Raw genomic sequence first — 72,089 nt, forward strand, 5'->3', positions numbered from 1 at the left:
TATTGGTTTATGACCTGCATCCGCTAGATACTTTGCAGTTGACAAACCAGCCAAACCTGCAAAAATTCAAAAGTGGCCAGTCTACTCTATTAGCAAAAACAAACTTGAGTGATGGATCATGCATTATATCTAGAATCCTGTAATGACCCAATATAGCATTCACAAGACTATTTCCCAAAAAAGAAATACATGGAAAAAGTACGTAGAAAACACTTAAGGAAGAAAATTATAGGCATTACATCAATACCAACCCACAGCGAAACGGCAATGTTTACATTCTAATAGTAGCTTTTAAGCATGCAGAGTCTCGCTTAACTCTCAAGCAAAAGCATATTCCTGCTTGAAAATCAGTAAAAAGGAAAACATATACATTGACAACTCCGGACTCTTATGAAGAAGAACGCTGAATTATATTACCCAAGTCTACTCGCAAGAAACCATCCAATGTTTACAAAGCTCAAGGCCCTAAACTGGCATAGCCTTCTAATAAAACTAGATACAAACAGAAAAAGGAATGTAAAACAGGCACATTTTGAACACAAAATCACAATCCAGTGACAGACAATGAGATTCTCAACTGGAAAATATTCATAATTTTAGCAAAAACCAAGGCGGAATTAAGTCAAGCCAAAATTCAGTTCATCGGTAGGAAAAATAAGTAACTTCTTAGAAAATTAGCAGCAGCAAAGGCACTATGAAGCTGCAAAAAAAGGTTCAAAGGCGTAGAAAATGGATTTCCCGAAAGATGAAGAAAACGAATATAAGAACTAAGACAAAATTGATACCTGCACCAGCAATTATGACTTTCAATGGTTTAGCTGGACGGGAAGCAGAACGAAAAGAAGCAGATAGAGAAGCAGCCTCCAAAAAATTAACAGTATTCTCTAGCTCTGGCCTTGGATAATCTATGCAAACTACCTGGCTCATAATAAAGGGAAAATTATTGATTCAACTATTACAAGAGGACAAAGTTACCCCAAAATTCATCAACAACGAACCAACCTGCAAAGGACAAGCAGCACCCTTACTTGACCTCTTTTTAAAGGGAATTCTCAAGGTATTTCCCATGGATTCACCACTTCTAAAAGCTAAGACACTTCCCATGCTTATCTTGCTGCTTTGTAAGTTTAAGTACAGGGCAGAAACACTCCCACAGAGACTCATTTTCTTCAAGACCAAAATCCCAAAGCTCGGATGACCGAATTCAACTGCAGATGTTGCAAATAAGCAAAAACAAGAAATGGGTAATTGTCGTTTATCAACATAAACAAGAAAAAGTAAATGAACAGAACACCAACAAAGAGAACGAATAGATTGAGTTACAGCAAAGGTGAGTAAAGCACTTGAGTTGAAAAGAAAGTGGGATATGGAAAGTGGGTTGGGCAGATACAAAGGAAGTGGCGGAGGTGATAAGTTAATCGTGTACTTGTATTTTTTTTTATGGCATGGAATGGCTGTTCGTTCGGCCGAACCCAAATAGAGGGAAATATGACATTAAATCGTGGAAAAGAGTTTTGGCTGATTCCTAAGCTTTGGGGTTGCTGGCTATTACAGGAATATTCCGTAAGTTAAATTATTATTTATTATACTAAATTTTTATTAAATATAATAATTGATAATTTTATCTAAAATAATAATTGACAATTATTTTTTAAAATTTAATGTGTTATACAATAAGAGACATAGAATAAAGAAAGTAAAAGAACAAGGAATTGAGACAACAAAAGAGAATGTATGAATTTTATTGATTAATGGAATGTTTACAATATTTCTACAATGTTTATATTTATAGTATTATATAAAATTCTACTTCTAATAAATATTAAAGTCTTAATGTATATCAAATTTATTTTGATATTGTTAAGCATTTAGATAATGATAAAATATTCATAACACCCCTTAAATATCTATTGGCAACTACTATGCCTCGTTAAAACATTATTAAGATAAAAGAAAATTCATGTTGGAAAAATATATAATACACATAGTATACGATCTCATTAAAAATCTTACCAAAAAAGCTCGGTGGAAAAAAACATTGGTTAAGGGGAAAAAAAGTACAACACTCATTTACTCCCCGCATGACAACATCACATGATATCTCAAATTCTATATATTCAATCTTGAATGCTAACTTTTCAAATGATCACTTGAACGTATTTGCTAAGCATTTGTATACCATTCTTTTAAAATTCATGATTGAGAAAATTTTTTGGAGAAATATATTTTGTTCCCTTTAGAAGTTCCAACAACAATCGTAGTAAACTTTGATCATGACCATTTTATACTAATACATATGTTCAAATCAAATAAATAAATATTTACACAAATATATTGAACAATTTCCTTAGAATTTATATATGCTTCCAAAGATTCTAAATCCTTCAAGAATTATAATATAAACTTCATTATATAGTAACCTATATAAAAGTTATAATAATAATCATTAGACGCATTGTAAATCTTTCATAAATTGTCAGGCTAATGAGATATCTAAAAGTTTCTTGCATCCACCACAAAAATATTATATCTTCTCATAATTATTGTTAGGACTTTAGCGAAAAACTTCATTTTTCTTATTTTTTTTTCACAAAACTACTTCATTTGTACCTTCACTGACTTTATACATTTTAGATATTTGGATTACGGGTCTAAAAATTTCACGAATTTAATTCTACTTCAGTTGGGTCTTTCTATATTGGCCAACCTATTTTATGCATATATTTCTTAACAAATTTATTTAACATTCTCATTTTCTTTCATTATCTCAACAATACTATTCCATACAAAATCATTGTCGATAATTTTCTATTTTCCACAGTTCCATATTTTCTCATATTGACATAACTTACCGAAAACTCTTTATTTTCATTATTTCATCTTCAAGTACGTGAATCTATTTTGAAGTTTCAATAATTAGTTATGTCTTGGGTCTTGTAACGACCCAGTTTCCAGTAATGTTGAAGAATCTAGTATCGAAACTTCAATTACGTTAACTAAGTTTGTAAATATAAAATAGGAATATTTACAGAGTTATTATAAAGATATAATAAAATTCAACCAAGTAACATAGCCGAAAAAGTGGTCAATTAAAGCTCAAAGACTAAATTGTAAAAGTCTAATCGCTATAGAGTTTTAATTAAAAAAAGACTTAAGGACTGACCTGCCACAATTTGTAGTGGAAAATTAGGTACTTTTTGGCACTTAATGAGCTTGTTTTTAAGTCGTTCTAAGTTATTTTATTACATTTTTAGTTTTAGTATCTTAGATTTAATTTCTTCCACAATAAACGTTTTTACGCATAATTTTGAGTTAGTTGACCTCTTGGGTCAATACAGGCCTTAAGGTAGTTTTAACAAGTTAATTGAGTGTGCAGGAAACCTATTTTCAAGCCTAAAAGCATCAGGAATGACAATCGGGTCGCAATACAGTTGAACAAGATCCAAAAATCAAGTTCGAAGTTATGTGTTGCGACACGCATAAGCCTGTGTCGGGACATAGGTTTGATGGAGGACAAAAATTAATTAAGGGTGTTTTCATCCGCACAATCCATATTTAGTCTAATTAAGGCTTGTAATTGACCTAAATGAACATCTAACTTTGCCTATAAATAACAAAGCTTATGCTAATCTAAGGAGGCAAACTTTTAGGGTTTAATTATAGACTTAATTTTAATTAGATTTTTATGTTCTTTTCAAAATAGTTTTTATTTCTTGTTCTAACTTGGATTCAGTCTAAGTCCTAGACTTCGTTATTAAGTATTTTTTATATTTTTCTTTCGCTTTCTTGCCTGTCAACATTGATATCTTAATAGTTGTTAAAGGGTTTTGCGAAACCGAGTGCATCCAATTTATCAAACGAATCATTTCCTATTTTTCTTTCGTTTTAGTTTAATTTGTGTCTTTGCATGATTAAATTAATTCTTAGGAAAATGGTCCCGAGATTCATGACTAGCTAAATTATTTAAGAAGGTTAACGAGCAGATATCGGCGTAATTAACGAAAAAATAAAGGTTCCCATAGAATTAATTGGCTTAAATTATGTATGCTTAAACCCTAGGATTGACGACCCTAGGAAGTTATCTAGGTAAACGAGGTCGAAAGGTAAGTTTGCTGACTAAATCATAATTTATCTTGTTTAGAAAGCGAGGTCGAAAGATAAGTGAGTATTTATCGATTAATTAATTAGTTAGAGGCCGAAAGGTAATAATTGGTTAATTATTAGCTAATTCACTAAAACTCAATTTCTAAAGTTAATTACAACCACTGAAGCGAGTTAATATTCTGTCTGTTAATTGAGATTTCTTTGTTGATTGATTTCTTTCTAGTAATTTTATTTTCTTTCATAATATTAATCCTCTTTATTATTATTATTTATTGAATATGATTTTTGGTGAGTATTGTTTAGACTTATTGTTGTAGAAATAATTCTATATTTAATTCATCTTCCCTTGAATATGATTCTCGGAGTACTTCTTGTACTCCGTTGTATAAAACTATATTACAATTTGATATGTATAATTGCGGACATCGCTACTTGATTATATATATTGTTGTTGCAGTATTTCCAGCCCAAACGTTCGCACGTTTGGCGACTGTTAGGGACCTCGATTGCAATTATCTAAAGGACTAAAATGGTTATTAAACTATCATTGTCTTATGGTTAGTGGATGATGATGTTAATCCCACTTTAATTAACAAATGGATGATTAATTGTAATAATTTAATTAAAGAAATTAATTAAGGCTAATTAAGTTTAAACTAAGTATATCTATGTTAATTTAATGGAAGGTTGTCATCTTCCTTCCTTGGTTCCACCATAGCCTAGAATAAAAAGAGAAGAAAACACCATTGTTCAGCTTAGACATTCGGCAAGCAAAATTTCCCAAGTATCCAAGCCTTTTTTCTTGTACTTTTTATATATTTGTGATCATGGGAGCTTGATTTAGCTAGCTCATATATCAATTTGGTCAATCGTTGAATTTTTAACAAGTTTTCATTGTTGAGAAATTGATGAATTAGGCTCGAAATTGATAGATATTAAGCTTGGATTATGAAAAAGACTAAATTGTAAAGTTTAACAAGCTTGGTTGTTAACTTTGTTACATTGGGGACCAATTGAATAAATTGAAAACATGTTATGAAATTATGCTAGGAATAGAAAGTATAAGGTCCCTAATGAAAAAATATGAAATCAAATTTTAATCCAATGCTAAATATCAGAAGATATGCATATCCCGAGTATAGGGACTAAATTGAATAAAATACAAAATATGCTTGGTTTTATATTTGAATGTGAATTGGATGAATTTTGATATTGTTCCTTTTATTAATTATTGGTGACATCGGGCCATTGGGACAAGAAAAGTGAAAGTCATCGACAAGTGACGTGAGATTTCGGTTTGTGCTTTTATGATTCGAGATTAATTTATTAATTTTCATATTCATGTCATATTGCATGATTGAGCATCGAGGCATAATAATGGCCATTTGAATTTATTTGCTAGGAATGATATTGAATATCACGATAGTGGATTGAATTGAATAAAATGGAAAGCATTATGATTTAGTAGGACATGATATGTAATATAAGAATGGATTGAAAATGTTATATAATATGAGATATTGTGTGTTGATAATGAATTTATATGTGATTTGAAATTGAAGATGAAATTATATATATAAATTGGATTAAATTTAAATGAAATGGGATTGGTGATTGTTATGTGATAGTATAGTGTATAGGGTATAATATGTATGTATGAATGATTACAAGGTATGAATATATTGATATGTATGATTGATGCCCATATGAATTTAGTAAAATGTTAGGATACAATTGGCATGCCAATAGGGTCATATGCACGCTTGTATAAGATATTTGATGATATAGAGATTATGGCCGGTTATATCGAGATCCAGCATCTGTTGTGAAGCATCGAGTATTATTTATCTCTACGAAGACTTTTGTGTGGTGGAGGGATGTAATTGAAAATGTTTAAACATATGATGCCTACGAGCTTTGCACTACCCTGGTTTGGTGTAGTTTAAGCTCATACAAGCTATCTTGGTGTGGTATAGTTCACCAATGTATCCAAGTCCATTTTACTAGGGTTCCATTAGGTGAAACATTGGAATCAACTGTTGAAATCTAAAAATAAAATAAATGAAATTTTGGTAAGCTATTATAGTGCGGAACTATATGTGTGTATATTTGTAATTCATGATAGATAAAGTAAATAAAGATTAAGTTAATTGGTTAAAATCAAGCCCTAGGGGCCAAATTGAATACGAATGAGTCAATAGACTCTAGAAAGAGAATTGAATGGTGAGTTGATTGGTTAAATAACATTTATTGAATATGGAAATTGGATAACCTATTTTTAAAGGTACATATGTTTCAAACTTAAATAGTATGGCATGTTTTAAATGGCACATAGATTGGTTCTTGATGAATGGTATGCTTTGGGGAATTCAATTGTAAATGTTAGATGAAATGATATACAACTTGCCATAAGTATGTATATATATGATAATGGGATTACTTGGCATATGATAGGATGTAAATTGGTTAGACATTGAGGATGAATTCCTTATGTCCATTTGCTAATGCTAATGTTATATTATCTTAACCATAAAGTACCATTGAGTTTTATTACTCAGCGTACAGTTTGTTTATTTCGTGCACATGTGCAAGTAAATCTAGAGGTTATGAGAAGTGATTCCAACATCTAAAAAGCGATCCTCGACTCAACAATGTTCATTTAGTTCTCTTTTTGTTTAATATATGGCATGTACCTAGGTTTGAGTCGGTTATATATCAAAGGGATATTTTGAGTCCTGAATTAGTAAGGTCATGTGAATTTTAGAGTTGCTATATGGTTGAGTCATTAATATAACTTGATTAAGGTTTACATATGAAAAATGGCATAATAGTGAATGATGAATTGAATGATTGAACTTGTGATAATTGTTAATTGTGATGTTAGTGAAATGAAATTGTGGTATGTAAATGCCTATAATATGTCCAAGGTTAGAAATGAACCTAGTAGAATGATATTGTTGCTAAAATGTTGGCAATTGGATGATTATATGATCATTCTTGAAATATGGGATAAAAAAATCTTGCATGTTATTTTAAAATATTGAGTGGGAGAAGGTCATTGAACAAGACCTATAGCCCCCATTAATGGTCCCTAAGTGGTAGCATGATAAATTTTCGAGTCGGTTCCTACCTTGGTTTCACCCTAAGGTAAACTTTATAATGTGGGTTCACTAGATGAGATTTCCTTTTAAAGACAACTAGTCATGCATGACTCTCAGTAAGATTGCCCCAAGATGACTCCTAAATGAAAGTGTGTTCATGATGGGTGTTAAGTCAATTGTTACACACTAAGGATCTTCTGCTATTAAATAGTTTGCCAAGAAATGATATTTAAGCTAGAGGTGATGGCCAAACGTTAAACGGTCATTGGTTTATGTGGAGTCTTGAGAATTAAGATTCATGAACTGATTGGATGTAATCTATGTTCTTGCTAGTTAATCATGGAACCCTAAGGGGACATGATTGATGGGTGTGAGAATGACCGTAGTAACGAAAAAATGTTTTTTAAAAGTTTTAATACAAGATGCATGCATCATACTGCATTCTTGATATGTTGCTAAAATGAAAATAGTTTTTTAATACAAAGATAGTAATTAGTGAATCCTTTTTTTTTCAGTTTAAATATGTCTATTACTCTTCTTATTAGCATTCTTACTGAGAATAAATTGAATGGGGATAACTTTCAAGAATGGAAATAGAACTTGCTAATTGTTCTCAACTGTGAGAAACACAAATTCATTCTTGACGAAACATGCCCTCCTGAAGCTCAGCCCAAAGCGAGAAATCTCGCGAGATATTCTGACTCAATTGCTCGATATTATATGTTAGCGAGCAATAGTAGTGTGTTGCAAAAGAAACACGAGAATTTTCGTACTATTAAAAAGATCATGACAAATTTGGAAGATTTGCTTAGAGGCCAAGTCGCATTAGCTCGACAATCCGTTATTACAAATTTGATGAACTCTCTGCAGAAACCCAACACTTTGGTCAAAGAACATATGCTTAAGCTTATGGGATTCTTTGAGGAGGCGGAGGACAATAGGGCTGAACTAGAAGTGAATACTCATATTGAAATAGTGTTCAAATCCTTAACCAAGGAGTTTGCTAGTTTTAGGGCTGCTTACAACTTGGGGAACAAAGCATTTACCTTGACTCATCTCATGAAGGAATTAAAATTGTATGAGTTGATGCTGAATGGTGGTAAGCTAGTTCAGGAGAAATCTGAGGCAAACTTAGTTGTGGGCCTCTCGTCCTTTAAGGGGAAGAAAAAACAAGGGTAAGAAGAAACCGACTAAGTCTTTGGTTCCACCTCATGTGGATAGGAAGAAGGCTAAAAAGTCAAAAGATCCTAAAAAGATCAAATGTTTCTTCTCAAATAGGAAAGGGCATTTCAGATCAAACTGCAAAGAGTATTTGGATTACCTAACCAAAAAGGACAAAGGTATGAAACTTTTTATGGTCGAAGCTTGCTTAATGGAAGAATCAATTGACAGTTGGGTTATTAATTCTGGAGCCACTAACAATGTGTATGTTCCTTTACAAGGTTTCAGTGAAAAGAGAAGTCTGCGTGACAAGAGCCTCTCTCAGCAGACCAGAGATGGGAGTTATGTTTCAACCGAAATAGTGGGAGAAACTATTTTACATTTTGATAATTTTAGGAAGATTATTTCAAAGAATGTATTTTATGTACTTCATTTTAAGAGGAATTTAATTTCTGTAGCATGTTTATTTTATTACGGTTATACCATGACATTGAATAAAGGGATTGCTATTCACAAAAATCATTATTTAATTTGTAATGGATGGATGGAAAACAATCTGTACTTTATCAAACCAAATAACTACTCGATGCTTCAAACTGAAATAGTGAATGAAAATATTAAAACTTCTCACTCTATTGAGGGATACCTATAGCACTTAAGATTTTGTCATATAAACCAAGAAAGAATCACTAGACTCGTGAAATATGGTCCCTTAAGTATGCTTAAGGAAGTTAGTCTTCCACAATGTGAATCTTGCTTGGAAGGTAAAATGATTAAGATGTATTTTAATGCGAAAGGTACAAGGGCCAACCAACCTTTAGAACTTGTGCACACTGATGTATGTGGTCCTACGAGCATCAATGTTTGAGGAAGTTATGATTATTACGTGACTTCCATATATGACTATTCTCAATATGGATATGTGTATCTAATGCACCGCAAAATCGAAACCTTTGATAAATTTGGAGAATTTCTTGCAAAAGCGGAAAAGTAATTAGGTTTATCCATAAAGAATTTTCAATCTGATCGAGGTGGGGAATACTTGTTTGAAGAGTTCTTAGGGTACCTCATAGAAAATGGGATTTTATCCTGGTCGGACATGCCACAATAGAATGGCATAGGTAAGAAAAGGAATTGAACCTTTCTTGACATGGTTTGTTCAATGTTAAGTTATTCGCAACTTCTTTCTTGATTCTAGAATATGCGATATAAATGACTTGCTATATTCTGAATGATGTGCCAACAAAGTTTGCTTGTAAGACACCTTATGAACTATGACATGGGAAGAAACTCGCTCTAAATCACTTTAGAATATGAGGTTGTCCAACAAGGAAAGCTATATAGCTAACTTTAAGCCTCGAAGTCAAGTTATACTGTAACACCACTAACCCGTCTCTGTTGCCAAATTAGGGTTATGGAGCATTACCACGTATATCATAACAAATAATAACATTTAACCATTCAAAGATCAAATTAAATAACATAATATCAATTCCAAATTTCATTCGTAGCATAAATATAATTATTGAGCTTAAATTAGGCTTACAAGGCCTTAAAGATAATTCAAGAACCATCAGGGACTAATTTGAAACAAAACAAAAAGTTTTAGAAGAATCTAAAAATTATAAAAATAGGGGTCAAACGGTCGTGTGGTCAGACCGTGTGACAAAGCCCAGGCCTGTGGCTCAGGGACATAGCCATGTCGCCAAACCATGTAACTCACTGTGTCTGTGTAATCACGGTCACACGACCGTGTGGCTGTCCGTGTGGTCCTGAAAAATCTTTAAAATTATTTTATTTCAAACCCTATTCTTGCACACCAAAACACACGTTTTCAACTTATTTCCACATGCATATAAACACTTGTAAAGACATCTAAAACATGTCAAATTCAATCATCCTAAGCCTAACCAATATGCCTTCATTTGGCACCACAACTCATATACCAAAACAATCAAAACCAATTTTATACTTTCATGTCACAAGTCTATACCAAATGGTTTACACTTAAGCTAAAAACCATACATTAACTCATGTCAAAACTTACGATTATCCTTCTCATTCAACCACATTCATTTGTACCATAATTCAAACACCTCTGTAACTTTTATATCAAGTGATCAATGAGCACAACAAGACCATAGACAAACCAAAGTCTAAAACACGATCATATACAAGCTATTACATAACATAAACATTATTTCATCAATCTAACCAATACCACATATACTACACAATCAAAGCATATATAGATTTCACCTATTACATGACAAGTTCCACACCATATTTGAATTTTCATAACAAACCATGAACTAGCACATTATTAACCAAAGCATATATTCATCACACAAGTAGAGAACATACTACTTGTAATAAGTACTTAAAACATATACAAGATATTCCTATTACATGCCACATATCCCAAAATTAAACGTTTTCAAAATCTAACAAAAAGAATCTGGATAATGTGATATTCGTGTTGATCCAATAGCCCGATTGCACAAAATGTTATCTACAAGGAAACATGAAATGACACAAGTAAGCTTTAATAAGCTTAGTAAGTTCACAAGTTAAAACGATAAAACTTACCGAACAAACATAATAGATCATTTAATAACAATGTAATAGACATTAGTCCTGCCAACCATAATCAATCAATGGTGAGTTGTACAAATATACAAGTTGCAGAATACATTCAACCATACGAATTCAATCAATATCAAGTCACGACATACTATCAAAAATTAAACAAATATTTATACAATTCAATATGCAAGTCATTTAACAAGTTTAAATCTGCTTGATGAACAATAAAACAGATATGGATACACGGTTATCCACTAAAACACACCAAAATGCTCCAACGAGCCAAACCAAATAAGAACAGGCCTGGGCACCATATGTCTATCCCGTAGGCTAACATCCCTCCAGACACACCTCGGCACCAAGTGCCAAGCTCGAAGGCTTTACATCCGTCCCCGGGAACACGCTAGAAACACTGTAAATATAACATTATAGTCTGCAATAAATGCTAGACTCCGGTATATTCAATGGACAAGGATAAATCAGGAATCATCATCTCATCTCAAGTCAGACCTATACAGTGCACGATATAACCTATTGGCATGCCAAATATATCCTATCCTATATTCATCTGAGCTCAATACAGGTAATCGTATAACATTTTACAATTCAGTTCATTTTCTCACCTTGTACCAATTTATTATAATTCAATTACATGTATATATTTATTAACATACCACAACTCAGAAATCAATATAATAATATAAATCATATCTAAATAAATTGTATGAACTTACCTGGACAAAAATGATTACAAAAACAAGGCCGACAACTAATCTGTTAATTTAGCTTTTCCACAATTCAAGTCCGATTGTATCGTTTCTTGATCTAAATATAATAATTTTATTTAATTAATCAATTCAAATATTACAAAATACTAAAATTCATATATTTGACCCTTAATCGACATTTTACACTTTTACCCTAAACTTTTACTTTTTATTTAATTTAGTCCCTAAACCCAAAACTCACAAATTAACCACATTTAACAAAAAACATGCTAGTCGATTTTTCCTAGGGGTCCATTACAGCCCATATTTCTCATTATTTCACATTATTTTCATTTAATTTTACTATTTAAACAATTTAATCCCTAAACATTAAAATTACTAAAAATAACTTAACAAAACACTTATATCTAGCTATTAAACATAAGAAACCATCAAATAAATTCTCAACACAACTAAAATTCATTAATGGAAAAATCCAAAATCTTTAACAGTTTCGAAAACAAAGGTATGGGTTAGTTGGACCTAGTTGCAACGATTACAAAAACATAAAAATTACAAGAAACGAGATAAAATTGCACTTACATGCAATGAAAATATCAAAGCCAAAGCTTCCCAAGTTCTCCCATAGTGGTTCGGTGTTCAAATTAAAAGAAGAAGAAGCAGAAGATACTAAATCTTTATGTTTTCTTATTTTTAACTTTACTTATTTTATTTACTTTATTATTTAATTGATAATATACCATACATTATTTATAAATAAATGTCTTAACTGTCCACTAATATAAAACATGTTTTAATTATTTCATAAGTCCTCATATATCCACTAGTTAAACTATTTAACCATTAAAATTCAATAGTGATTAGATTTTTAACTTTTACAATTTAGCCTATTTAATTAATTAACTCATTAAACATTAAAATTTCCTAATTGAATCTTCACATACCTATATAATACCTCCATAAATATTAAATAAATTTATGGGCTTGGTTTATAGAAATGAGGTCTCAAAATCTCAATTTCCAAAACCACTTAACTTTAGATAAACCACTTAAACTGAACTAATCACTCAATTAGCTAAAATTATCATTTCAAAATTTACTATAATACTATATTTGACTCTTAAATATTAAATAATAATATTTACAGACTCACTCATCGGATTTTTGGTCCCAAAACCACTATTTTTGACACCACTAGAAAACAGGTTGTTATAAGTACTCGAAGAACTTTTGGGAGTTGTAGAAAAAGTTCAATTCTAGAGAAAATTGTAGAAAGACTTGTAAATAATCAATAGTATAGGGGAATCCATCGTAGTGGGAGAGTTTCTAAGAAACTAAATTTCTTCATCTATGATGGTAGTAATTATAATACGAAAGTCAATCATGAGGATGATGATCCCCTCACTTACGAGGAGGTTATGAAAAACGTTGATTCCAAACTCTAGAAATAGGCCATGGATGCCGAAGTGGTCCCAAAACCACTATTTCTGACACCGCTAGAAAACAGGTTGTTATAGGTACTCGAGGAACTTTTGGGAGTTGTAGAACAATCACCAAGTTCAATTCTAAAGAAAATTGTAGAAAGACTTGTAAATAATCAATAGCATAGGGGAATCCATCGTAGTGGGAGACTTTCTAAGAAACTAAATTTCTTCATCTATGATAGTAGTAATTATAATACAAAAGTCAATCATGAGGATGATGATCCCCTCACTTGCGAGGAGGTTATGCAAAACGTTGATTCCAAACTCTAGAAATAGGCCATGTATGCCGATGTGGACCGGTTGGGATTAAACCTATAGGGTGTAAGTTGATGTACAGGAAGAAGAGAAATGCAGAAGGTAAAGTGGAAACACATAAAGGTAGACTTGCAAGGAAATACTACACATAAAAAGAAGATGTCGATTACGACGAGACCTTCTCTCGATAGCCATGCTCAAGTTTATCCGCAAACTCTTATCCATTACCTCTGCTCTCGATTACAAGATCTGGCAAATGGATGTCAAGACAACATTCTTTAATGGCTATCTTGATGAGACCATTTATATGGTTCAACCCACTAGCTACGTTGTCAAAGGAAATGAGGAGAAAGTTTGCAAATTACTAAGATCCATTTATGGCCTTAAGTAGGTGTCTCGCTCATGGAATAAAAGAATTGATCAAATGACAATAAGTATATAACTCATGTGCTTTGATATAAGTGAAGGCTTATGCTTTAAAGATGATCGAGTCGATAGCCTGTATATTGGGTACATGACTTCTGTATGGCATGGCTTTACTAGCAACAGTGGCATTCATAGCTCAATTAAAGAGTTTACGATATCCTGTCATTGGCATTGTGTGGATTGATAAATATGGAATGTGTCAATAAGTTGTTTGTTCTCAAACGAAAAATTTATCCTAGTCATTTGTTAACAGTGATCATTTTAATCATTAAGAAGACACAATGGTGACAATGAGATAAAATAGGATTTTATTAAGTGAACGGATTTAACTAAAAGGAATCAATGATATCATATAAGGGTAACACACACATGACGAAGTCATTGGACAAAGCAGTTGGATGAATTACTTTCGTAAATAGTATACAATAAGTAGTTCTCAATCATAGTACTTCTTGTGGACTGATTTCACGGTTAAGTAATTGTGAATTATAGAAACGATGCTTCTAGACATAATTCAATTACTAGAGCCTAATTGTATTTTTCCGAGTGGTCCTTTCACTAGCTCGAAAAAAGCTCGACTAGACTACATTTGAATTAGAAGAAAACTCTATGACTTTGGAAATAATTTAATTGAGTCGATTTATTCAATGTGGAATTAAATTGGGCGATCGTAAGAATTATTCAACTAGAGAATTTGATTAAAGAATTTTCTTAAAAATTTAATTTGAAAAGTCTAAGTGATTTTTTGCAATATTAATTTTGATTAAGTAAAATTATATTAATCAAATTAATATGATATTTTTAGAAATTAATTTTCAAGTTAGACAATTGGCCAAATGGGTAATTGAACTTGAAAATTGGACTTGAGATCGTAAATTAGGCCTGGGAACCAAAAATCGAGATCAAGACACAAAAATTCGTCGAACCGAGCCTGGTATGTGAAATTGAGTTGACGATCCAACCGGTGTTTGGACTAGACCAATCGAGTCATCACTGGCCTGGACCGGACCGGCAGAAACCAAACTTGCTCAAGGTGTCGACGGTTATGACAACTACATTCCAGTGGTCGAAAAATGGTTGGCAACAATGAGTCTTCGGTGGTTGAGCAGTGGAAGAATTACACTCCTACTGGGACTCTACTAGAGAACTTGATTTCATATTAACTATTCCAAAAATAATATTATTTTAATAGATTTAATATTAAATTTAATTTAATATTTATCTTAATAGTATTTTATTAATATTAAAGTGATTATCTTAATATTAAATTTAATTCAATATTTATCTTGTAGATAAATATTCTATTAATTTAATAAGATTTAATATTAAATTTAATCTAATATTTATTTTGAAAATATTATATTAATTTAATATTAAAGTGATTAAGTTCAATCATAATTGAACTTTATAAACTCTCCTATATAAATAGAGTATTGGGTCATTATTTATACAAACTTGAATTCAAGAGAATGTTGTAGAAAGAAAATTCTTTGAAGAAATTATTTTAGAAAATTTCTAAAGATATTTTTCTTATTTACAGTTTAGTGCAAAAATTTAGCGAAATTGTAAAATTATTCCACTGGTAATTTTTGTGAAAATTTTTCTGATTTGAAGCAAGCCCACACTCGACAAATATGAGCTTGATCATAGCGGAGAAGACTACTCAGTTAAAGCATTCATCCTAGATGAATCGAAAAGATACAATTTTGATTAAGTGTTTATTTCTTTAAATATCATAACCAAATTCTTGTTTTGGAAAAAAAAATTAAAACTCTGATTTTCCCTAAATTTATTTTTCGCTGCGTTTTCCAAACTCGATTTTCCAACACCATGAACTCTGATAGATTCGACCATTAAAGAGAGTAAAGGAAGATGGGGAAAAACAATACTAGATCCGATTCAAACTTCAACTTACATTCCAGATTTAGATCTATGATGAAAGAACTTCAGAACTGACAACAAATAGAGAAGGAAAGAAGTGCGATTGTGGGGCTTCAAGGGGCAACAATGGTGTGAAAAAAAAAGAATATGGCAGCAACAATTGGCCAAAAAGAAAAGGTAGGTATAGCCACAACAAAGAAGGAAAAAACAGAGGGTGGGAGGTTTCCAATGGACGACAGAAACAATGGTGGTTGTTCACTAAGACGGCATAATGAAAAAGAAAGGAAAATAAAATTGGCGAAGATAATAGAAAGGAAGAGGGGGCAGCAACATCAACTAGAAAAGTGATCAAAAGAGTGACTGAATAGTAAATATTTAATATATATATATTAGGGTTTACAACATGGGACGACATAGCTAGGGTTTTGAGCCAAAAATACTAAAAATAAAAAATTTCATAGGAGAGGGGAATCAAACTCGGGTCTCAAGGATAATTTCACTAACTCTTACCCATCTCTTGACCATTAAGCTAGTAACTCAATCTTGCTACAACCATGAAAGGTTAACAATAAAAATTTGAGATGTGACAAGTTACGTTAGGGGTATGAGTCTGCCAAGTATCATGTTCAAAACCGTGAATGAGGATATTAAAAAGAAACCTTATTCAAAAAAGGGATCAAGCATAGGTTAAGTTGAAAAGTAGATTACTACCGAAATAGTACGACAAATCCTTATAGGGTTTTGAGTGTATTAAAAGGATCAAGGAAGGGATCCACAACTGTGGTGAAGTCTCGGTAAAAATGCCAATAGGTGTTGCCAGTCTATGATGGCGAATACGAGTAATTAGTGATGAGACATACAATGAAGGGTATAAGGCAAGATAGGAGTAGCAAAAAATAGAGTCAAGACCCTTTGAAGTCATTGTTTGATGGAACATATTTATAACCAGATCAGTGGTTATGTACGTCTATAGTTGGCTCAGAGAAGGCACAGCATCAGCTACATCAACGAGTTTTTCAGATTTTCAACGAAATCCAGGGGGTTTTAACTTGAGCATGAAATCTCACTCTTCCTAAATTTAAAAAGCATTTTATGAATACCATTGTTCATGATCTCACTAAGTTTTTCTGAACTTATGAAATTTACTTCTTGTATGCAAGGTAGGTGATGACTCAGGGATCGAGTGGAGGGACTGTAACACCCCTAACCCGTATCCGTCGCTAGAATAGGGTTACGAAGCATTACTGTAAAAATGTAACTCAAATCATTCATTTCTAACATTTCATAACCATTGCAAAATCCAATCAAACTCATGCATAACATCCCTTTTCGAGCCCTCGGGGCCTGAAAAACACTTTAGAAATGATTCGGGACTAAATCAAAAACATTTAAAACTTCATGGAAAAAGATAGAAAAATTCACACTACAGAGATCACACGGCCATGTAGACAGGTCGTGTGACTCACACGGCTGAGACACACGCCCGTGTCTCAGACTGTGTGGGCATTCAAAGTAGGGACACACGGCCGTGTTCCAGCCAGTGTAACTCTCTGACTTGGTTCACATGACCAAGGCACATGCCCGTGTGCTAGGCTATGTAACTCTTGAAATACAACCTTTAAAAACCTACAGGGGATACACAGTCGTGTTGTATGACCATGTGTCACACGGCTGAGACACACGCTCATGTCTTAAGCCATGTGGACAAGAAATAGGCCATTTTCAAGCCATTTCTCTCACCCAAAACATGCTCAGACATACAAGCCACTTGCACCTATTTCAAGCATTCAAAAATGTACCTAAACATGCATAATAAAGTTAGATCAATATGATATTTATCCATACAACCAATATGCCATATAGGCACCTCAGATGGAAACATACAATTTATATAAACATATATATATATATATATATATATGTACTTAACATAGTTCATTCATCAAAACTTAATTCATTTTCCATTTCAAAACTCATCATAGCTTGACCACATTTATACTATTACAAATAGTTCATATTTACCTAAAAGCATAACTCTAGTTAGACTTATATAAATATACCAAATATGGTCATTCCAAACATGCCTAAACATGTGCATGTTTAAGCATACCATACTTGGCTTATACCATGTCAATATAACTTATCATTTGAATCATCATTTTCATGCATCTCCCATACACATATACCTAACTTATATATATATGACCATAACTCATCCATATATATATTTAGCTTAATTTCATATCATGTTATACCATAATTGACCACAAGCCAAATTCACATTCAAACATGCCATATCAAGTTATACTTGAGCATGATCCAATTGGATTTGTCATCCTTCATAACATATCATGTTTTCTATGTATCACCATTTCAATGATTTTCATGCATACATGTCTTAGTTCATATTGAACACTTACCATTTTATTTGCATAACATACAAGACATAAACATAACATTAACCATAACCACAAGCTAGTGATTAAACACATAACTTAACAATATCATCATATGGTAAGATATGGTACATAAATATAGCATCACTTAAATCATACTTTTCATAATTATGAATGTTCATATCTTGATCATCGATACATCATACCTTTCTATAATTATTGTAGTGAAGTCAACCGGAACCCTTACTGAAGCTCACACAAAGCTAAATGATGGTTGTAACCATCCCTTTTTTTAATCAATGGTCGAAACCATCCCTTTTCATATTCGATGGTCGTCACTATCCCTTTTCATATTTGATGATCGAAACCATCCCTTTTCATATTAAAGGGTTGTCGATACATCGTTGGATTTTTTATCGAGGCATGATATGATAATATAACATAATAGCATTTAAAAAAATTAAAATGCTATTTAAACGTACAAACTTACCTGGCTAAATTGCAAAAATGACAAAGTATAAGGGCATTTTGGTAATTTTTATTATCCTCGATTTTCCACTCGATCTTGATATGCATCCATTTTTGTTTGGCCGAAGCTTAGAGCTTCTCCCTTTCTTTATCCATGGTGACATTCGGTGTTTAAAGAAGAATGAAGAAAACAAATCATAATTTTCATCTTTATTTTAATTATATTACTAATTATTAATTATTTTAACTTTTAGACATAAATAAAACAAAACTTTAAAGTTCCCTTGCCGTCCCACTATCTTTAGGATGGCTAATTTACTCAATAAGGCCATCTAATTATAATTATTTAATCAATTAACATCTTTAAACTAATAGCAATTGATTTTTTCAACTTTTACGATTTAGTCCTTTCGCTTAATTAACTATCGAAACGTTAAAATTTTTCAACAAAACTTTAATACCACCTTAATGACATTTCTAAAATATTTATAAAAATATTTAAGACTCGATTTATTGAAACAAGGTCCTAATACCTCATTTTCTAAAACCATTTGACCTTAGGGTCTTACTAGTTGAACTTAGTTAATCATTCATATCACATAAATTACCATAACAAAAATATCTTTTTAAAACCATTTTCGACTCATAAATGTTCATAAATAATATTTACGAACTTACACGTCGAATTTGTGGCACTGAAACTACTATTTCTGACACCACTGAAAAATGGGCTGTTACAGGGACCAATCTAGACACCACTAGATTCTAGTGATGGGCGCGGTAGCTATTCATGTATATAGAGGGGCACCCATAGAAACCACACCTCATGGTTTAATTTGACTATCTTTGTATTCAAGTCTTAAATAGTTATTGGATTATTTAAGGAATCAAAGTTGTAAGAAGTTATCACTAGTGTGATATGAGTTTTAATAGTAGTTAGTTTTTGGAAATTGAGGTTGTCTAAGTGTCTAATTAAATTAGTCCAGAAATCTTGTTAAGTTACTTGTTTTGTTTGTAACATTCAATACCAAGACCTAGCGATCGGGTCGGGTATAAGGCATTTTTGTGAATGAACCTTATGCTAGTTTTATTTCTTTGGAAGACGAAGTAAAGTATAATATTCGTATTCGCCAAATATCAATAGAATTGTCTATCATTTTCTCCTTTTTTATTACTTAAAATGTCGAGAACTTCAAACTTCATTCTTGATAAAGTCATTGCAAACTCTTCTCATTACCTTTGATTATAATTTGAATTTGTTGCTCGCCTAGTGTTTTTGGGGCCATTGGCTGCTACCCCTTTCTCAATAAAACTTATTAAATAAAATCTTAAAGAACTATTTTCATGAGTCCCTTCGTCTTTCCGGTAGCACCACAGTTTTTCGGTCGAATCATCGAACTTGGGGTGTTACAACACGGGCCTATTATTGTAACGCTGGGGTTTGTGCAAGTGTACACAGTCGTTATCAAGTAATAAGTAAGTATCGAGTTATCATCTCCACAAGGATTGTATTTGTGCTAAGTCACTTAGTTTGTAAAATTATATTAACAATTTGGTAAATAAAAACACAATATAGTTGAGAAGTGGTGATTAAAATATATTAAAGTAAATGCAATGATCCCTAATGCAAATTATCCTAAGTATGCAAACTATATGAATGAAATAGATTTTAGTAAAATTAAACACAATTTGCAACAATTATAAAATAAATAAACTAGGACAATTACTTTAATTAAACTCAATTTATTATCAGCATGCTTAATAACATTCAGAAAAACATTCTATGGCAACTCGATCTTTCATGAGTTTGGAAACCACATTAGGTCCTTTCGGAATCCTTTACTTAGTAAATACGCATTTTACTGAGCCTTATTTACTAAGGGTTTCGTAGCATTCGTGTGAGGTAACAGGGACGTGTTAGGTTTGAAACAATTTAATCACACCAATCTAAAAACTATGCAGATAACAGAGTTGGTTAGAGTTGTTATGCAACCTACAATTCAACCAGGTTAGGATCTAAATTGAGCATGCACATTTCAATTATGCGTCCATTAGCCATCGTCTGGTTAGGATCACTCGGCTAATTCAGGTGTTGTTCAATCACATATGAACGAAATATAGACTTGATTTTAATTGAAAACATGACCGATTGAGGCACAAACATTATAAGCATTAATCAAATACATATTATTTAATCAAAATAATCATTCTAGCTTAAATAAATTTAAATTGTTGTAAACAAGAACAAAGATTGAAAAAATGACTGAGGGATGATGGGATGAGGGATGATTGAAAAAATGAGAATTGAGCTATTATTTACAGATGAGGCAAGGGAGCTAGTTTGGTAAAAATAGGAGTGTCCATCCTTTGAAACTTCCTCCAAGAGTGGCTAGCCATGAATTGAGGAAAGGTGGCTGATTTTTCCTTGATTTTTGGTCAATTTGAGTGTTACAACAACTCAGGACTAAGACTCGGTCATCAACAAATCTTTGGGAAAATCTCTGATTTCTTTAACTCTTCAAGGACTTTGTATAAGTAAACCAAAAAATGGTTTATGACATCCATGTGCAGCCGAAAATTGGGTTGACTTGGTCCCCAATTTGGACGATTTTGCAATTAGAAGAAAACTCTCAGACCGGTCCAAAAATAGTAGATAGTTTAGAGGACCAAATAATATAATTTAACCACTTTAATTAATCAATTTACTTTATTAATTAAAACCCAATTTATTAATGAAATATTAAAAATGAATTATTAAATATAACTTTATATTTTATTATTTAATTTAATCATGTATGGCCCACTTTATAACTTATAAATATAATATGCTCAAATTAACATAAAATAAGCCATTTTATGCATGAAAACTATAAAATAAAGTATAAAATCACATTTTAATAATTTTTATGTCCTAATTTCATATTTTCGCATGTTTCATTAATTTATTAAACAATTACTTGGTTTTAACAACAAATTTAAGTAAAAAGGTGATGAATTTTATAGGAAAAATCCTATATATTTTTCAGTTTACACAGCCCCAAACTTAAATCATTACTCGTCCCGAGTAATGTTCATGCACAGCACAAGGATCAATGAATTCATGCATTTTGAAAATTTTATTCTAAGTTTCAAGATATGTCAACATGAATCATAGTTTGCATGTATGTCACAGCTATAGATAATATTCTTCATTCAACACAATTTCTCATCAATCAAACAAAACAATCATAAGGCTTATTTATGATCTTCATATGTTGAACTTAATACTTCCTCTCCACTAATGTAGGTGACATAATCATCAAATCAATAGGTCTTTTATAAGGTTGTAATGGGGCTCGATTAAAGGTGGGAATTCTAAGAGATGAGACATTTCGGTTTCAAAATCTTAACCTTTAACTTGTATTGGATTTCTCGAAATTCAACCTTTTTCTTCAAGTGAACCTATGGAATTCCCCCAAAACTTATTTTGAACTCATACCCATATATTTTCTTTTTGGAGACTGAGCAAATTTTTCTTCACTCTTTCTTTGTCTTTATTGTTGTTGTTGTTGTTGTTGTTTTTTAAGCATGAGCACATACATCTTTATGAAAATTTCATCAAATGTTGATTCCCAAGACAACTTTAGTTAATATAGGTGCACAAAATTGGGATAATTTTAAAAAGATGGTACTGGCTTATAATGTAGGTTTCTTACAATGAACAGGCCTTTAAACTCAAAATTATAGTTTCAAGGGTCTAATATCATAAAGTGGGCTTGAAAAGGCTCAAATGATCCAAAGAAAAATGGTGCCTATATCATTTTAGATTTTTATGTCCCCTAGGATTTCTCCTCAAGAAAGTTACTAAGTCAATTTTAAAGATATAAACCTTCATGCATGTCTAATCTCAAGAGAAACTAAGTTTTCATGGCAAACATTACCTAAGACTAAGATCATAAAAACATTCTATTTTTCATGATAACATACAATCACTCAGATAAACTCATCATTCGTGCTTGCATACAAACTATCTTATTAAAAAGAATTTCTCTAAACATTCATTTATTAAGACATACTTATGATAGAATGATTTGAAACATACTTGAAAATTTTAAAAATTTGAGCAATTTGCCTTACCCTCTTTAAAAAGAAGCAATGTCCTCATTGCGAGAATAAAGTAATGAATGAAAACTGAACACTAGGTAGGGTTGTAAAGAAAGAGAGGTGAGTTATTAAGACTGCTTAAATACCAAGTCTTTCCTAATAACCCAATCCTAAACATGTTCATTCCCATTGCCAAATCACTTAATGTTTTTCTTCCTAAAGAAGTATTTATTCATGCTTGCTATGTTTTCTTTTGCAAAAATTAAATCCTAATAACTAAATAAATAAATTCATAAAGACCTAAAATTAATTAAATTAATAACAAGACAAAAATTCCCCCTTTTATTTTTCTGACTTACTCCCCTTGTCTTCTTTAGCTCCATCTTCGCTTGCATCGCCAGTCTCTTCTGTTCATGTCTCAAAGATAGCATCTGGGAACTCAGGAACAAAAGTATTAGAGATATTCTTAAAAGTATTTCGAATTGAATAATCTCTAATTTTTGCATATTTCTAGTAAGTTTGTTGCTGATTGTGCATGAACTTACACATATCCATCAAAATAGACAACTCTGATTTCCTTAAAGTACTTGCAGAAGTCGGCATGGGAGTTGTATATCCAGGTTCAGCACTTAGCTTGACTGGTTCTTCTTCTAGCTCAACCGTAGGTTCAGGGTTTTTAGCTTCTTCAGCTGGTTGAGGACTATTGGTTCCTTATCAGATTCTTTTTCTTCAGTGTCTGTAACTAAATCAGCTTCAGTTTCTATTTTATTTATTGACTCCTCAATTTGTGGCTCATTGGTTGCTCTTGCTCACCTTGGTTCAACTCATGCACTTTTTCTACCAACCTTTCAAGATCATGACTTGTAATACACCCTTGAACATACTGCCCCTTCAAATTTGCTTGTGTTTTAACACGGGCCCTTAAGCAAAGTGAAGTGATTAATGATGGGAAATAAGCACTTCCTGCCTTCTTTTTAGCACAATCATGAATCTCATTGAGGATAATTTTCCCAACATTAATGGATTTTTCTGTTAAGATTACATATAACAAGAGCATTCGTTCCATCGAGATGGTGAAACTGTGTGAGAGAGGCATAAAACTGTAGCGATCAAAATAAAACCATACCTTTGCTACTGGTTTTAAGTATTCTCTTCGACAAGAATGACTCCCATACTTTCTTATAATTCATTGGGTTCCCGGATTTGTCACAACATCAAGCACTTGTTGAAGAAAATCCCAATTGGTATTGCTCATCATAGGGTAGTACTCATCTTCTTCAACATCAGGTAAATTAAACAAATCATTGATGGGCTTAGAAGTAAGAGGTACCTTTTTCTTTCTAGCAATGACTTCAGTAGCATCTTGCGTAGTTAAACTGTCATAGAATTCTCGAACTAGTTCATCATCGGGAAGTGAACGAGCATCACAGAATCGTTCCCATTTGAGAGCATTGATTATCTTTCTAATTAGCACAGGAACAACCATCACATCATTGCTCTTCAAGTTAAAACCTTTTTCCGGCATCATAGGTTGATGCTTGAAAATTGAATCAAATCGCTCTTTCACTTCTTCATCAACCACAATCGGGTTTTTAGGAGTAGTCTTTGACGATCTAGTTCTTTTGCGAGACATGGTACTTTCCCAAAAATTTGGCAGAGTTTCTGCACAAGAGAGAAAAGAGAAATTGACAAAGTTGGTATAACTTGCTACGGCAAAAATCTTGTGACAGCAAGGATGGTGCGGCGACGATCTCTTTACGACAACAATAGGGAATTTTGGCAAAAAGAAAGAAAAGGACTAGGGTTGCTTTCGGGATTTGAGGTTGACGACATAAAGAAGAGATTTAGGGATTTTTAGGGTGGAAGCAAATTGCTTTGAGGGATATCAAAATTAGTAGAATGAATAGGGGTTTATATAGGGAAAAAGGCAACATGTAGCAAAAATTTAGCTATATTAAAGTTACTTGGGCGGCAAGTAATGGGTGTGACGGCAAGGCCTAATTTTTTCCTTCCTTTTTGCTGTCTTGGGTCTCAAACTCAGACTGCATCTTAAAAAAAAACTGATTAGTACTTAGGCCAAATTTGACCCCCTTTATTAACATAAAAATTTAAAATTTAAAATGAACAAAATGAAACTTAAAAATTTTAATTAGAAAATTTCTTCTTAACAAATTACATTAAATTAATTCCTAAGAAAGGTTGGAGGGGTCACAGCGGTCCTGCTTAAGTTCCAATCTCCTTAGACAGAATTAATTAAATGTAATAAATTAAGAAAATAAGTTATAATTATTTATTTACACAATGAGCTCATGAAAAATAAGGGTCTGCTAAGATGAGCGAGGATTCAATTCACTTAACTTCACTATCCCAGTAGTGTTTGAGACGTTGACCATTAACTTTAAACGTACCTCCATAATTGTCGTATAATTCAATAGCTCCATAAGGATAAACTTGGTAGATGGTATAGGGTCTTTTCCATCGGGATTTTAGCTTCCTAGGAAATAACTTCAGCCTTGAATTAAACAACAACACCTTCTGACCTTCTTTAAACTCGTGAAGTTGTATACGAGTATCATGCCATCTCTTTGATCTTTTTTTACACATTTTGGCATTCTCATAGGAAAACAGCCTTAGCTCTTCCAACTCATCCAGTTGTAACATCCTTCTCTCACCGGCCTGCTTTAGATCAAAATTTAACTGCTTCAAAGCCCAATGAGCTTTATTCTCCAACTCTAATGGCAAATGACATGCCTTTCTAAAGGCTAACCGATAAAGAGTAATTTCTAACGGAGTTTTAAATATTTTTCGATAGGCCCATAATGCATCATCGAGCCTTCAAGACCAATCTTTTCTGCTAAGGCGTACTACTTTTTCAATGATACCTTTAATTTCAAGGTTCACTCTTTCAACTTGCCCATTGGACTAGGGGTGATAGGCAGTAGCAATCTTGTGCTTCACATCATATTTGTCAAGCAATCACTTAAGTCATTTGTTCACAAAGTGAGAACCTTCATCACTAATAATAGCTCTTGGTGTCCCAAATCATGTAAACACATGTTTATGTAGGAATCACATGACTACTTTAGCATCATTTGTAGGGTATGCTTCAGCTTCAACTCATTTAGATACATAGTCCACAGCAACTAAGATGTATTTGTTCCCATATAAAGAAGGAAATGGGCCTAAGAAGTCAATGCCCCATACGTCGAACAATTCAATCTCCAAAATGTTTGTCAAGGGCATCTCATTCCTCCTTGATATATTTCCAGTCCTTTGGAAATTTATCACAGTTCTTCACATAAGCATAAGTATCTTTAAAAAGTGTAGGCAAAAAGAAACCTGCTTGCAAAATCTTTGTTGCAATACGTGAACCACCAAAGTGTCCCCCACTTAGAGATGAATGGCAATGATATAAGATCTCAGAAATCTCATTTTCAGCTATACACTTTCGGATTATATTATCTGCACATTGTTTAAACAAAAATGGATCCTCCCAAAGATAATATCGACTATCATGAAGGAGTTTCTTCCTTTTTTGGTATGTCATTTCTTGAAGAATTATTCCACATGCAATATAATTGGCAAAATTAGCAAACCAAGGTGTGTCATGAATTCGAATCACCTCAAATAAGTGATCATCTGGGAAATTCTCATTGATAAGCAAACGTGATTGAGTTACCTCATCTTGCTCTAACCTCGACAGACGATCAGCTACTTGATTTTCAACACCTTTTTTACCTTGGATCTCAAGGTCAAATTCTTGGAGTAAAAGTATCCAACGAATTAGCCTTAGTTTCGCATCTTTCTTTGTGAGCAAGTATTTAATGACCGCATGGTCAGTAAATACTATAACTTGGGTACCTATAAGATATGAGAAAAATTTGTCAAAAGCAAAAACTATAGCAAATAGTTCCTTTTCAGTTACCGTATAATTGAGTTGGGCTCCCGTCAAGGTCCTACTTGCATAGTAAATGGGGTGGAACACTTTTTTTGACCCATCACAGCTCCAACAGCATAGTCACTTGCATCGCACATCAACTCAAAATGTGTGCTCCAATCGGGTCTAATGATTATTGGGGCTGAGATTAACCATTTTTTCAGCTCTTCAAAAGCTTCTAAACATGCTTTGTTGAAATCGAACATAGTATCTTTCTCTAACAACAAACACAGCGGGTTAGAAATTTTCGAGAAATCCTTGATGTTTACTTTCGATAAAAACCGGCATGGCCTAAGAACCTTTTGACTCCTTTCACATTAATTGGCACCAGTAATCTTTCAATTATGTCCACCTTTGCTTTGTCGACTTCAATTCCTTTCTTTGAAATTCTATGGCCTAAGACAATCCCTTCCTTAACCATAAAATGACATTTCCCCCAGTTAAGGACAAGATTCGTCTCTTCGTATCTCTTTAGTACCTTAGCCAAATTACTCAAACAGATATCATAAGTGTTACCAAAAATAGAAAAATCATCCATGAAAACCTCAAAAAAATTTCACCCATATCAGTAAATATTGCCATCATGCATTGTTAAAAAGTTACAGGTGCATTGCATAAACCAAAAGGCATTCGCCTAAAAGAAAATGTACCATATGGACAAGTAAGGGTTGTTTTATGTTGGTCCTCTAGGGCTACAACTATTTGGTTATATCCCAAATAGCCATCTAAAAAATAATAGAATTCATTACCTACCAGTCAATCTAACATCTGATCCATAAAAGGCAACGAAAAATGGTCCTTCCGAGTAGCTTTGTTCAACTTTCTGTAATCAATACAGATTCTCCAACCGGTAATAGTTCTCGCTGGAATTAACTCGTTACGCTCATTTTCAACAATCGTGACTCCACCTTTCTTCGGCACACACTGCACCGGACTTACCCACGAACTATCTAAAATAGGATAGATGATTCCTGCATGTAACCATTTGATCACTTCCTTCCTCACAACTTCCTTTATAATAGGACTGAGCCTCCTTTACCCATCAATTTAAGCTCTTTCACCTTCTTCTAAAATGATTTTATGCAAGCAAAAAGAAGGGCTTATACCTCGAATGTCAACTATGGTCCAACTAATTGCTTTCTTAAATTTCTTTAAAACAACAATCAGTTGTTCCTCTTGATCTTTCGTTAGTTCTGCTGAAATAATCACAGGCAAAGTAGAACAGTCACCTAAATAAACATATTTCAAATGGGAAAGAAGCACATTTAGTTCAAGTGTAGGTGGTTCTTCAATTGACAACTTGGGTTGTACAAATTCTCTAACTTCTAACTCCAACGGTTCAAATCGTATGGATTGAATAAAATTTCTCGGATTGGCTTCCATCAAAGCTATGTTTTTTCATCTTCTTCATCCTCCAAATGGTCAAACTCTAAGGCTTTCTCCAATGGATCTTCCTCGAAATTGTTTTCCATAGAAACCAAGGTTTCTATCTCTTCCATAACTAAACACTCCTCTGTCGGATCGGGAAATTTCATCGCTTTAAGAATGTTAAAGGTTACCTGATCATTTTGAACACGCATGACGAGTTCTCCTTTCTGTACATCAATTAACGTCCTCATCGTGGCTAGGAAAGGTCTCCCAAGGATAATTGGCACTTCCTTATCTGCTTCAAAATCTAAAATAATGAAATCAGCAGGAAAAATAAATTTATCGACTCTTACCAAAACATCCTCGATCTTTCCTTCGGGATATGCTAACGATCGATCCGCTAGCTGAAGTGTCATAGTTGTAGGTCTTACTTCACCTATCCCTAACATCTTGAAAATATACTTAGGGATCAAGTTGATGCTCGCTCCTAAGTCATACAAAGCTTTACCGCAGTAAATTCACCAATGTTACAGGGTATAGTATAGCTTCCTGGGTCTTTCAATTTCGGTGGCAGTTTATTCTGCAGGAACGCACTGCACTCCTTTGTCAAGGCAACAGTTTCATACTCACTTAGTCATTTCTTCTTAGACAGTATATCCTTCATAAACTTCACATAATTCGGCATTTTTTCTAAAGCCTCCACCAATAGAATATTGATGTGTAACTGCTTCAGAACATTCAAAAACTTCTTGAATTGCACCTCATATTTTTGTTTGTATTGTTGCAATCTTTGTGGTTATGGAAGTGATGGAACTTTCGGTTGAACCGGATAACTTTTCTGAGTAGGTAAATCTACATCCAAAGAAGATATTAAAATATCTGAATTCACTAAGTCAGGGTTTACCTTGTCAGACTTTGCATATTCTGATTCCTTTGGTGTAGAAACTTCAAAAGCTGGTTGGTTCTTCTCAACGGGCTTATCTTTGACATCAATAAATCGGGGTTCTAGAAATTTATCGCTCCGCAATGCCATTGCCTTGATATGTTATTTACCCAAATTTCTTGGATTCTCAATATCGCTCGACAAGGTTCCTTGCGGTCTATTACGAAGCTCTATAGCCAATTGACCTATGTGGTTTTCCAAATTTTTCAGTGTTGTTGCTTGGCTTTGGATCAAAGCATCATTCTTTGCCATGTACGCTTTCAATAAGTTCTCCATACTATTTTGGAGCTTGCTGATTAAACCCTTGAGATTGGTTGGGTCTTTGCTGTGATAAGTTATTGGTCAGTCCATTTTCTTGGTTGTTCCAAGAAAAGTTAGGATGATTATGCCATGAAAGATTGTAGAAGTTGGACTGGGGTCCTTGTCCACTCCTATTTTGATATTGGTTCCCCACGTAGTACACTGACTTGGGATTTGATGGACAATTCTCAAAAGAATGACCTTTCCCACAATACACATAGGAAACTACTTCAAACGGACTTGGTGGCTGATACCTAAGGTTAACTATTTTAACATAGAGGAAATATATGATACCTGAGCTGATAACGAAGTGAGGGAGTCAACTTTATGAACTCCGACTACGCATCTTCCTAAAGTTGTTCGATTTGTTGGCCATTGATAGTTATTACTTGCGATCCTCTTGATGATTTCATAAGCCTCATTATAAGACTTAGACAAAATTGCACCATTCGCGGAAGCATCTACCATCAATCTTGTATGTGCATTGAGACCATTATAGAATGTCTCTAACTGGATACAATAAGGAATCCTATGAAGAGGACACTTACGAAGTAACTCCTTGAATCGCTCCCAAGCCTTATACAAAGACTCGTCATCTAATTGTTGGAAAGTTGTGATCTCGTTCCTCAACTTAGTATTTTTACTAGGCGGGAAATACTTAACCAAAAATCTCTCTGCCAATTCTTTCCATGTAGATATGGAACTTGGTGGCAATGAATTGAGGCATGCTCGTGCTTGATCTCGCAATGAGTACGGAAACAACTTCAACCTCAGTGCGTCTTCAGTCACACCGACTATCTTGAATGAATCACTCACCTCTATAAACAATCGAAGGTGGAGATGTGCATCTTCCGTGGGCATACCACTAAATTGGCCCACCATTTTTAGCATTTGAAACATCACAGGTTTCAATTCAAACTGGGTTGCCTCAATATATGGCCTTCTAATTCTTGGGTTTAGCTCACTGAAAAGTGGCACAGCATATTGTCTAATGCATCGATCCCTATCATCGGCAATGAGGATGGGATTTCTTACATGATCGACTTCATTACCTTGGTCTTGATTCCAATTTCCAAGGTCCACCTCGACTTGTCTTTGAGTTGTTCATTCACGTCTTCTTTGTTTGAAAGTTCATTCAATTTCAGGGTTTACAGGGAGTAAATCGATGATTCGATCTATGCTCATAAACACCTGAGAAAAAAATCACAAAAATTAAAAAGAATAAGTTAGTAACGTTAGAAATAAATCAAATTAGAAATAATAATTTCATGAAAAATGACAATGGCAACAGTTGACAATCCCCAGCAATGGTGCCAAAAACTTGTAACGCTAGGGTTTGTGCAAGTGTACACAGTCGTTATCAAGTAATAAGTAAGTATCGAGTTATCGTCTCTACAGGGATTGTATTTGTGCTAAGTCACTTAATTTGTAAAATTATATTAACAATTTGGTAAATAAAAACACAATATAGTTGAGAAGTGGTGATTAAAATATATTAAACTAAATGCAATGATCCCTAATGTAAATTATCCTAAGTATGCAAACTATATGAATGAAATAGATTTTAGTAAAATTAAACACAATTTGCAACAATTATAACATAAATAAACTAGGACAATTACTTTAATTAAACTCAATTTATTATCAACATGCTTAATAACATTCGGAAAAACATTCTATGGCAACTCAATCTTTCATTAGTTTGGAAACCACATTAGGTCCTTTTGGAATCCTTTACTTAGTAAATACGTATTTTACTGATCCTTATTTACTAAGGGTTTCTTAGCATTCGTGTGAGGTAACAGAGACATGTTAGGTTTGAAACAATTTAATCACACCAATCTAAAAACTATGCAGATAACAGAGTTGGTTAGAGTTGTTATGCAACCTACAATTCAATCGGGTTAGGATCTAAATTAAGCACGCACATTTCATTTATGCGTCCATTAGCCGTTGTCTGGTTAGGATCGCTCAGCTAATTCAGGTGTAGTTCAATCACGTATGAACGAAATATAGACTTGATTTTAATTGAAAACATGATCGATTGAGGCACAAACATTATAAGCATGGATCAAATACATATTATTTAATCAAAATAATCATCCTAGATTAAATAAATTTAAATTGTTGTAAACAAGAACAAAGAACACATAGCAAACATCTTTAAATTAAATTTAAAGAAAAGAAATATTAAATCCAATTCAGAGTGGTTGTCACCCAAGACTCTGACTGACGAGGCTCCTTCGCTTCTTTGCGTTACTCCTTTGCTGATGGCTCTCCAAGGTGGCCGACCAAAGCTTTTTTAAAAGGCTTAATTGCTAAAATCCTTACGCAAGGATGATGAAGGGGAAAGATAGCTAAAAGAGTTGAGAGAATGATGAATGACTGAGGGATGATGGGATGAGGGATGATTGAAAAAGTGAGAAATGATCTCTTATTTATAGGTGAGGCAATAGAGCTAGTTTGGTAAAAGTAGGAGTGTCCATCCTTTGAAACTTCCTCCAAGAGTGGCCGCCCCTTGAATTGAGGAAAGGTGGCTGATTTTTCCTTGATTTTTGGTCAATTTGAGTGTCACAACAACTCAGGACTAAGACTCGTTCATCAGCAAATCTTCGGGAAAATCTCTGATTTCTTTAACTCTTCAAGGACTTTGTATAATTAAACCAAAAAATGGTTTATGACATCCATGTGCAGCTGAAAATTGGGTTGACTTGGTCCCTAATTTGGACGGTTTTGCAATTAGAAGAAAACTCTTAGACCTATCCAAAAATAGTAGATAGTTTAGAGGACCAAATAATATAATTTAACCACTTTAGTTAATCAATTTACTTAATTAATTAAAACCCAATTTATTAATAAAATATTAAAAATGAATTATTAACTATAAATTTATATTTTATTATTTAATTTAATCATACATGGCCCACTTTATAGCTTAAAAATATAATATGCTCAAATTAACATAAAATAAGTCATTTTATGCATGAAAACTATATAATAAAGTATAAAATCATATTTTAATAATTTCTATGTCCTAATTTCATATTTTTTCATATTTCATTAATTTATTAAACAATTACTTGGTTTTTACAACAAATTTAAGTAAAAGGTGATGGATTATATAGGAAAATTCCTATATATTTTTCATTTACAATTATTGAATTCATATCAATTCCATATTTGTATCATCACCATGTACATATCATTCATTCATGTAACAATTTTACATCCATTCGATATTATGATATATTCGTATTTATCATGTATCTCAAATTTTCCGATTTAATCCTTTTAATGCCTAAGTCACCAAGATTACATAGCAATTCAAACCAATAAGTAAAATGATATAATAAAATCATATCATGAATTAAATAAGTAAGTCTCAAATGAACTTACCTGACAAAAATAATAATAAAAAAAGGTGGTGAAGACTAATTTGCAATTTTCTTATTTCCTCATTTATTCTCTGATTGATTCAATTCCCGATCAATTGAAGGACTAAAGCTTGAAAAGCTCAAACCCTCTTTCTGACCCACCCACGGCAAGATTGAAGAAGATAAAGCCAAAATTGTCATCTTTTTTCTTTTAATTTAATATATATACTAAGTTTAACTCTTAATTAACTTAATTAACTAATAATTAATTAACATTAATCTTAATTAATCACTTTGGGGATAAAATTTGTCCACCACTACCATCCACTATATTAAAAGGGTCAAAATATTTAATTGGTCCTTCAATTAATTAAAATTCGTAGTGATTAATTTTTACTAATTTTACAATTTAGCCCTGTACATTAATTAGTCTCTAATTCGTCAAAATTATCTATCCAAAATTCAATTCACTTATATAATTACTTCATAAATATTGATATTAAATATTTATGGGCTCGATTTACGTAAATGAGGTCTCGATACCTCATTTTTTGACACCACTAATTTTAGGGTCGTTACACTTGTACCTTAGTTAACTATCCGTTCAATAAAATTACAAAATCAAAATTCAATATAATATTATAATAGACTCATAAATATTAAATAATAATATTGATGAACCCGATCATCATAAAATGAAATTCAAACCATCGTTCTCGATACCACCGAAAAACGGATTGTTACAAATTTTTATAAGTTATCGATTTTTTTAAAGGGTAATAGTAAGAATTCTTATTGTTCTCTTATTTATCTATATTTTTTCATTTCGGTAACAAAAATAATGAGTACCACAGTTAAGAAAAAAGGCAAATATACTTTTCTAATTTGGTCTTAACAAAATGCATGTAATCCATACAAACATTAAAATCAAACTATAAACTTAAAGTTTAGTAATGAATAAAATAATAATTATAGCAACAAATTCCTCTCTATGAATTATAAAAATCTATGCTAATATTTAAAATGATTTATCATAATTATTAATATGGCATGCATTCTTATAATCGATTATTGTTTTACCTTCATATTTGCAGCGTTTTCTTCCTTCTTCCCTATTTTTCATCTTCTTCATATATTCCATTTTTATTATATCTGTGATTATAAAACAACTCATTGCCACTCCTTAATTTCCTTCTAATTCATCACCAAAATCATTCTTTAACTCAAAAGAAGTAACCAAGTTGTAAAGGAGAAACTATTGATTGCTTATGGTTTCTCTATACCAGGAACATGATTACTACCATCTTAAAGAATATGTGATGATAAATTCTGAGCTTTTTCAAACTAAATTGGTAATTGAACCAGTTAAATCATTGATTCATTAGTTCAACTAATTCAGTAGGTTTAATCAATCTAAAGCTTTTTTTGGATCAGTATCTCAACAATTTCTTAATTTAATCGATTTGATCCGATTCAAACAACCATGATATGTTATGATCCATTAAATGTTTTTAAAAACTTAAAAGAAAATTTATGTATTCATACCTAACACATACACTATATAAAGCCATTTTTTAGAATTTAATTATAATTTTTAAAAAAGACAAAATGTAATTTTAAAATTATATTATTTTTAAATTTTGGGGATTATACTATAACTTTTTCGTTTTGAAAGAGATATAATGGAATTATAAATTTTTAAAGAGTCAAAATGCAATATTATTTTTATATCAACCTAAATTCTATAACTTTTAAGGGCTAAACTATAAATTTACCATTTGATGGATCCAACCTAGTGCCGCCCCTGCTAACTAACCCTTGTGGAATCCATTAAATTAAAGTACAGTGGAAAATAAAATATAAAAGAAGATATTCATATTTGAAGTCAATTTATTCCTTGATGCAAGGAACACAGTTTTTTTAAGTGGAGGTTGAATGGGATATGATCACCAACCACAAAAGTAAGAAGCACACCACAGTTTGATGTTGTGTAATAATAATTGAATGCCACCAAGAAGAGTTTAGAAAGCAGAGGAGATAGAGATGGCAAGTAGAATGCAGTACTGTTACAACCATGTTCTGCCATTGACAGCCATGGTTGCTGTGGAGTGCACAAATGTAGGGTTAAACGTTCTATTCAAAGAAGCAACAGCAAAGGGGATGAACCGCTATATCTTCATCACTTATTCTTATGCTGTTGGAACTCTTCTTCTCCTCCCTTTATCCTTCATCTTTCCCAGGTTTTCCTTTTTGTTTCTCTTCTTATTATCATCATCCAGTTTTCACATAATACCATTGGAGTTTTGCTTGTTTTTGATGCAGTAGTAGAACAGTGATTCCCTCTTTGAAATTCCACCTTGGCTCTAGAATTTTCCTTCTTGGCCTTATTGGGTAATTGAATTTCTTTTTCTTTTCAGTTTTGGAAAAGATTTGAAGATGGAAAATGAAAACTAGATAACTTTTTTTTTTTTTTTGTGACAGGTATTTAGCTCAAATATGTGCATATAAGGGTATGGATTATAGCTCCCCAACTCTTGCTTCTGCCATCAGCAATCTTGAACCAGCTTTTACCTTCATACTTGCTGTTCTTTTCAGGTTTCTTCTTTCTACTTATCTTAAATTCAATAAAACCAAACCTAATTCTTCTTGTTTTCTCCCTTTGATTTGATACTTTATAATCAACAAGATTGGAAACAGTAGCTTTGAGAAGCTCCAGCAGTCAAGCTAAAATCATAGGGACTATAGCATCAATTTCAGGTGCATTACTAGTTGTTCTTTACAAAGGTCCCAAAGTTTTAGTTCAATGGCCCTTGGAATCTTCAGAGCCAAATTGGGTCATTAGTGGGATCTTACTTGCTACTGCCTATCTTCTATTTTCAATTTGGTACATTGTTCAGGTAAATCATACATGTCCAATGACGGTAGAAGTACCATGAAATCCCTGTTGAGTCGGATTGTATTTGGCTTTCTTTATTAAAAAAATTGACAAATTAGTCTCAATATGTTATATCAGAGAGCAAACAGATCCTTTTTATTAAAAATTTCATCTATTTTTATTGTTAAAAAATGACGTGACAGATAGAATAACTAGACAATTTCATGTGGAGTGTCTTGGGTTACTCATATTGGTGTAAACGGACTAATTTTTAATGTAGAAATTGATGAAATTTTTAATAAAATTAATTCAACGTACAGGAACTAATTTACCTATTTTTTTTAATAGAAGGGACAAAATACAATCCGACTACTAATATAAGGGTCTCATGATACTTTTACCCTCCTACAACTCAAAAGTTTCGTATAAACTGAACTAAAATTTGGATTTCGAAAACTTGTCAGACCCAAGTATTGGAGATTTACCCAGCTGAGCTGATTGTTGCATTGTTTTACAACTTATGTGGAGCAATTATCTCTGTACCTGTTTCCTTAATAACACAACCTAAGTTGAGTTCTTGGATACTAAGGCCTAGTGTTGCAGTCATTGCAGTACTATACTCAGTAAGAACTTAATAATTAACTATAATTTGGTAGATACATATAGGCAAATATATGGAAAACTTCGTATTTAATATTTTGAATGTGTGTATTTTGTGTTAGGGTGTTTTCCAATCCTTTAGCTCACTTGTGGTCACATGGGGCCTTCATTTGAAAGGGCCTGTATACGTTGCAATTTTTAGCCCTGTATCAATCGCCATTGCTGCTTTTATGAGTGCAATTTTCCTTGATGATTCTCTGCATCTTGGAAGGTACTAAAATTCTCTTTTCCATAGCTTTCATGTTACCAATTTCATATATTTTATCTTCAATTTGCAGTATTATTGGGGCAATTATAATATCAATGGGATTTTATGCTGTACTATGGGGTAAAGCGAAGGAAGGTGGAAGGGATTCATCATCTAGTGGTAAAGTTCCCCTGTTGAAAGTGGAAAACATTGTAGAATAGCTGAATTGATTATTAATTGTTCCTGGAATCATCAAATGATTAGTTCAATGGCAATTGCAATACAATAAGAACACCAAAAGGGGTTTTGGATTTTCTCAGAATTTAGATTAGATCACACCTAATGGATCATCCCTATTGTTTTCCATTGAAAAATAGTAATGTGGAGCTGATGAATGATGATTATCATTTCAACCTAAATAATCCAATAATATACAAGTACATGATATGAAGACGACACTACAAATATAAAAACAAATATGATACCAATACATGAACATGAAAAATTAATAATAACACAATTATTTAAAAATTCTATAGTATGAACTAATTTAAACACAATAATGGTACAAAAAACCTACACAATATAAATATATATAATTTAAATTTGAATAATTTTTGTTAATTCTCAAACTGAGACCTCAAAGGAAAAATTCTCGAGTAATTTTGACTGGCCTAAAATGTTAAGTTCTTTAAGGACTTCTTTTCATGAACTGAAGATATAGATTCGCCACAGCAGGAATCTACTTGCAAAAAAAAAAAAAAACTGTACACTTCTCCGGCTAAAAACCAACGGATTTGAAAGCCAAAGTTAACAGAAAATACAGTTCAAAAATCTCGGAAACTCATTCTAGGGTCGACCTTTTTTCCAGCTGTGCGCCCTCTTCCCCTATATCCACCTCTACCTCTACCTGTTCCTCTTCCTCTGCCTCTTCCTCTTGCACCAAAGCCTCGGCCAAATGATTTACCATGCTTCACCTCCACAAGTGAATGAAGCAACTCGTCACAAAGAATGCAACCAGTATGCAATGTAGCTCCATCTTCCAAAGGAGTTGTTTTCTTATTAAAGTCTACCTCTATGATTGTTGAGTCACATTCAGCACAGCGGTCTCGGGTGGTGGCAATGCGGTGAGCGCCCTCAGGGAGTAAGACAAGGCAATTGCATTTGTTGCAATACAGTCTCCATTTCGGAGCACTTACTGGATCTAAAACTAGTGTTCCGCTGCATTCAGGGCAAGCACAGACTCCCTGGGCCACCACAGAATGTCGGCATGTGGGGTGTAGGCAGAGGAAGCAAGGCATGCCTGCTCCCTTCCCCAACTTCCCTGTACTCCCTATCTTTGCGGAACCAAAGAGAGTGTCTATTCCTTCAAATGGAGGGCTATTATAGCAGTACGGGCAAAGGGGGAATGACTTGCCTTCCGGACCGGGCATGGAGAAGATCAAAAGCTCGAAATTATCCAGCGGACATGTAAGTTCCTTGTACAACTGTAGAAAATTAAAATGCAAGTCAGAAGGGACAACTTAAGCACAGTCAACGATATAGATATGATGACATGACAATACAGCCACTTCTGAGGCTTTTCCTGCCATCAACTTTCAAAACAACCTATAAGATCGGAAACATTGCCACACAATATGTGGCCACGTCTATATTTGTGTCATTGCTTGCGTTCTTTTGCATGTCAGTCGTGTAAATACAAGCTCAACACAAAATATTAAGTTACTGTGTTTAAAGATGTCAAGTTTATTACTGTTGTATTTTATTGAATATGTCATGTTTGTGCAATGTTTTAGTATCATATTCAAAATTACCAAGTCTAGAGTACTATAATCCATGCAATTCTGTACGGCACATCAAGCTATTGAAAGAAAAGGACTTATCAAATCGAATCACATTTGCTATGCATAAGTTACATTCAGCTCTAATTTTCTTCTAGATTAATTTCTTTAAAGAAATCAAAGACTAGTATTGTACACTCAGGAGACCAACATGGCTAGAGATGACAACTTCAATCTTTCCTGTCATGTCCCCGGGATGCCCCACCTTCAAATAGGTTTCTTTACAAGGGGAACAAGAGAAAGAAGACGAACCAGGCGCCTAAAGTTACGTATTGCTACCTCTGCTCCATTGTGTTTGACCTTTTTAATCATTTTTTTGCTACATCAAAAAGGTCCTTGTTTGTGACTTTTTCAATCTACCAAACTCAACTTCAAACATCTTCTTAAAAACATATTGAATATAAAATTTAAGAAATACGTTCTGGAAATTTTGAAATTCTATATTTGTAAATCTTATTCATTTAAGATGTTATTAAAAATAATGATCAAACTTATTTTAGTCTGATCCAAAAAGCCAATAAGAGAAACAAGTTTGGATGAGGAAGTAGTACATTCTAGAATCAATCCATGCATAGGAGGAAATGAAAGAAAAAGAGAGAAGGTGGGGGGATGGAGTCGAAGATGAACTAGGCAACCTAAGGGAAGACATTTACCATAGTGCTTATCTAGTTTTCCTTCTAATCCAAGGATTTTGTGCAGACACAAAATTTATGTGCCACTTATATGCAAGGAATAACATCCACGCAAAACATGCTTTAGTGAAAATATAAATTTTGAAAAGGTCCAGCATTTCAGTGTTACCTTGATTGTGCCTTTTTGAGGAAGATAGTAAACTTCTTCACATGTGCCACAAAACATACGTTGTGGTTGTGCAGAAATGTACTTCATGTACCGCAAACATTTACCACATTTACTAAGAGCACGCCCCGAATCAGCTAGTGGAGAGAATTGCGCTTCAAACAATGCATCCATGTTCTCTATCTGGAAAAAGAAGGGGGAGTTGAAGTGATGAATAAATAATTCTAAACTACAATATCCAAAAGCAATCATAAAAATCAGTAACATAAGCTCTCAAACCTGCTGAAGAAAATAACAGAATTTTTGCTTGAATTGTTGGAGTACATGCTGCACAACACGAAAATGATTGGCCTGACCCTTAGCAACCAAAGTGATCTGGTGCTCAATGAAACTGCGTATGTCTGGCAAACAAAGATCCGGATCAATACATTGATAGCCTCTTATCAATGTTATGCCTAAAGTAGTTGGAACCAACCTCCTACCAGCTTGAACCTGCATTTTATCAATGAAATATCAATCTCATGCAAAGATAAACTAAACTATTTTGCATACCAATGCTAACCATCACAAGGGTAAACTTAAATTAGTTGCTTAATTTATAAACCTGAACATAGTTCCGTTCACATATGTTGTTTATATGCACAGGTATTGATGCATCTGTGCCTATCCCGTTCTTCTCCATTAGAGAAATGAGCTCACTCTCACTGAGATAATCAGGAGGTGAAGTTTCACCCTAAGGAATTTACAAAATCGGGCATCAGTATCAATATTTGAACACTTGATGATTCGCTAAACGGAACTGCATGTATTACCTCATATAACTCCACTCTTGAAACTTCAATTTTCTCCCCCTTTGTAAACTGGGGTAGATTTTTCTCATTTATGGCCAACCATGGCATAATATATGTAAATCCTTGTACTGTGACACGCTGCCCAATGCAATGGAAGAATTCTCCACCAATTGAAAATTCTACTTTTGTCCTGAAATAGGCAGCAAAGATACATATTGTGAAAGAAAAGCGAATAATAAAATATAATTAACCAATAATAATCAAAATGTTTCTGTGGCAAATCAACAGATGAGAAGATGGCTAATCATGCATTAGAATCCCAGAATGTTTCAGTGGCACCAATCGCATTCATTTTTTACATTGATCACAATAGGATATAAGAAACTGCTGGAAATAACTAAACTAAATAAACAAGATTACGCATTAGGCTATTACCTCACATATTTGCAGTCAGGAGACACAGTTCCCATAAAATGTTGACAGATATACTGATATAATCTCCAAGCATCATTCCCAAGAACATCCTCAGTTGCTGGTCGCATTGGAGTTATAGGAGGATGATCACCAGCATCTGTTCCTGTCCGTGGTTTATGATAACCTTCAGCAAGCAGTCTTTGGACACAATCACTCCATGATGGATTGTTCTCTAGTACCTTAAGCGTGCCTTTGAAGTCAAATGATGAAGGATATGCTGTACTTTCAGTTCGCGGATAGCTAAACCGCCAAAATTCCAAAAGGAGAAATAAATAAAATAATTACTACTGAAAACAAAGGAAGTACAAAATAATATGCAGTTATACATGAAGTAAAATGCAACAGTGTTATTTATCATAAAACTTTCTTAACCATGCTTATTAGAACCAGGACTAGTAATTAATGAATCTAAACCATAACCCCTAATTTTCATCATTCAAGGCTCCAAAACATCAGTTAAGGAAGCAACTGCAAATTCAGAAAACCATTAACCCATGATTTAGTTAGGTATATAAAGACTAATCACATAGTTTTTAATTTATTATTGTATAGTCTAAACAATACAATGAAAGTATGCATGCCTGTGTATATCTACTTCCATCAAAAGGACACATAGAACTAAGCTCCAGACAAGACAACCCTCTTAAACCTAGACACACACAATGCTTCGTATCAATCCTGACAACCCTAAAAGGGAAAAAGATTCAGAGTATATACTCTTACAGTCACCACAAAACAGAGTTTAGTACTGAACTTTAATCATCAATTAAATATAAACGCAAAAGAAGTACTAAATCATCCAGCTTTCATTTCCAGCAGAAACCTTTCTGCTGAACATAAACCCTATGTTGAGTCTAGGTAAAACTAATATGATTCTATTAAAAAAATCAGTCATCTAAATAGCTAAATCTTTAGCAACAACATTTAACATCAGTTCCAAAGACTCAACAGGTCATATCCAAGAATATTGATACAGAATCTATATGCTTTCTTCATAATAACAAATTACAATGGGATTGTATATTATTCCTTGCCTGCCTTAGATTTTTCTCTTTGTATAAATACCTATGTAATCATCTTTTGTATGAGTGAAAATTATTTAAATCCCTATAAAATTCATCTCTCAAATATTTAATGTCAACATAAGCAAAGATACAAAGAAACTCATTGTAATCTAAAACAGTGAGAGAAGAGGACCTTATGAAACCTTGAGTGTATAAGCGTTCAGCAATTTGCATGGCTGTCTGAGGTCCATAGCCTAATGCACTTGAAGCAACCTGAAAAAAATTAAAAAGGGTTATCCTGATATATTTTATTTACTTATGGTGTTTAAAAACCATGTAAGAGTCTAAAAAATTTACTTCCAAAGGTCCAAAAAGTTGGGATTACAAATTTGAAATTTTCAATAATTTTTAAGAAGAAAGCCGCTTTGAGGAACAGCAAAAGCAAATGCTAAGATACCTGCTTCTGTTATCAATTACTTTTATTGCCCTTTTTCTTTACAACTTAACATTGTGTGCTGATATTGGACATTTTATCTCAAACACACACTTCTTTTAATCATAGCAATGCCAAATTCCCACATTGCAACCACAAATTTTCCCCATATCTTTCAAACTGCATGCCTTTAACCGTGATTTTCATCCACACCAGCAATGTTACACTAGATCTTATAGTTACAAAAACAGAGAATTCAGCAAGATTTAATTTGTCCATAAGGAATCAGCCACGCAACAATAGAACATCTTACAAAAAGAATGTTATGTGATTGAAAGCAATCTACATTCACTCTTTCCTCACTGGATACATCAATATGCTATTCATGTAACAACTAGCCATGAAAAGCAAAGATTTTTATACCCATATATGGTCCACCCAACATGTCCGAAGTAATTTACAGTTCTTTTAAGCAGCTATTCAAGAATCAAGTAGAAAATTACTTTTTACAAGTAAAAAAAAAGTAGAGAAATTCATAATTCTTCTAACCTTCAAAAGATTTACTGTGTTGAGACCAGAAGGTCGACCTTTAGTTTCCTGTTTTTCCGATACATCAATTACTTCAAGAATTCCATCCTCAGTCACCAACTTTTGAAACATCATAGCAACCTGAAAATATACCAAAAATCATCAGTTAGCATAGCTCGTTAAAACTCCAAGAGAAACATCAATAAATTCTTTATTTTACAAGGACTCACATCTATGTCAAACAACTTTTGACGTTTCCATTCTAGCTGGAGCTCGTAACCATTCTGAATAATATAAGGACGTAATGCCCAAAACTTTTCAGGTTTGAAAGTATTAATTTGCAGATAACGCTGTACACAAAACCCAAGGGTAGGAGTTTGACATGGACCATAGCTGAAATAAGCAATTAATTAGGAGATTAAGTAGTGCACAGAAGTTGGCCAAAAAGATTATCAGTTGCTGCGAAGCAAAAAATAAACAAACCACTTTTATGGGATAGTAGTCAGTGTAACTCTAGAGAAAGAAGACAAACCAAAAAGAAAACAATCAACATTGCCTACTCTAAAGGTAAAATGAAAGGCTAAAAGTAGAAAAATAAGCAAGACCATAAACTTGCAGATAGCTGTACAGAACGAGAAACCTAGAAAAGAAGCTAGCTAAATCAATATCCAGAAAACAAAAATTGTGAATAAGCAAAGGTAAAAACAACACCAAGAATGACGTTTCTGTATGCACAGCATGGGGCGCCCTAAGTCAATGGAGCTTGAATTTAATCCGGACACTAGAAATGATGAAGGATAACTAAGAAATAACTGTTAATTAATGGCCAAAGAAACAAGGGTGGGAGCAGAAAGAAAGATCCGGTTGTTCAAGGTACACCAGAGGACGGTAAAAACTCCCTTTTACCTCTTTTTTTCCCCAAACTATTTTTATACAATTTTTAATTTTATTCCTTTTTTAAATTATTAATTTTAGTAACTTTTATTTTATTATTTTATGTCCTACTAAAATTTTAATATGTTTGAATTATTATTTGACAAAAAGATAATTTTAATATTTTTTTTTCACTTATTATATATATACACATCTTAATCTAATGTCTCTAATAATCATTTTCTCTTCTCCCTGTAATTCACCTCACTGCAATTGTTGCTTTTGTATTCAAGCATGTATCCTACTATTGATTTTACCATGACCATTGTTTCCAATCTCACTAGAGCAAACCTCATATGTCCGTCCAAATAGACCCTAAATTATCAAAATAGAAAGGGCAGAAATATAAGGCAATGACTAATTTAGATGTCAATAAAATATTATCACCAATAGAACTACAATGTAATCCTCAACTCTGGTATAAGCAAATGAGAACTGACACGCACAAACTTCTCTGTGGGCGTAAAATTATTAAGCAAATAAAAACCCCAAGGAAAAAAATGCATAAAGAACTAAAAAATGCTAGGAGAGGTGAAAGAACCAACGAGATAACCCTGGAGTCAAGATTCCCATATTTTCCTTGAAAATAACTAGTTTGAAATCGTGTAAATGCAACACCAACTTTCAAATCTATCTCTTGCCGAGCATCCACAGCAAGTGCCTCGTGTCTGTTTGGTTCCACCAGGTTGTCCATAGCCTTCAAAATGTCCTTCTCGGTCACAGAAGAAAACCGAGCACGATAAACCCTTTTCTTTGCCTCATTCATTGGAAATCTCGTACATTCAATGACTGCAAGAAATTTATAATGATGATAATGAGTTAAATAAGAAGACATGCAAATCTGTAATTCAGTCATTGAATGTACGAGCAAGAAATCTCATACATTTAAAGACTGGAAAACCCATACATCACTATTCAGTATAATCACAATTGGAAAAACAAATAATTTTGTTCTTTCTTCTTCTTTTTCCCAAGTTATTAAAAAACAGCAATGCAGATTAATTTACAGGGAATAAGACATGCTACCATTTATCCTCACATAAATTCGCTTAATAATTTGATAAGTTCATGGACCAACAAACTTCACAGTGATGTACATGGAACTACAAAAAGCAAAAAGAATATATATATACCTTCAAAACAAATGTTCTCTCCTTCACGATCACAATCCAACCATAGTACCAAATAACCACAACCACGCGCTTCTTGACTTAAATGTTTAGAAATATGAGCCTGATTAACCAAAAAAGTTATTAGAAATTTATATTTAGAAAGGAGTTATAGCTAAAGAAATACTGCACCAGAACAAGGAGCTAAACACACTCATCGCCAAGAAATAAAATGCAGATCGGACCATAATGTGATGGAGAAACAAATTTTTTGTCTGTCCGACCAACTCCAACTGTCAGGTTTACTGTCATATACTTTATGCACTGTGACTACAGCAGGTTGGTGGGTTTAAGTAGGTCAACATTCCAAGTTAAACGACATCCAAATCCTTACGAGACATGAATTTTAGAGAACTCATGTATGAAATTAATTTACAATTCAACTTAAGTGCAAATTTTCATTCACTCACTAAGTGCATAAGGCAGACATATCTGATAATAATAAACTAATCTGTGAATTTGCGTAGGCATTTCCATGGCAGGAAGAGAGACACTTTTAATTCCATCACTAAATTGCTGCGAAACATCCCAGAATTCAGACATGTTTGTCAACTACTGCCATCACATGAATTGCTGAGATCATGATAACAGGAACACAATTCTTTTAGTAATGCCAAGTTGACACAAAAATCAATAAAAAGAACAACAAAGTAGAAAATTATAAAGGTAGATAGGAAGCCACATAGACTATATACCCTGGGGTTTGCTTCTGTCTTGACAACTGAAGCTTGAAATAGGTCCAGAGGATTAGTGGCGTTCCAATCTTGATAAGATGCTGGAAAATCTACACTAGATTTGTACAATAAAGAAAAAAGGAAAAAATATCATCACCAGGAATCAAGATAATAAATTATACAAGATAAGGCTACAATAGGTAAACATAAAAAAGCAACAAACAAAATTAGCAGTTCTCTAACATCTACAAGCCATTTTGTTACGGAGCCAAACTGTAAATTGCAATATTGCTTAGACAAAATTTCACTGCACCATATAGCTGCATATGTTCTTTCTGAATCAAGAGAGTCAAACTTTACGTAATGTCTTTTCCTGTATCAAAATATTCACTCAAGCCTTGTCATACTATTTTTTAACTAGAATAGACATAAAATAACTTCAAAAGGAGAAAAGCATCAGCATTCTGGGCACCTAAATATAATAAAACCTCAAGTAGCAGTCAGCATAAGACAAGAAAACCAAAAGAAAACAATCTTTTTCTTTTTTTTTCAGTTTTTCAGGGAGAATAAAGACCTGAATACATGTCCAATAACTGAAGTAACTTTATAATGGGCATGAAAGCCAAGAAACTTCCCATTGAACTCGTGAACTTCCGTACTACCTTTCCTTGTTGACATCTGACAAATGTAATAGAACTTGTAAGTAACTAGCAATATTCAATGGCAAAAACAGAAAATTTGGCACAGCATTTACAAAAAAGACAATGGTATCCTAACCAAAACATGAAATGCTTCATGATTACTACTAATATGCTAAAATGAAACTAATATAAGAAAGAAAAAGGAAAAGAAGATCGATTCAGCATTGCGTCCGACACATAAGAGCACTATGCATTACTTCTACTAAATGTTATTTTAAACCAAATCCAACACTGACCAAGGGGTATGGAATTTTCCAAACAGATTATTGTTCATTCAAAAAAGAAGCCATTAGTAATGTAGCTCAAGAACAAATATTAGAAGGAGAATCAAACAAATCAAGCATTGATTGAATTCAGTGATGTCAAGGCGAGCACCTAGGCGCTAAGACACAGCGCAAATGGCCATTTCCGCCTCAAGGCGAGGCGACTTCGATCAGGCTAGCACTTGGTGTGCTTTTCAGGCGCCTTTGTTGCAAAGCCAAACGCAAAAAGAGTGCACTTCACTAAAGAGCCATTCCATTCTCCATTCCCATGATTTTTTTTTTTTTGACTTATAAAAGAAAAATATAATAAAATATAACAAATAACTTTTTTTAATTAATTATTGACCTAATTTTATTATATAAAAACCTAGTTAACTCTTAAAAGTTAAAACTTTTCAAGAGAAGATGAAGATGAAGGAAATTTAGAGCTAGTTTCTGATGATGATATTTAATTTCGTTCTTATGGTGTTTTATTTTACAATGCATTAAGTAAATTATTGAACTTAAACTATTGAACAATTTTTTGAATTTATAAATTGAATTATATTAAAATTTGTGTACATTTTACATATAATTTATATTTATGTGCTTGCGCCTTGGTTTACGCAGGCGAGCGCTTTTTTTGCATCTTGCGCAGGTTCTAGCACCTCAAGTGTGCCTCGTGCCCTTGAAAACATTGATTGAATTTCTATAATTCAAAAGAAGGCAATGCCAACATTCTCTTAAAGGGCTTTCTAATATAAAATCCAGTAATTTGCTTTAACTTACGTAGCCTAAAATAAAAATTAATGGAACTAATTAAATCTTCATAAATATAGAACATTTTCTTATTTCTCTAAACTTCGTTTTCTTTTCGAATGTCTGCTGTCGCGATGAAGTCAATGGTCAATAACATCCTAAAGAAGAAACCTAATCAAGATTAAATATTTCAAAGTTCAAATTTACAGAATCAGAATAACTACAAGGGGATTTCACAAAATAAGAGAGAGTTTAAGCATACCTGGCCACGAGAGAGTACGGAAGCAATGGAGAGTGCGATGCTAGGCTTCTCCGCCACCTGTAAAAACAGTGAGAAAAATCAACTTAAACATTAAGCATGACGAAATTTATTTTATGATTAATTTTATGCATTTAGCAAAAAGAAATTGAAATTGAAAAGTTTCAAAAGCTTTGTTTGATTGATTACCATTATAACTTTGGGAGGCGAAGACATATTCGAATTTAAACCTGATTTTTCCAATTTCCAGTTCCACTGTATTTGTTGAGTTTTTCAGCTTCAACTTTGGCTCTAAATAATACGCATCGGAAGAAAAACGACGTAGTTTTTAGTTTAAATACTCTGTATCCCCTAGCACGCTTAGTAATCCCATATCGGTCCAAACGTCCGATAGATTATCCGGTGTCGGGATTCTTTTTCCCCACTAGAATTAAAATTCAATATATTATCTGGAATAAATATTATAATTATATTATTAGTATTGATTATTGCTGATTATATTACTTAAAAGTTTACATAAAAACGAAATAAATGTTTTGTTATAATGGAAAGGTTGAATGTTTAATATCAAATTGTTTAATTTTATTGATTTTATTAAAAACATTCCTAAAAAGATATAAAAAGACTCTTAACTTATTTTGTATAAATAATTATTTTTTAATCATTGTCGAAACTTTTTTTTGAAATCGACTTTATAAAAAATGAAAAATGAGAGTCGCCACCAATCTTTTTTATGAAGTGTGACCGGCTCACCTCGTAATTTGATCATTTTAATAAATGGCTTGATTTATTAAAACAATGATTTTGGTCTACAAAATTCAAGAAATGGGTTCGGGAGTCGGTTACGTACGAGAAAGGATTAGCACCCTTGTAACGCCCAAAATTGCCACTAATTGATTAATTAATGTCTTAATGTCAAAAGTTAAACCCTCGAAAAGAATTTAAAATACGATCCCTCCTTATATTAATGTATTTTTGTATTAATGTATTTTTTTTAGTAAAATCCCTTAAATAGATCAAAACGTATGTAAAAGGCTCTCTTATCTCGAGGTAACAAAAGTTCGCATCCCGTAAGTTAGGACACGACGTCTCGAATCCTCGAAAACAAACTTACTCTTTATTTAAAATATTATTTAAATCTCATGTGTTTAAATTTTAAGAGGAATGTTCGGTTATCTTAGCTCAAAGAGAAAGTCGAACCCCGTAAGTTAGGGCACGACCTTTCGAATCTCCAAATACGAAACATGTCTTAATTCTTTTTATGCATCAAGCAAAAATTAACGTAATATTAAAATGGTATATATTTAATTTATTCGGGTATAGTATAAAAACGGACAAATATGTTTAAATGTAACACTTGGCACGGACACTAGCACAATATAAGATAACGGGTAAAAAAGATGAAATAACGAGTGGATACAATAAAACAAAAATACTATGCTAGTGAATAATGATAATACACTATGATGATGATAGAATAAATAAATAAATAAATAGCAATTTGATAATAATAATAGCAATAATTATTAATCATCATAGTATTAACATAAATAATAATAATAATAATAATAATAATAATAAGAACGGGGTGACAAAATAGGGCAAATGACCAATAAAAGCCGTTTTTTTTCAAAATTTATCGAAATGGGCCGATTTTTTGATTATTTGCCGGAATGGGCCATTTTCCGCAAAATCGCGTCCACGTCAGCGCGATGCCAGGGTACGTGTCAGGACATCGCGTCCATGTCAGCGCGATTTGCTTACGTGGACACAAATCGCGCCTACGAGGACGCGATTTGCTGACGTGGATGAACAATTTATGTTTTTAAGCTTGGAAAACTTTGAAAGGCCATAACTTTTCGCTCGGTTGTCCGATTGAGACGATTTTTTTATTTTGAATAAATTTTCGAGATCTACGCGCTGACAAACCGCTGAAGGCAGTTTGCTACACTTTTCATCGAAAAAGATCCTTTTTTGCCCCTAAATTTTGATTTTTTCGGTTTAAAATTGAATTTTGAAACATTCAAATCATTATTTTCCTTATTTATTTGAAGTAAACACGGATCTTTTTTACGTAATTGTCTTATATCATCCTGTTATAGGTATAAGTCACTCATTCCACTTTTGAGAAGTTCCTAAAATTTTCATTTTATTCAATTTAGTCCCTAAAACCTAAATAGTCATATTTTCAAATCTAAGCTTTGTTTTTCAATTCAAATTCAATTTCATCCTTCCATAACATTCAAATATTCTTAAATACAAAAATTTCATGGTAATTTTGAAATAATTACACTTTAGTCCCTATACTCGTAACTAACAAATTATACTTTACAAATTAGTCCCTATTCATCTCTAACAAGTTTGTCATCGCGTAGATCTCGAAAATTTATTCGAAATAAAAAAAATCGTCTCAATTGGACAACCGAGCCAAAAGTTATGGCCTTTCAAAGTTTTCCAAGCTAAAAAACATAAACTGATGCCACGTTAGCAAATCGCGTCCTAGAGGGCGCGATTTGTGTCCACGTCAGCAAATCGCGCTTACGTGGACGTGATTTCCTGGCGCGTACCCTGACATCGTGCTGACGTGGACGCGATTTCGCGAAAAATGGACCATTCCGGTAAATAATTAGATAATTGGCCCATTTCGGTAATTTTTGAAAAAAATGGCTTTTTTTGGTCATTTGCCTGACAAAAAATGCACATATAAGAAAAAAAGACAATACCAATTTTAAATATAAAAGGGACAAGGAAATAAATAAATACATAAATAAATAAATATAGAGGAGAATAGTTTATAAAATATTGAAGATAAATGACTAAATTGAAATATAAATTAAATTAAGGGTGCAATTTGTAATAAAATACATAAATAGATAATAATAATAGATAAAATAATAATAATAATAATAATAATAATAATAATAAAGGAACAACACAAAAAACGAAATAAATAGATAAATGAGTAAATATATGAATAAATAAATACAAAGGAAAATAAAACATAAAAGATTGAAAGTAAGAGACTAAATCGAGATCTAAACAAAATTTAAAGTAAAAATCATAATAAAATAAACAAATTAAACAATAAAATAGGTTAAGGGATTAAAATCAAATGCGCGAAGGAAAGAAAGGAACCAATTAGGAAATAATCCCCCTTGTCCCTTAAACGCAGCGTTCCTAGGAGATCAAATGGTCAGAGGACCAAAATGAAAAAGAAAATCAAATGGATAAATTTAAAAAAAGAAAAAAAGCTAAAATAAGGACCAGATTGAAAAAGAGTCCAAAAGTAGAATGACTGAACGTGCAAATACCCCATTGGTTGTGAAAACACGCGGATCCTTGAATGGCCTGGGATGAGTCAGTTTTCGGGTTGACCCCAAAATGACTCCGTTTTAGGGCGCTTGTGCCTGAGTGAAATGACATCATTTCGCTACTGTTATTGATGCTAATTTTTTTTTAAAAAAAATCATTTCAGCCTTTGAAATTAAAAAAAAAATTCTGAAAAACCTCATTCCTTTTTCTCTGAAGCAAACCCCTATTCCCGCCTAAGGGTCCGGCGAGCCCACGGCGGCTACTGATCGTCGGCGACGGGCTCCGCTGTTCCCGGTGGCCAAAAAATACCGAAAATGCCCCCCTTTTTAGTCCATTTTAAACCTAGGTTTTAGATCAATAAGACAAATGCCTAAAAAAAAGAAAAAGAATGGAAAAGATTCGGCCTTTGGCCTTCTTTGCCGATTTCGACACCGGAGAAAGTGTCCAATGGCGAGTATGCGAAGCGACACAAGTTAGTTTCTTTCTTTTCTTTTTCTTTTTATTTTTTACATGTAAAATATAAAAAAATTAAAAAACAATAAAGGAATCACCTTTTAAAATTCTTTTGTATTCGATCTTTTTTTTTGTATATTTTCTCGTGTAAAATTACATTGATGGTTGTTGTGGCTTTTATAGCCAATTTACATGTTGTATTTCACTGTTTCTTACTACTGCTTGTCTTCTTTCTTTTCCATTTCTTGTGTTGTTTCTATTTTCTTTTCTATCTTTTTTGCAGGCATTGGCAAGGTCAACTGAGGTAGAAACCTTTCTATTTTGGTGCAAATGGCGGCAGGGCATGCCAGGCCTCGAGACAATGCACCTAGGGCGGCGTGCCCATTCACGTGGAGGGTAGCGGCGCTGATGGGGAGCTAGGGTTCTGAGAATGAGTTTAGGTTGTGGGCCAACGGGCTGTTTAGGGTTTTTTTATTTTGGGCCATTTGGGCCTCTTTTGTAAATGGATTTCTTTTTTGTTTTTGGGCTTGTAACATTTGAACTGTTAATTTATTCTTATTTTTTATTTGTGTTTCTGTTTTAGGGCCCGAGCAAAAATGGTCCATTACAGCTGCCTCTCTTTGCTCGTTGACGTGTGACAGGAATGGAGCAAAGACCTTAAAAAGGGTCAATTTTGCCTAGTTCTAACCCACTACAACTTCAGGGGTATAGGAATTGTCACTTCAATCTGTTCCACTACAATTTCGGGGAGATAAAATTAGTAGCTTCAAGCTGCTCCACTGCAACTTTAGGGAGATAAGATTTGTAACTTGTAGCTTCAATCCGTTCCACTTCAACTTCAAGGCAATAAGATTTGTAGCTTTAATTTGCTCCACTGCAACTTAGGGAGATGAAATTTAACTTTAATCTTTTCCACTGCTACTTCAGGGAGATAAGATTCGTAACTTCAATATGCTCAACTGCAACTTCAGAGAGATAAGATTAGTTTTCCAATCTGCTCTACTGCAACTTCGAAGAGATGAGATTTGCCATAATGACTTCAATCCATCCTACTACAACTTAAGGGGTATAGGATTTGTGATTTGTAACTTTAAACTATTCCACTACAACTTCAAGAAAATAATATTCACATCTTCAATCTACTCCACTATGACTTCAGGGAGATAAAATTTGTAGCTTTAATTTGCTCCACTTCCACTTTAGGGAGATAAGATTTGCCACGATGACTTCAATCCGTCCCACTGTAACTTCAGGGGTATAGGGGGTATAGGATTTATGGTTTGTAGCTTTAATCTATTCCACTGTAACTTCAGGGAAATAAGATTCGCTATCTTCAATCTGCTCCACTGCATCTTTAAGGAGATAAAATTTGTAACTTGTAGCTTTAATCTGTTCCACTGCAACTTCAGGGAAATAAGATTCGCTATATTCAATCTGCTCCAATACAAATTTTTGGGAGATAAGACTTATAGCTTTGATCTGCTCTACTACAACTTCAGAGAGATAAGATTTGCTATCTTCAATCTGCTCCGCTGCAACTTCAGGGAGATAAAATTTGTGACTTTAATCTCTTCCATTGCCATTTCAGGGAGATAAGATTTGTCACGGTGACCTCAATCCGTCCCACTGCAACTTCAAGGGTATAGAATTTATGATTTCTTTGATCTGTTACACCATTCTCTAGGGAACATGACCTATAGAATCTATTTCATGGGCCTATTTATGCCAAGTGATTAGGATGTCATGGTCAGAATGAATCAAATGCTTCTAACTAGATGTGTATGCATGATATTTGCATGAGTGCAGAATCTCATTTTTCGAGAATGATCCCCTTTTAATGCTTAAGTTGACATTGCTCATTGTTTATCAAGGTTCTGTGACTGACGCATTACCTTACCTTCTTGTTTAGCTGGTATCTTTGATAGGAAACCCGAAGAAATAATCACAATCTAGGTGATTCTTTCCCAAATGTTTCCAACTCTTAAATTTGGTTAGTTTTGACTAATGGTCCTGTTTCAGGTTCTCGTACTATTTAGAAGCCTTTCAGAGCAATATGCAAAAATCCTTTTACTTGAATATTATTAGTCCATTAGTCATTATTTCAATGAAAAATGCTTGAAAAAGATCATAACAATGGACAAGATTGGAATTTATTGGGAGCAAAGCTCGAAATGATTAGATTAATCAAAATAGTAAACTTTGCTAAAATAAAAAATGAGTAAGATGAAAATAGGTGCCCCTGATATCATGGCATGAGCTTCTTTGCACTAACTTCTCGATGACTCTTTGAACTTGATACGTGTTTAAAAGACCTAGAGTACTTTGTTGGTGCCCTAAGATGTAGCATCCCTCCTTCTTGTTAATTCTAAGAGGACAATATACCACATGGCCCATCTTCGATCAAAATTTGAATTGCCCTTTCTTGGGTTTTCAACTTAAAACCCTTTTAGTCTCAAGACACCCTTTTTGCGAGTTTTCGCCTTGGCCTCTCCATTTTTTTTAAGTGAAGTATTTCTTGACTGAATCCGAATTCACAAGATTAGGCAGATTTTTTCCATCCATCTTGATCCAAATCAACGCTCCTCCAGAAAAGGCCTTCTTTACCACATAAGGTCCTTCCCAGTTTGGCATCCACTTTCCTTTGAAGTTCTTTTGTATGGGAAGGATATTTTTCAATACTAGGTATTACTTATGGAATTCTCTGGGGCGAACCTTTTTGTCATAAGCTCGAATCATTCATTTTTGGTACATTTGACCATGACGGATAGCTTTCAACCTCTTTTCTTTAATCAAGTTCAATTGATCATATTGGGATTGGATTCATTCTGCTTTTTTTAACTTCAACTTTATGAAAACTTGGAGAGAAAGAATCTCGCCTTCAATGGTTAAAATCGTCTCCATTCTATAAACTTATGAGAAAGGCGTTGCCCCAGTGGAGGTCCTGTCAGACGTTCGATAAGCATAGAGGGCAAATGGTAACTTCTCATGCCAATCTTTATACGTCACAGTCATTTTCCCCACGATCTTCTTGATGTTCTTATTGGCTACCTTTACCGCACCATTCATTTTTGGACGATATGGTGACGAGTTGTAGTGTTTGATTTTGAACTGCCTGCAGACTTCTGATATCGTGTTATTGTTCAAATTCAATACATTTTCAGATATGATCCTTTCTGGCATTCTATATCGACATATGATTTCTTTCTTTAAGAATTTGTTGACTGCCAACTTTGTAACATTGGCGTAAGAAGTGGCCTCTACCCACTTGGTAAAGTAATCGATGACCACAAAGATGAATCGATGCCCGTTAGAAGCTTTTGGTGAGATTGGCCCAATGACATCCATGCCTCACATAAAGAAAGACCATGGAGAAGTCATAGCATGAAGAGGTAAAGGAGGTACATGAATTTTATCTCCATAAATTTGACACTTATGACATCTCTTGGCATAACGATGCAATCTCTTTCTATGGTGGACCAATAATATCTAAATCTCATGATTTGCCTGGCCATTGTAAAACCATTAGCATGCGTTCCACAAACACCCTCATGGACTTCTTCCAAGATTTTATTAGCCTCAACAACGTCCACACATCTTAGTAGTACCTGATCCTTTCTTCTTTTATATAGGATCTCTCCATCTAGGACATAGTCACTGGCCAATCTTCTTAATGTCTTTTTATCATTCTCAGTTGCTTGGTTAGGGCATTCACGATTCTTCACATGTGATCATCTTTTTTTTCTTCTTTGATATTGTAACAATGAGCCGGAGCCTCATAAATACTCATATAGATATGTTTTACATCTTCCTGTTTGTTCATCTTGACCATAGAAGCTAAAGTAGCCAAGGCGTCAGCCATCTGATTTTCATCTCACGGGAGGTAACAGAAGGTGGTGTCATCAAACTCCTTAATTAGTTCAAGGACTAGCCTTTTATACTCAATCAACTTTGGATCTCTTGTCTCCCATTCACCCTTGAGCTGATAGATCACTGATGCAAAATCTCCATATACCTCTAGCACTTTGATATGCGTTCTATGGCCGCACATATACCCATGACGCATGCTTCATATTCTATCATATTATTTGTGTAATCAAAATACAATTCACTAGTAAAAGGATAATGATCTCCATTTGGGGTTACCAGGACTGCCCTGATTCCGTTACCCATAGCATTTGACACTTTGTCAAAATTTAATTTTCAAGGATATCCTTCTTGAGCACTTTCTTCAGTGGTTGCAAATACATCAGATCTTCATTTAGGAAATCAAAGTTTAAGGCTCGTAATCTTCTAGAGCTCTATTGACCAGAAAATCTGCTATTGCACTCATTTTTACTGCCTTCTGATTCAAATAGACTATATCAAATTTGGAAAGCAGAATTTACCATCGAGCCATTCTTCCATTCAAAGCAGTCGACTCCATCATGTACTTTAGAGGGTCTATTTTTGAGATGGGACAAGTTGTGTGGTACAACATGTACTATCTTAGTCTTCAGGTTGTCCAAGTTAAGGCGCAACACAACTTTTCAATCGGCGAGTATCTTATCTCACATTCAGTGAACTTCTTACTGAGGTAGTATATCGCTCTTTCTTTCCTACGTAACTCATCATGTTGGCCCAACACGCATCCCATAGAATTCCCAAATATTGTTAAGTTTAATATCAATGGCTTATCTAGACTAGGTGACATCAACACTAGGGCATTGGACAAGTAATGTTTGACCTTGTCAAAAGTTTTCTGGCACTCCTCATCCTATACACCTGGATTGTGTTTCTTAAGGAGACGGAATATGGGGTCATATTTCTCAATTAGTTGTGAAATGAACTGGGCAATATAATTTAATCTTCCTAAGAAAACTCGTACTTTTTTTGAGTACACGGCGGAGGCAGCTCTTGTATAGCCTTGTCTTTATCCGAGTCGATCTCAATCCCCTTTTTACTGACTAAGAATCTTAGTAGTTTCCTCGACCTAGCCTCGAAGGTACATATTGCTGGATTAAGCTTTAGTTGGAATTTTTTCAATCTCAAGAACAATTTCCTCAGGACTTGTATATACTCATTTCATGTTCGGGATTTTGTGATCATATCATCGACATAAACTTCGAGTTCTTTGTGCATCATATCATGGAACAGAGTTATCATGGCTCTTTAATATGTTGCTCTCGCATTTTTCAGTCCTAATGGCATCACTTTATAAAAAAATGTTCCATACATTGTCACAAATGTGGTCTTCTCCATATCTTCAGGATGCATCTTTATCTGGTTGTATCCAAAGAAACCATCCATGAAGGAAAGCAACGAATGATCTGCTATGTTGTCCACTAAGGAATCGAAGTGAGGCAACAGGAAATTATCCTTCAGGCTGGCTTTGTTTAAATCCCTGTAGTCTACACACATTCGTACTTTCTTAGGGACGAGGACTATATTGGCTACCCACTTCAAGTATTTGACCACTTGTAGGAAACCAGCGTCAAATTGTTTTTTGACCTCTTCTTTTATTTTCAACAGCACGTCAGGCCTCATCCTTCGAAGTTTCTGCTGGACCGGCTTACGTTTTTCCTTTATGGGAAGCCGGTGTACCACGATATCAGTACTTAGACCAGGCATGTCTTGATACGACCATGCGAAGGCATCTTTGAATTCTTAGAGTAACTCAACGAGGTCTCGAATTGTCTCTGCAGTGATGCAAGTTCCAATTTTCACCTATTTCTTTTCTGGTTCATCTCCTAAGCTCACTATTTCCACTGACTCTTCGTGAGGTAGAATTTTTTTCTCATCTTCCTTTACCATCCTTAACAAATCAGGAGACAAGTTACAATCTCAATCATCTTCAAAGTTGTGAAGTTCCTTTAGACACATATCCTGCTTGAAAGGAGACTCTGAGCTAACAATTGTGTCACTCATATTATTGATATCTGGAGACCTATCATACGAATGAAAGGAGACCCAAGAAATAGATCAATTTAAGAATAATTAATCATGTAGTATGAGTATAAGAAAAAAAGAGAAAAAAAAGTAGAATATTTGCCAAGTAGGACACTAAGATGCATTGTTTTCATTGAAATAAAAATAGTGGACATGCGCCTTTTCACAAAAGGATCCCTATATTACTCCCAGGCCTAGAGCAACAGGTGTGTTCTGAACATTACTTTGAAATAGTCCTAAATACTACAGTGATTTCCTCCACAGTCAATTGTCCAGAACACTTTCAGGGATATAGGGACGAATTTTTGAATTTTTGATAGGTTCCTTCCTTAGTTCCCTCTTTAGAGCCACAAACATCCTCCCCTTTCAAATCTTTAATGTCTTCAAAGAATTCTAATTCTTCGTTGTCCATCAGGCTCTGTACTAGAGTTTTGAACTCAACGCACTTCTAGATTTCATGAAATTTATTGCATGTAATGAAATGTAGTGTTAATGAACGGAAAAGATGCATGCAAAATGGTGATGATTCTAGTTCAATTCCATTAGAACAACTTTTCTAGAAAACAAGTTTCTTTACATAAAGCGGATACATATACTACCACGCTTTAACACTCAAAACCTTAACTTTCCCAAGAGGTCAAGCTAATTCTCGGCCTCGATCTGACTTTGATTTATATTTAAATTTTTGAATGGTTGGGGTCTGCAAGTGGTCAGCACTTCTCGTACTCAGGCCAAAGCGCGATCCATATCTCTGACCTGCCCCTCTCATATGCTGTCACATTTCTCTTGTTGCCTTTTGTCGGACCATATTCGCACTACCGCGTTATCTTCCACTTTATCAAGAAACCTCTTTTCCATGACAAGCTCTCTATTTAGTAACTAAACATGAATTAACACATTTTTTCTAAGATGAAAATGCAGTGCAGTCACAGCCAAAACAAAATGAAACAAGTCAGTACATTTTATATAAAGCTAGAGTACAAAGCAAAAAATAATAAAAAGAGCATCTATTTGGGTGACCACTAAAGGTTTGCCATGGTCCTTCCTAGGGCTGGCTCTTAGGGTTCATTACATGCGGTTCAGTTCTAAAGTAAGGGTACCTGAATCGGCAGATTCCTTGATCCTCACCAATTATAGGCTCATACGGACCGAGTTCAGTTTAGAGGAATACATTTCCCTATGGCTATACGAAGATGAAGATCTTACGAAGACGTAGGTAAGGATGTATCCCGAAAATGATTCACTATCCTATACAGAGGTGAAGACCTCATGAAGGAATAGTTTCTCACTCCCACTTAAAAAGGGTAAAATCGAACGGTTATGTGATGCAATATGCAGAAACATACTAAGAGACTTGAACATATCATTATTTAGCAAAATGATGAGAATCACAAAAATGAAGGATGAAATGCAATGAAGGGATCGTAAATTTAAACCCAATTACCAATTTTCGAAAAAAAGACTAAAAGTAATCAACTCGCGGCTTGACTCTCTTATTTGTCCCCAATGGAGTCGCCAAGCTGTTGAAACCCTTTTTTTGAAATCGACTTTTATTTTAAAAAATGAAAAATGAGAGTCGCCACCAATCTTTTTTATGAGGTGTGATCGGATCACCTCGTAATTTGATCATTTTAATAAATGGATTGATTTACTCAAACAACGATTTTGGTCTACAAAATTTAGGAAATGAGTTCGGGAGTCGGTTACGTACGAGGAAGGATTAGCACCCTTGTAACGCCTAAAATTGGTACCTAATTGAATAATTAATGTCTTAATATCGAAAGTTAAAAACTAGAAAAGAATTTAAAATACGATCCTCCTTGTATTAATGTATTTTTTTAGTAAAATCCCTTAAATAGATCAAAACGTATGTAAAAGGCTCTCTTATCTTGAGGTAACAAAATGTCGCATCCCGTAAGTTAGGACACGACGTCTCAAATCCTCAAAAATAAGCTTACTCTTTATTGAAAATACTATTTAAATATCATGTGTTTAAATTTTAAGAGGAATGTTCGATTATCTTGGTTCAAAGAGAAAGTCAAACTCCGTAAGTTAGGGCACAACCTTTCGAATCTCTAAATACGAAACATTATCTTAATTCTTTTTATGCATCAAGCAAAAATTAATGTAACACTTAAAATTGTATATATTTAATTTATTCGGTATGGTATAAAAACGGACAAATATGTTTAAATGTAACACTTGGCACGGACACTAGCACAATATAAGATAACGTAAAAAGATGACATAACAAGTGGATACATCAATAAAACGAAAATACTATGCTAGTGAATACTGTTAATACACTAAGATGGTGATAGAATAAAAAAATAGAAAAATAACAATTTGATAATAATAATAGCAATAATAATAATAATAATAATAATAATAATAATAATAATAATAATAATAATGGGGTGACAAAATATGCACATAAAAGAAAAAGGACAACACCAATTTTAAATATAAAAGGACAAGGAAATAAATAAATAAATAAATACATAAATAATTAAATATAGAGGAAAATAGTTTATAAAATATTGAAGATAAAGGACTAAATTGAAATGTAAATGAAATTAAGGGTGCAATTTGTAATAAAATACATAAATAGATAATAATAATAATAGATAAAATAATAATAGTAAGAAAAAGGAACAACACAAAAATAAAAAGAAATAAATAGATAAATGAGTAAATATATGAATAAATAAATAAATACAAAGGAAAATAGAATATAAAAATTGAAAGTAAGGGACTAAATCGAGATCTAAACAAAATTTAAAGTAAAAATCATAATAAAATAAAAATTAAATAATAAAATAGGTTAAGGGAATAAAATCAAATGTGCGAATCCTGAAATCCACCATTAGTGACCCAATTTTTGGCTTTTATTCAAAACATTTGATTCAATGGGTAAAAGCTTTATTTAAAAGACTAAATTACTTAAAAAAAACTAATAGGAAAATGAATCGTTACCTTCGATAGGAGAAAAACGAACATTTGGTTGGAAATCGAAAAAACCCTTAAGCTTGAGAGATGATGAAATCAATGGTGTTTCTGGTATTTTTCTTGAAATTCTATGAAGGTTTGTTAATTGGGTGATGATAGAAATCAAAGGGATGAAGTTTGGGAATCAAAATTGGAAGATCAAAATAGATGAATGAAGTTTGGGATTTCAAGGGATGACACATAATAGGTGAAGAATGCACTCTTCATTTCTAAACATCAAAATAGGGTGAAAAGGGGGAGTTAAATTTGGTTGATTTTAAAACTTGGTTTATTTGCTTTAAAACTACTCTTAGTTTAACCATTTTCACAAAATAGTCCTCTTTTCAAAATTGAAGTTCTTTCCTACCTTATTTTCAAAATTTTATTTGATTTTAAAAAGCTATACTCGAAAATAATTTCGGGTTACCACACTACAAAATTTCTTAACCCATATTGAGCCAAAATTCCTAGTTTACCCTCAAAACTTCTAGGCCCAATTTTGGAGTGTGACAAACTAACTATTTGATAAGTGCTCGTATTGAATGAGAGTGAATGATAATATGAGGGCATGTTGAGCATGATAATGTAATAGAAATACGTTTTGATTGGAATTTGTATGACATATCGCGTGTACATGGGGTGAGATTTTATAGATGACGGAGGAGTTCTGTGGAGTAATGGCGGCATATTAAGTCCACATATATGTTGTCAGTGCACTACACCAGGAGTACTGAGGAGATTGGCGATTATATCGTACTTTATGTTAAATGGCAGTACAATTGCATTATGAATTATTGTGGCTCAACCACATCGAGCTTTGCTTGCAATGATTGGAGTTTGGCAGAGAGGTTCTAGGGAACTCGTGGTGTGTAGCAGTTGGTTTGCGTAGGAATCCATTATGCATTATGATATGTCCATGATAGTTATGCATGATAATATTTATGCTATGTTTATGTTGCAATTGTAATAATAGTGAATGATATTTGCATGTATGATTGAATGTTCGTATTGATTTGACTCACACTAAGCTAGTTAGCTCACCCTATAGTTCCAACCTTCACCGGTAATGCTCATGACTAAGACCAGACATGGCATGTGGACATACGACGGGCTTCGTACTTTATTATTTTCCTTGGTTTTAATTAAGTTTATGTGGTTTTTGGACTGTAAAACCATTTAAACTGTGGTTGAGTTTTATTTCTGCTTTAGGATTTTCATGCATGCATACTTGATGTATAGATTTGGTTTTTATAGGAATACTTGAAATTGGAAAAAGCATGATATTTGGCTAAAACAATTAATTTGTTAATACCAAATTTTCTGCTGCAATAAAAGATAACAAAGTTTTTGATAATGTACGATGAGTTAAGTGTTTTCTAAACTACACAAATGCTAATAATATGGACTAAGAATGGTTTATTTAATTAATGAATGTTGTTCCAAAATTAACAAAGGTAAATCGTGGTTTTTCCTAAAAGAGAGAGTACTTAAGGTTTTCAACGAACGATAGGGTAGCATTGCCACATAGGTGACCAATGTGATCTCCACGATTCAGCCATAACGTCTAGGTTGGATTTAGGAGGCTACAATGCAAAAAAAAAAAAAAAGCATTTCACCAAAATAAATTGATTATTTTCTTCTCATCCCTATAGAGAGTGGCATATCATTACAATTCATGAAACTCTATGATATATATTGTGATAGCTCTTGTGAATGTGTTAGTTTTGGGTATATTAAACACGTCGAATGAAAGTGATGATGTTGTACTAGCGAAATAAATATGTAGTGAAAGTGTACAGAAATTGGTAAGCACATATGTGTTAAAGTGTGGAATGTGATACTATTATGACAGATAATATGTGGAAATACTTGTATGTGATATATGATGTACTAATTTTAATGTACACATGTTAGGTTTGATAAATGATATCTTAACAAGTATTATTGTGGCACTTAAAGTGCAATTAAATGTGAATCTAATAAGTGCGCATTGTGTATGAGATTGTGATGTGAACTGATGAATAAGAACATAGATTATATGCATTAAAAAAGGAATTAAATGTGTGTTTGCAGATATTTTGGCCTTGTGATCTCTTGAAACCATTAGATATAGTTGGCATGCCATAGGATTGTGAGTACTCACTTTTGTGTTTTGTGATTTGGGCAGTGAGGCCTTGGGACAATTTGGAGAGACAAGGGAATGTGAGCTAAGCTCCATTCATTGGGACATGTTGGTGTATTGGAGAGTGTTTAGCTTTATGCTACACTTATAGGATATGTTAAACTCTTTGAGTCATTGGTGTGATGGAGATCTATGTATCCAATGTGTAGTGATAGAGCCCAGTTTTATGTTTCATGTTTCCAAGTTGCCAAATTATCATAATCAAGAAAATGTTGTGTAAATGCATGTGAATATATAAGCTAGACTTGTGAGTTATTAAAGCATGAATACATTGTTTTATCCTAATAAATTATCGTTAAATGAATTATATAAATATGAATTGAGTGTAATTACATGTGAGAGTATATGCTAGTTTTATGATTTAATGAAGCGTGAAAATGGTATTTTGACTTGCTTAGAATATGGTTGTGAATGTGTTGTAGTATGCTCATGTTTAACCATTGAAGTTGTGTATACTTTGTGTCTATTTCGACATTCACTGAACTTGTTTAAGCTCACCTACTCTTTCGAACCATTGCAGATATTTAGCGTTTGCAGTGTGAGTGATGCAGAAATTCTAAGAAAATGATCCAAGTTAGGCTTAGTGATTAAGTAGGTGATATTATTCCTTTTATCTTGACTAGGGGAATAAGGCAATGTGGTAAACTTGTGGTTGATTATTGTCATGATATTTTTGGATGTTTGCATGATTTCATTACTCATAGAAATTATGGATGTATGCCATCGGTTTGTTGGTTTACATGGTTTAGTTTGTTGACGATTCATTAAAGTACAAATATGAACATTTTATTGATGATTGTTGAGGTTTTATGAACTTACTGATATGGTATGTACTTAATTGTGTTAATTGCCCTGTTTTGGTATAATTTTGTTGCTAAGTATAGAGGTATTGATAATCGGGCATAAGTATCGATAGTTCTAAACTAATTCAAAATATATAGGAAAACAAGAGCTCATTTTGGTATCGATACCATTTCTCAAGTATCGATACTCGGGGTAAATATATCGATATGTTTTGGATTTGTATCGATAATTGCTAGGTTTTTACTTTTGCAGGAAAATAGAATACTAATTGGTATCAATTTTCTGATCGGTATCGATACCTATGTAAGAAATATCAATACCATGAAATTAGTATCAATAATTATGTGATTGTTTGGTAATTTTTGTTAAGTGGTCTTAAAGCATGCTTCTAATTTGTTATGGGCTTATTTTTATGTATGTTTGGCATAACTTTATGTCGCCAAGGGTATTCTTGGCTTGGAATCTCTATAATTGATTCAAATTTGATGACGTTTGCATGCTAATAAGACGTTATGTGATGTGTGATGTTTTGACAGTGGTGTAGCATCTTGTTGCTCGGTGGCTGAACCGGGTATAGGGTGTTACATAGTTTCACCATCAATACGGTGCCACTTAAACTTGCCATAATTTCCATATCAGCTCATAAACACTGTTCTCAGTGCATGTATATCATATTTGTTCGATTTCAAGTATTCCTATAAAAACAAAAATCTATATGTCAAGTATGCATGCATGAAAATCCCAAAGCAGAAATAAAACCCAAACATAGTTTAAATAGCTTTACAATCCAAAAACCAAATAAACTTAATTTAAAACCCAAGCAAAATAACAAAGTTTGAAGTCCGTCGTATGTCCATATGCCATGTCCGATCCTAGTCACGAGCATTACCAGTGAAGGTTAAAACTATAGGGTGAGCTAAATAACTCAGTGTGAGTCAAATCAATACGAACATTCAATCATACATGCAAATATCATTCACCATTATTACAATTGCAACACAAACATAGCATAAATATTATCATGCATAAATGTCATGGACATATCATAATGCATAATGGATTCCTATCCAAACCAACCGCTACACACCACGAGTTCCCCAGAACCTCTCTACCAAACTCCAATCATTGCGAGCAAAGCTCGATGTAGTTAAACCACAATAATTCATAATGCAGTTATACTGCCATTTAACATAAAGTGCGATATAATTGCCAATCTCCTTAGTACTCCTGGTATAGTGCACTAACAACATATATGTGGACTTAATATGCCGCCATTACTCCACGAAACTCCTCCATCATCCACAAAATCCCACCCTATGCACACACGATATGCCATAGAAATTCCAATCAAAATGCATTTCCATTACATTATCATTATAATAGCATGCTCAGCATACCTTCATATTATCATTCACCCTCATTTAGTAAGAGCACTTATCAAACAGTCAGTTTCACCATCAATACGGTGTCATTCAAACATGCCATAATTTTCATATGACATATCACGACACACACTTATGCTTCATATGATTGCAAGCTTTCATTCTATATATTTCATAACATTTCATTCAATCATATGTTTCATGCATTTATACTTTATTTTCATTTTGATCCATGCTATACACACAAGCTACATACAATATATATTAACATACCATTCATAATAGTACCAATCAAAAAATAATTCAATCAATCAAGAAACTTTGCAAACATGCCATTTAGTTGGAGCTCGTAATGTACCTGATTCGACCACTTTAAAATCATTTACTAGCTATTTAACTAAGCCTGTACAATAACCTTAATCAACGTTTATAACATTTAAAATATTATTAAAGCATTTAAGTTAATAAGTTAGGACCCACACCTTATTTTCGCACTACTGCAGCACCACTTGCGAAACTTGCGATTTCTCCTTAAAACTTTAAATCAAACTAAATTAGAATAAATATTTTTTCAAGTTAGGATGCTGTCAAAACCAACCTTATAACACTCCTATAAGGGTTTCATGAAATCGACGTTACCATAACAATTTTCAGATCCAAAAACGACTAAGCTACTTACACTAGTTTGAAGCGAAACGTACGCGCGAACGTCTAATGTCTTTACTGTTGATTCTGGGTTTTTCAGTCAGCAACTAAAATGATTAAATACTGAAAAAGCAATAGCTAAATAACCATTGAAAACCATAATCTAATCAATTAACACAATCTCTAATTATCTAATTGAAAACTTCGCATTAACCCGCAACTATCACACTTACGCTTTCCAATTGTTAGGTCAAAGTTGACAAACGATCAAGATAAAATTTTCCTAAGTCACATAAGATTAAAGGCCGATTGGGAAGGGTTTACGAGACCAAGATCTTGTTGAAAATAGATGGTAAAAGTAAAAAAAAGAAAAATAGTAGTCCCGTTTTGGTGCTTCCAGCCGCGGCACACCACCACCAACTATGAAAATTTGGGGTTGTTTTGTGAGCCTATTAAAAACTCTTTTTAAAGCTAAAAAATTACTAATGTTTATCGATATCTCTTGGTTGGATAAATGAGGTCATTCTGCAAAATGTTGTCATTGGTAAAAGTAATCACTTGGATTAAGATATTAAAGGTAGGATTTAGAGAACTTATTTGTAACTATCACAATGGCTATGTTGTGTTAATTTATGATATTATTGTCTCATATAAGGACAATGTGAATGCATGTCTATCTCCAAGAAATCTTTAGGGGATGCAATGCTAGTTATGAACATATAGAGGTTCATTCCTTTACCGAATAGGCAAATTCAAAAGATGTTGTGTCTATTACAATTCAAAAGGTGACGGTGTAAGTGAGAGTTTTTTTTGTGGTATTGGTAAGTCCTCATTTAGAGGTAAAAGTGGAAAGGCTTTCGGTATTGGTGAACAAGATTAGGATTTTCTTAGGCAAGAGCAAAGACATAATAACCACAAACTGGAAAAAGAAAAAAATCAAACAAGAGTTTGTCTCAACGAGTGTTTGGGTTTTTTTAGAAGAGCTATCCAAAGTGAGCAAAAGATGACATAAGCTTAGCAATTAAAGCTACATTTGTTTCGCTGAAAATATTTTTTAGAAAATGATTTCTTAAAAATGGATTGATTTTTTTTTGGAAAATTTGATATTTTCTAATGTTTGAATGGTTCTGCATAAAATATTTTCTATTGTTTGAAATTTTTCTTGAAAGCATTTTCAAAAATTATTTTAGTGAAACAAACACAACATACATATATTTGTTTCAAAAATTATAGTAACATTTTTTTTACAATCAATTTTTTATAATAATAAATATCATATATAAACTTAATAATAAACAATGCCTATTTAAAACTTAAATTTAAATTACATATATTAAACATATGAGAGTAGATGTTGACAAAGTTACAGTTGGAAGAGATAAATAAAGCTAAGCATGATTTTAAAAATACTCATATTTATATAATTAAAATGTTCATAATTTACTATAAAAATTTATTATTAAATATCTATAAATTGTAATATATATTTTTATTAAAATAATAATATAAATAATTTTCAATAATATAATAAGAATATTATTTAAAGTATAAAAATATTGTTGTAAAATTTATTATTAAAATTAAATTAAATATTAAATAATTTATTAAAATAATAGATTAAATTATTAAATATAAATAATTAAATATGTATGTTAAATAATATTGAACATTATAATATCTGATATTAATACTTTAATATTTTTAAAATTTAAAATTATAAATATAATAATATTAGGTGTGATCCTAGTTATTTTTAATATAAAATAAAAGTAGTCATAAAATTTTTTTTCAGAAAATGATTTACGCTTTATAAAGTAATAAATCAATTTACAAAAAATTGACTTATCTTTAGTTGACCTATAAATTATTTTCTGTTAACCAAAAATTTTCATAAAACAAACATAAAAAATATAGAAAACTTTTGTTTAGAAACAAATACACCCTAAGAAAGATAAAAGAAAATACAAAAGTATTTTTTTAAATAAATACACTCTAAGAAGATAAAAGTATTCTCAAAAGCCTTGGAAGAAGATTAAAAGGATTTAAGACATTTTAGTGTCTTTTTCTTTAATTGAAGGATAAAAAGAAACTGTTATATTCTTTTATTGTTTTTAGCTTTTACTTTAATTTAGGCATCATTCCTTAGAAATGTAAAAGTATTTGACTCCATATCAAATTAATAATTTTAATATTAAGCTTTAATTCGGTTTACATTATTTCTATTATAATTTGAATTTTTCTGAATTTTAATGTGATTGAAAGTGTAATATCTCTATTACCATAGGGTTCACCTGAATTGACCTACAATTCGATTTTTCATCCAGCAAATCCCTTTAAATGGAAACCTAGAATGCCCATTATCAAGCATTAAAGGCCTAAAATACCCTCAAAATCTATAGAAAAAAGTTGCAACTTTATTTAAATCCAAAGCAAGCAAGCAGTGGTAGAGGGTCATGGCGTTCGTCAGCTTTGTGTCTTTTGCTTCCAAAACCAACAACGGTGAAGACGACAACAATGACAGGGACACAAGCTAACCTTTTTGTCCTTTTGAAACTTCAGGAAAAGCCCAAGCTTTGCTCGCATTTACACAAAGGTATTTATGTATACTAATTTCTTTCTTTTATTTCCTTTTCGATTTTATTTATCTTTTATTTTTTCTATATTTGAATTTAATGTTATTCATCAGATTTGGAGTTTTAATTCAATGATAAAATGTGCTTAGCTTTGCACTTTGTATACTCACAATGTGAGAGATTAACTGTAAGAAAACTTTTCATATTAATCTTTCTTGTAATAGACTATTTATATGTATAAAGTTCCCCAAACTTGAAACCAACTTGGTGGTGACATTAAGCACTCAAGCTTTATAACTGGTTAATGGTCTCAACAACTATCAAATCTTCTTGAACTATGGGTACTTTTGATAAGTTGTATATGTTAAGGTGTCATTTCTTGTGTGAATATGTGAAATTCTTATAATTCAAACGTGGTGACTAAAAGTTTTATTGTTGTTCTTTAGGATGACAAGTGTATCATAGAGTTGCATGAGTTTGTTCTTAACATATGCAAGACAAAGATAGACTGGGGAACTTGAGATCACTTTTGGGAGATAAAGCACATAAAGCGGGTCTCTTGGTTTCTCGATCCGTGGTAAGTCTTCCCCCTGAACTCTTGCCACATCTTTACGATACGTTGTTTAATGAAGTCTTGTGCACATATTTTTTAAAAAAGCTAGGGTTGTAATAGTTTGCTCTTTATAAATGTTAAATACTTTCTTGATAGTGTCGCTCCCTTTGATTATTTATGCATATTTTGCATATTTTAAGGTAATCTTTAAAATATTCAAAGATAAAAAAAACTTTGACTTTACATTCCATTTGGTGTTTTATATTTACTACTTTGCTTCTTGATTTCAAAGCAATTTGTAAAATGCTTTTTTTTTTTATATCAAAGCATCAAAGTATTTTTAGATAATTAAAAGGTAAATTATACCAACAGTCACTCAAATTTGGGGTAGCTGACAAAACAATCACTTAGGTTTCAATTCAGTCACTCAATTTTTGAAAAATAACAAAACAGTCCTTTTAACCATTTTCCGTTAAAGATGTAACGAAAAAGTGACATGGCAGATGACAGATTCGTTGTTGTCATTAACTGTCCAGCTGGTCGGTTAGCACCAATTTAAACATCCCCTTTAGCACCAATTTAGGGTTTAGGCAGTAGAAAAAGAAAAAAGAAGAAGAAGAGGAGGAGGAGGAGGAGAAGAAGAAGAAGAAAAAAAAGGAGAAGAGACAAGTTGAGATGCTGACTGTAATTCCGGTGTGCTATTGTGGAAACCCAGCCAAATTAATCACGTCTTGGTCCAATGACAACCCAGGTAGTAGGTTTTTTGGGTGTAAGAAGTTTGGGAGTGGTTTTTGAAAACCATGTCGTTTTTTCATCTGGTTTGATCCACCATTGATGCCTCGTTCACGAATTGTGTTATTGGGTCTTCTAAAAAAAAGTGTGGACATTGGAGGATGCAAGAAGGAAGGAGATAAAAACACGAGTTTTGTTACTTGTATTTGTAATATTGTTACTTTTTTTAAACCCTATACCAACTTATGTGATAGCTGGTGTTCTTGTTATTGTTAGCATTGAAAACCAACTTATGTGGCTGCTGGTATATTATTTTGTTATTCATTCATGGTGAGTGGAAGCTAGGGGTCCTAAATATAATGGCCTATAAAGGGTAGAAGTTTGCTTACAAACTTGAAAGTTGAAAGACTAATTGTAATGGGAAAGTATTTGGTTATTGTAATGGTCTAGTATTCTCACACATTTGCATTTCATTTCATTTGATTTTCTAAATGTTTAATCTTTTTTTAAGACTTGAAAGAGTATTTGGTTATTGTTTCTAATTTTCTTTCATTGCATGGATCAATGCTTATCTGTTAGAAGAGATAAAACAAATGAAAAAATAAATAAACACATTGGTTAGCATTAAACTTCTTTCATATATTAAGACCAAACTGTTCACAAAAGGAAAAGCAAACTATTGCCAAATTTTCCTACAATTTAATACAATTGAACAAATTTGAATTATAGGAAAATTTATAAAAAAATTCAGTGGCTATATGAAACACCCCAAAAATTTGAATGTTTGCATGTTAATGTCTGTCAATAATTAAGTTTTGATATATGTGGTTAAGTGTTCTGCTTATATATTCGGAGTCAGGGGTTTGAATTTCACTGTTGGAAAATTTTGCGATTTTGTTTTAAATTGACTAAATCCCTACTATTGAATTATCAACTTAAGTTTAATTTTGTGTAATTCTGTGTCAAGAATAAGCTTGTTGGTTCGATGGTTAAGCTTTTGTATATCTTCTACTTCTGTGTTTGAGTCTCTTTGCATGCGTTAAGGAGATATTTTTTTATGTTACTTCGTAAAAAGGCTGTTAGTTTTTGGTTGTTTAAGAATATATGTTCTTAAACGTTTTTCTTTTCTCTTTTCCTTTTCTTTTTCCTTCCTTTTTCTTCTTTTGTTCTTCTTTTCTTTCCTCTTTCATTTTCCTTCTTTTTGCTTACTTCCGTAAATTGTGCCGAGTTAAATTGAGGTTTCTTTGTTGCTCGTTGCATTGTTGAAAGGTTATTGCGTAAGTTCTGTCATCATTCTCTTTTGTTTTCGCGAGTTTTTGTTGTTGTTCTTCGAAAATTGAAATTACTATTATGGTTTGAATTTTCATTAATTGTGCGATTGGGGTTTGTTAAGCGAAGATCTTGAGGAAAACGTTCCCTCTGCAGTCTAAGTTCGAGTAATTGCTATTGATTCGTCGATAAGACTTAGTTTACTTTTTAGGTTAGCACCAAAGTTTTTGACCTATGGGGTTGACTGTTATTTTTGTGTGAATTGTACATTTAAGTCGTTGATTGGAACCCTACTTGTCATTTTTAGGCTTTGGAATCACTCTTGTTGCATCTGTGTTGAATTCGTATCAGTTGTGTGTAACGAAAACTTGACTTCTTTTGTGAAATTCTGATGCTAGAAAACATGGCTTCGACACCACACGGTCGTCTGCCAGGGCTAATTTGAATCAAAACAGAAAAATATGCAAATATTTGAAAATTTTGGAAATAGGGTCACATGGTCCTGTGGCTAGACCGTGTACCTAACTATGACCATGTGAAAAATCCTGCACCTAGAAATTTATAAGACGCATGACTGTGTGGAATAGCCCAGACCGTGTACACATTAAAAAGCTTCTAAAACAAGGCAAACTTTCATCCAACACTTGGGTTCCAAGCCAAATCAAAATCAACCATTTCCATATTTAAAAAAAAAAAATTAAACAAGCCTAAAACATGCCAAAACAATCAACCTATAGGTTCTAACCAATATGTCATTCAAAGGCACCTCAACTTAAAACAATTTACATCACTCCATAGCCTATGCTTACTTCACTACAACCTAAACATTTCAATCACACATATAAACATGTCTAAAACATGCATTTACATGTCACTCAAAGTGACCAAAAGACACTTATTTACAAAGCTTTACAAGTCCACCACAAAACATAATCTCCAAAAGATATGACCAAACCAAGTGGACAAAGTAACATATTCATGACACCTATTACATATGAGCCTTATACATGCCAAACACACATCACGCACTCACTGTTTAGTTACTTCATTCTCAAATTATACCACTTAGTCACATTCCTTCACAAGACACACTTAAGAGACCAAACTCACCTATTAACACAAGCATATACCACTTATTTCAAAACATATATATATATATATACGCAAGTATGTTACGCATAGGCTCGAAACATAACAAACTAACATACAACCCTATACATGCCATTTATAACCATTAGCCTAACTTATTCAAAAGCTACCAAAATTGTCAATGGATAGTGTGATTGTGCACCGACGAAGATTCCAACCGATCGAGCCTTCCAATGATCTACAAAACAAGGAAAACAACTATATAAGCAACTAGTGCTTAGTAAGCTTGTATAAAGGAAACTTAAACTTACCGAACATTTTAAATTAAACAACCAAACCTACTTTCATCATGTCATATGCCTAACTTCCTTTCCTATACACATTACCTCATAAGGTTAGTAAGTATAACATCACATGTAAGTTCCAAGTAAATCTTGGCATATACATAATAAGCATTTAGGCTTTCTATATCATCCATCACATATATATATATATCCATTACACATTCTTCTCATTTGAATCCACATAGTTAGTAGATGATAAGTAAACATAACATCTATGGAACATAACATATATTAAGAAATAAATTCCATGCATGTTTCATCCATCATATGATAAATTCTCATCATTTTCATTTCATATATGCATATCCATCTTTCCATTTCATATGAACATTAGTAACATTAAGTTTTTATACATGTCTTTCCATTAACCTTTACTTACCCGGTGAACCATATAGAATAACATCGGATACTTGGGAACACCTTTCCATATAACCATAACCTTTTCAATAATGCTCACACGAGTTGTGAAATGGGCCTTCTCACTCGAGCTGTGGGTCGGGATGTTAGCTACACAATGCTGCTCACATGAGTTGTGGAGAATTCGCAACAAATGCAAGACCTCAGCCATCGGTAGGACTTCCAGGACCAGCACCCGAAACATATAATCCATAATGACATGTCATTTGTATCTCAAGTGTTCACAAGGTTCAAGCGGGTCTCTTTCCATATCCTTATCCATGACCTTCATTTTTCACATTAGCATTTCAATATTTTCCATGAAATTCACATTTTCCATATTTAAATTTAATTCCCTTTTCGATATAATATCTCATATAACCATTCATGAAATTTACATGTTCTTAAATTCATCACTAACTCACTTTAATCATTAAATTCAATTAACCATGTAATACATAATAATCATTTCACTTACTTTAAATATTTAATAGCAATTTACAATTTTACCATTAATGA

The 72,089-nt window shown here is 33.0% G+C and overlaps 3 protein-coding genes and 1 non-coding gene across 9 annotated transcripts in view; 2 read left to right on the plus strand and 2 right to left on the minus strand.

Moving 5' to 3' along the window:
• Nucleotides 1-1,491, minus strand: part of LOC105777064 (15-cis-phytoene desaturase, chloroplastic/chromoplastic) — an 8,321-nt gene extending 6,830 nt beyond the window's left edge. The window contains exons 1-4 of one of the 3 annotated variants that reach the window (XM_012600118.2): nt 1,324-1,491; nt 1,003-1,208; nt 786-918; nt 1-56 (exon numbers count right to left, since the gene is read on the minus strand). The exon at nt 1-56 is cut by the window's left edge and continues 33 nt beyond it. In XM_012600118.2, the coding sequence (XP_012455572.1) occupies nt 1-56; nt 786-918; nt 1,003-1,164 (351 nt within the window). In that variant the 5' untranslated portion in view covers nt 1,165-1,208; nt 1,324-1,491. Of the gene's footprint in view, nt 57-785; nt 919-1,002; nt 1,209-1,298 lie in introns of all 3 variants that reach the window. The other 2 variants (XM_012600119.2, XM_052622116.1) reach the window with 2 other exon arrangements.
• Nucleotides 1,492-29,747: 28,256 nt separating this feature from the next.
• Nucleotides 29,748-29,854, plus strand: LOC128034242 (small nucleolar RNA R71). Its single transcript, XR_008190372.1, has one exon. It is a non-coding gene; the product is annotated as a small nucleolar RNA R71 (small nucleolar RNA).
• Nucleotides 29,855-34,469: 4,615 nt separating this feature from the next.
• On the plus strand, nt 34,470-36,639 carry LOC105777088 (WAT1-related protein At5g40240). 2 transcript variants are annotated; one of them, XM_012600152.2, is made up of 7 exons: nt 34,470-34,835; nt 34,918-34,986; nt 35,077-35,190; nt 35,282-35,492; nt 35,935-36,093; nt 36,193-36,341; nt 36,409-36,639. In XM_012600152.2, the coding sequence occupies exons 1-7, from the start codon at nt 34,639-34,641 to the stop codon at nt 36,536-36,538; spliced, it is 1,029 nt and encodes a 342-aa protein (XP_012455606.1). In that variant the 5' UTR covers nt 34,470-34,638; the 3' UTR covers nt 36,539-36,639. The 2 variants fall into 2 exon arrangements, with proteins under 2 accessions (XP_012455606.1, XP_012455607.1); XM_012600153.2 differs by having other exon boundaries at nt 34,921-34,986.
• A 241-nt stretch (nt 36,640-36,880) lies between these two features.
• LOC105777087 (DNA topoisomerase 3-beta) lies at nt 36,881-47,258 on the minus strand. 3 transcript variants are annotated; one of them, XM_012600149.2, is made up of 15 exons: nt 47,113-47,258; nt 46,927-46,983; nt 45,537-45,640; nt 44,984-45,077; nt 44,253-44,352; nt 43,665-43,908; nt 42,417-42,579; nt 42,208-42,327; nt 41,419-41,498; nt 40,183-40,461; nt 39,769-39,937; nt 39,561-39,689; nt 39,236-39,448; nt 38,960-39,139; nt 36,881-37,804 (listed from the first exon to the last, which is right to left on the minus strand). In XM_012600149.2, exons 1-15 carry the CDS (start codon nt 47,137-47,139, stop codon nt 37,145-37,147), a joined length of 2,619 nt encoding a protein of 872 aa, XP_012455603.1. In that variant the 5' UTR covers nt 47,140-47,258; the 3' UTR covers nt 36,881-37,144. The 3 variants fall into 3 exon arrangements, with proteins under 3 accessions (XP_012455603.1, XP_012455604.1, XP_052477896.1); XM_012600150.2 differs by having other exon boundaries at nt 44,984-45,072; nt 47,113-47,223; XM_052621936.1 differs by lacking the exon at nt 47,113-47,258 and adding an exon at nt 44,699-44,861 and having other exon boundaries at nt 44,984-45,640; nt 46,927-46,972.
• Between the last annotated feature and the right edge of the window lie 24,831 nt (nt 47,259-72,089).

Source organism: Gossypium raimondii, chromosome 10 (assembly GCF_025698545.1).
Source record: "Gossypium raimondii isolate GPD5lz chromosome 10, ASM2569854v1, whole genome shotgun sequence".
Taxonomy (NCBI): Eukaryota; Viridiplantae; Streptophyta; class Magnoliopsida; order Malvales; family Malvaceae; genus Gossypium; species Gossypium raimondii.

Bases quoted from the DNA above. Each gene is read 5' to 3' on its own strand.
- LOC105777088 (XM_012600152.2), top strand. From the start codon at position 34,639: ATGGCAAGTAGAATGCAGTACTGTTACAACCATGTTCTGCCATTGACA. The intron at 34,987-35,076 runs GTAATTGAATTT...TTTTTGTGACAG, and splicing joins TTCCTTCTTGGCCTTATTGG to GTATTTAGCTCAAATATGTG. The intron at 35,493-35,934 runs GTAAATCATACA...AAAACTTGTCAG, and splicing joins CAATTTGGTACATTGTTCAG to ACCCAAGTATTGGAGATTTA.
- LOC105777087 (XM_012600149.2), bottom strand. From the start codon at position 47,139: ATGTCTTCGCCTCCCAAAGTTATAATG. The intron at 46,984-47,112 runs GTAATCAATCAA...CTGTTTTTACAG, and splicing joins CGCCTCCCAAAGTTATAATG to GTGGCGGAGAAGCCTAGCAT. The intron at 40,462-41,418 runs GTCCTCTTCTCT...TTGGCGGTTTAG, and splicing joins TACACTCAAGGTTTCATAAG to CTATCCGCGAACTGAAAGTA.